Source organism: Nicotiana tomentosiformis, chromosome 9, assembly GCF_000390325.3.
Source record: "Nicotiana tomentosiformis chromosome 9, ASM39032v3, whole genome shotgun sequence".
NCBI classification, from domain to species: domain Eukaryota; kingdom Viridiplantae; phylum Streptophyta; class Magnoliopsida; order Solanales; family Solanaceae; genus Nicotiana; species Nicotiana tomentosiformis.
Window position 1 is genome coordinate 55324443 of NC_090820.1, and position 72089 is coordinate 55396531.

Sequence of the window (72089 nt, forward strand, 5' to 3'; positions counted from 1 at the left end):
AGGCTAGAAGATATGCCACTGACAACACCACTATCATTTGTGGATACTGAATCACTATGCTTTTAGCCCTCTATCTGATGTATGGACTATTCACAACCTCTTACACTTATGCGTCTTGTACCGTCTTAACCTTTACCTTACTTAGCTTTTAATCTCGCATTGTATCTTCTGTCTCTTTCATAGCCTCTCTTCCACATAGGTAGAATTCACATCCACAACTTGAAGCTCTACTATAAACTTGCAGCTCTAGTGCGTACACAATCTGGTGGGAGTTTCATACTTACTCCTTATGAGACTGGTACTTTTTTTTTAATCTGGCTTTATAGATACGACATCGAATTTCCTATGCTGGGTTTCACTTCGTTTATCTTGCATAATCTACTGATTTATCTGAACCTTTTGTCTAGCCATGACTAGGCTCTTCCTGAATTCCTAAATGAACTACTAACTACTCGTCAGTCCATGCTCATATTTACCTTCTGGGTAACCACTCTTGGGTTATGTCTTCTACCTTAACTTAACTTTTGCATTGGCTCCTAATGCATCAAGTGTTCATTCGCCCTTATTTATCAATAACATCTAGTGTGGGAACCCTTACTGCCTCCCCTCGGTGTCGTGCTTGCATAATGTTCTGGACTCGTATCATGTCTGTAGGATCTGAATAAATGCAATATCATTCCTTTCACCATTTACTGCATTCTTCCTTTACTATTCCATAGTTACCTGAACCACTTAACTCTGACTTAATACCATATTACACCATCTTCCCCCCTTTAGGGGAGTATTAACATGTAATGCTATGAAAACTTACTTATAAATACTTTACCTCTTCATCTTCGACGTATTTTCACGTCTTTATTGACTCTTACTTGCCTTGCAGTAACCCTTATGTAACAAGGATAATTAAATATCTTACACACGACGGTATAAGATACCTAGTGTAACTGGAACACTTAGTCCCTTAAGATTAACTTTGCTCAAAGTTCTTGCTTTAGGGAAGCGTCTTCCTGAGTGACATTTAAAGGTTATTCTTCTGTTGTCTATTGTATTATTGCCGGAATGCGATCTTTGAAATTCACTTGATGTCGACTATCATAACCTCATTCGATCCCTAATTGATATTCAGTTTATCTTGTTCACTAGCCCATGCTAATTTCTATTACTCCGGGGGTCTAAATTATTTTGTCTTGGTAATCACGTTGGACGCACCAACTCATTTCTCGAAATTAGAATATGACTTTTGGCCTATACTCTATTATTGTATCAAGACCTCCTGTCACCTCTTGTTTTTTTTTTTTCACTTAACTATGGACTCTGTCATCATATCATATTTTGATTTACCTTTATCACCCATTTATCACATCTTACTCATAATACTTCATTTCTCTCTTCTTATTCTCTTGCTAATACTTCTGTTTATCACATTATTCTGAAAACTTCAACAAAACATTGTTTCACTTTTAGCTCCCCTGGCTCAATCTACCATATCGGGTTACTCTAACCCAAGTTGGATCTTGATATCCCATCCTTCTCTTAAACTATATATGTTAGCTCCCTTAGGGCATAACTGAGATGTGTGTGGCCAATTGTACATACCTCTATTTCTGTTGAAGTTAACTTAGAATTCTTTTATTTCTCTGCCTGGCGTGGAAATTCGGACAGTCTTAATTAACTAGGTAACTCGTACCCTTCTTCACCATGCTTCTGTTACATGTTGAAACTTATAGTTTTACCTTATGATACTCCCATGGCCTGCTATTCACGGGGTATGTTAGATATTCCTATCTTAGGGTAAATGGGAAATTCGCACATATGGTAAGCACAATCTAATAGGGTCTCAAACAGGGCCACGTAGTCAAGAATTCTCTCTCCACTAATGCTTTTACCTATTGTTGTATTAGGCCTTTAGCTAGCTATAATTATTCTAATTGAAAGCATCGCTATAACATTAGCAAACATAAGCTTTGGCTCGAACTCTTATGACTCAGCTCTATAGAACGATTTGGATTTGAATGAAGGGTAACAGACTCCTAAATGCCTTGTAGCCTCCTGCTTATAAGTGTGGTGCACAACACACCGATAAACAAGACTCTACTAGACACGGCTTGTAGACTCCCTAGGATAGAACTGCTCTGATACCAAGTTTGTCACACCCCAGACCTAAAGGGATGTGGCCGGCACCCGGTACCATACTCGGCCCGAGCATACCACTCTGTAACTGTGAACTCTAGAGGAATAACCCTCAACCTAGGCCGATGAGGCCATATTCTGAATCATCTGAAAATATCGTTTGTCTCATCTAAGGGGTAAACATACCCAAAAACTCATTTGTGTTATACAAACTATACAGAACTTGTCTACAAGCCTCTAGAGATAGTTGAACTGTATCATGGTCGGGACAGGGCCTCAACCTACCCATCAAACCTGTATATATATAAAACGGACTCCAAGGTCTAGACCTGGTAACTCCGGAGAAGTGGAGCTTACCAACCAAGCTGATATTTGGATCTGTCTACTGGGAAGGTCTATCCAACTGTCTATCAGGACCTGCAGGCATGAAATGCAGCGTCGCCAGCAAAGGGACGTCAGTACAAATAATGTACTGAGTATGTAAGGCAACAGAATAACTGAAAGCTAAAACTGAACAAATGATATAATAACGGAATGTAACTGGGAGTCAAAAATAATATGAAGATATGCTTACCTGTTGATACTGACTCAACTCTCTCCATATAGTATGTAAAATAGTTGTCCGGCCCTATAAGGCTCGGTATGTGTAACTGCCCTGCCGTAGTAGGCTCGCTCATAGGCGCTCGGCCATACTAGGCTCTGTATCTCGGCCATTCTGGGCTCGCTCATAGGCGCTCGGCCACAGTAGGCTCGGTATATAACTTACCATCTGATCAGAGGTTGCCCAATAGGGGCCTGCCCACCGATTATAGCTCGATAGTGGTAAAAATATTGTAACACTGTATATATATACACTCAATGATCTATTAGCTGAAATAAGCCAATACTAAACTGAATATGAAGTCCCGATAAGGGAGAATACTATAACTTCTGAGACTAGGATAAAGTGAATAAATTCAGGAATACAAACTTCTCTTTATGCTTCGTTATCAAACTCATGTAGTTACGAGATCATGCCAAAATGAAGAAAGGTTTAGCCTTAACATACCTTATCACAATCTTTCCAATCACCAAGTTGAACTCACCTCTTTGCACCTTAATCTACAAGAATGATAATAATGTTATCGTTAAGTTACGAAAGGTACAACTATCGCACAACGAAAGACAAGCTTATTTTGTATTAAAACGGGCAGCATCTCCCCTATAATCCTTACTTCCTCCAAATTCAAGATAACACCAACAATACAAGAACAGAACAATAACAACATATATACATCATTTTCCATCTCTATATACGCCATCAAATACTACAAAATACCCCAACACACCCCAATCTCTTCATACACAAAACGACCACCGTAGTAGTGTCAAACGACCCGGAAATAATATGACGAACGAACAGCCTAACACCCTACATTTATATGGTGTTTCTACACCCCCTTACTCCTCCAAAACTCCACAAAATAGTAGTAAAACACGCATCCCAACAGCAACACAAAATAGTTCACAAAACAGTCCGCTACAAGTGAATAACTCGAACTTACGGCTTCTGATCACCGTCCCGTGAGTTCTTACAAGTATAGAACGACTTACGATGAATTTACAGCATAAACAATGGATGAAAGAGAGAATTAAACTCACCTTATTTGTTGAATAACTCAGCTCCTATCTTGGTTCTTCAAACTCTAGGTTTTACCTCCGATTAGAACTTGAAATGGAGAGAAAATCAATTAGGGTTTGTGGGAAAGTTTTTGGAGGAATTTTGCAGAGCTTATGTCTGGTTATCATGCTCTATTTTAAGTCTAATATATGAAGAAAATAGGCCTTTAAAAGGCCTCTTTGGACGACCCGAAATGGCCCATTTTTGGGCTCTCATTTAAGCAAGTACTTGACACACCTACTTGTCACCTAGCAGCTTGCGCAGTATCGTAACAATGACCATATCTCTCTACTCCGATGTCGTATTGACAAACGGTTTAATGAGTTTGAAAATAGACTCATAGATCTTTAATTTTATGGGTATAACACCCCATAAATCTAAGTATATTGGGAGAAAATTGCAGTTACATTGGACCCAAAGTTTCAGTAAAACTTATGAATGTAACTTGTGATGACTTTCATCGACTTTTGTTCCACAACTTGCTTGACTTCAAAACATAACACACGGATGTCATACGACTAATATAAATCATAATATAATCTCCTTATCATGTTAAGCACCCTAGTCTCACCCAAAAGGTACATGTTATAACATTCCCAACTTGTCGACTTTCGACGAAACATTGTTTTCTTCAATTGCTTTAGCTTCTGAACCGTCCAACCCTCTTTGTACTTGTTGTCCATGATCTTAAATATTTGTAACCTCAGAGGTAACATGATTATCTTACTTTATATACTTTTAAAATATGATTTCATTTCTGAGCTTACATCAATTGACTTATGACGTACTCGTACGTACGAAAACATGGGTTGTAACATCATTCCCCCCTTTGGAACATTCGTCCTCGAATGTTGACTGGTGCACTTATCAGTCTCATAACCTATAGCTCTCATAAATACTTTATTGCTGGCCTTTCTATCTAGGCAACTATTCTATGAATAAATCCATAGGCCAGGGCATTCCCTACTTTGGGCCTCTTCCTGACACTATGACTTTTGGTCTGAATCTTTCCAACCTCGTAATTATTGCGACATTCTGTCATGCAGCCTGTACAACTTTGTCCTTGTATGTGCGCCTATGGGACACTTCTGTTCCTTTTCCTCCAGCTTTTACCCAATCTCTAGGCCTCACTTTGGGAACATATATAGAACTATGACAAGTTGTTCCTCCCGGTATATATAGGTGTAGTTAAGTTCTTTGCTCGGTACTTTGTCAAACTTACAACTGTTGCGATATCTTGTTTCGTAGCCTTATAAATATATCCTTATGGCTTTACTACATCTAGGTAGGTTATACTACACCATCACACTTACTTCATTTTATTATTGTCGAGGTTTGCTACCCAACTCCAGGTTACCCTCTCGATGCTTATCCTATATGTATAAATCTAAGTCCTTTAGTTCTTCCTCATTACTGTTCATCTTAAGAATGACGGCCTAATATCATCTCATACTTTGGAACTTTTATCTGCCTATTGTTGATTCATCTTAATGTTGATCTATATTCTACCACTGATAAATTGAAACCTCTTAGGTAATACATTGTCCTTAGGGATCACGTCTCATCAGAGAATATCTGAAGTTATTTGCTCGATCCACCTAGGGGTGATACTATGCTTCAATAACCGTATTTCATCGCATCCCATTCATCTTATGAGGGGTATTCTAATCTCATGCAATTCATGAAATCCCTTCTTTTTGAATCATTAACCAATCAATGGCCTTAACGTCATCCTCTTATCTATCACAATTACACCCTTATTCTACTGCCAGGGCAACATTTCATCTCTTCAAATTGCTCATAGTCTTAGACTCCTCTAAGTTCATTCAGGCTATACTGAGTTTTTTTTTTTATAACTTACGGAAACCATTAGTTCTCTTATTTTGATGGGCTTAATTCTGAGGCCTTACCTATTCTCGTCAGCTTCTCAATCACCTCTGCTTATCCTTACTCATGTCCGCCTAAAACCCTGTTGCTCTACCATACTTTATCTTGCGACCTACACATATTTATTTATAGTACTCACAACCTTCCTTTAACTTTCTAGCACCATACATTTCATTATGTTATTCTGCAACTTCAAGCGAGACATCAAATCGTCTCTAACTCTTCTTTAATCTCTTAACCAGACCTCTCGGTACTTGGAAACTATAGGCTAGAAGATATGCCACTGACAACACCACTATTATTTGTGGATACTGAATCACGATGCTTTTAGCCCTCTATCTGATGTATGGACTATTCACAACCTCCTACACTTGTGCATCTCATACCGTCTTAACCTTTACCTTACTTAGCTTTTAATCTCGCATTGTATCTTCTGTCTCTTTTATAACCTCTCTTCCACATAGGTAGAATTCACATCCACAACTTGAAGCTCTACTATAAACTTGCAGCTCTAGTGCGTACACAATCTGGTGGGAGCTTCATACTTACTCCTTATGAGACTGGTACTTTTTTTTTTAATCTGGCTTTGTAGATACGACATCGAATTTCCTATGCTGGGTTTCACTTCGTTTATCTTGCATAATCTACTGATTTATCTGAACCTCTTGTCTAGCCATGACTAGGCTCTTCCTGAATTCCTGAATGAACTACTAACTACTCGTCAGTCCATGCTCATATTTACCTTCTGGGTAACCACTCTTGGGTTATGTCTTCTACCTTAACTTAACTTTTGCATTGGCTCCTAATGCATCAAGTGTTCATTCGCCCTTATTTATCAATAACATCTAGTGTGGGAACCCTTACTGCCTCCCCTCGGTGTCGTGCTTGCATAATGTTCTGGACTCGTATCATGTCTGTAGGATCTGAATAAATGCAATATCATTCCTTTCACCATTTACTGCATTCTTCCTTTACTATTCCATAGTTACCTGAACCACTTAACTCTGACTTAATACCATATTACACCATCTTCCCCCCTTTAGGGGAGTATTAACATGTAATGCTATGAAAACTTACTTATAAATATTTTACCTCTTCATCTTCGACGTCTTTTCACGTCTTTATTAACTCTTACTTGCCTTGCAGTAACCCTTATGTAACAAGGATAATTAAATATCTTACACACGACGGTATAAGATACCTAGTGTAACTGGAACACTTAGTCCCTTAAGATTAACTTTGCTCAAAGTTCTTGCTTTAGGGAAGCGTCTTCCTGAGTGACATTTAAAGGTTATTCTTCTGTTGTCTATTGTATTATTGCCGGAATGCGATCTTTGAAATTCACTTGATGTCGACTATCATAACCTCATTCGATCCCTAATTGATATTCAGTTTATCTTGTTCACTAGCCCATGCTAATTTCTATTACTCCGGGGGTCTAAATTGTTTTGTCTTGGTAATCACGTTGGACGCACCAACTCATTTCTCGAAATTAGAATATGACTTTTGGCCTATACTCTTTTATTGTCTCAAGACCTCCTGTCACCTCTTGTTTTTTTTTTCACTTGACTATAGACTCTGTCATCATATCATATTTTGATTTACCATTATCACCCATTCATTACATCTTACTCATAATACTTCATTTCTCTCTTCTTATTCTCTTGCTAATACTTCTGTTTATCGCATTATTCTGTAAACTTCAACAAAACATTGTTTCACTTTTAGCTCCCCTGGCTCAATCTACCATTTCGGGTTACTCTAACCCAAGCTGGATCTTGATATCACATCCTTCTCTTAAACTATATATGTTAGCTCCCTTAGGGCATAACTGAGATGTGTGTGGTCAATTGTACATACCTCTATTTCTGTTGAAGGTAACTTAGAATTCTTTTATTTTTCTGCCTGACGTGGAAATTCGGACAGTCTTAATTAACTAGGTAACTCGTACCCTTCTTCACCATACTTCTGTTACATGTTGAAACTTATAGTTTTACCTTATGATACTCCCATGGCCTGCTATTCACGGGGTATGTTAAATATTCCTGTCTTAGGGTAAATGGGAAATTCGCACATATGGTAAGCACAATCTAATAGGGTCGCAAACAGGGCCACGTAGTCAAGAATTCTCTCTCTACTAATGTTTTTACCTATTGTTGTATTAGGCCTTTAGCTAGCTATAATTATTCTAAGTGAAAGCATCGCTATATCATTAGCAAACATAAGCTTTGGCTCGAACTCTTATGACTCAGCTCTATAGCACGATTTGGATTTGAATGAAGGGTAACAGACTCCTAAATGCCTTGTAGCCTCCTGCTTATAAGTGTGGTGCACAACACACCGATAAACAAGACTCTACTAGACACGGCTTGTAGACTCCCTAGGATAGAACTGCTCTGATACCAAGTTTGTCACACCCCAGACCTGAAGGGATGTGGCCGGCACCCGGTACCATAATTGGCCCGAGCGTACCACTCTGTAACTGTGAACTCTAGAGGAATAACCCTCAACCTAGGCCGATGAGGCCATATTCTGAATCATCTAAAAATATCGTCTATCTCATCAAAGGGGAAAACATACGCAAAAGCTCATATAGTGTTATACAAACTATACAGAATTTGTCTACAAGCCTCTCGACCTACCCATCAAACCTGTATATATATAAAATGGACTCCAAGGTCTAGACCTGGTAACTCCGGGGAAGTGGAGCTTACCAACCAAGCTGATATTTGGCTCTGTCTACTGGGATGTCTATCCAGTTGTCTATCAGAACCTGCAGGCATGAAATGCAGCATCCCCAGCAAAGGGACGTCAGTGCAAATAATGTACTGAGTATGTAAGGCAACAGAATAACTGAAAGCTAAAACTGAACTGATGATGTAATAACTGAATGTAACTGGGAGTCAAAAATAATATGAAGATATGCTTACCTGTGTATACTGACTCAACTCTCTCCATATAGTATGTAAAATAGTTGCTCGGCCCTATAAGGCTCGGTATGTGTAACTGCCCTGCCGTAGTAGGCTCGCTCATAGGCGCTCGGCCATACTAGGCTCTATATCTCGGCCATTCTAGGCTCGCTCATAGGCGCTCGGCCACAGTAGGCTTTGTATATAACTTACCATCTGATCAGAGGTTGCCCAATAGGGGCCTGCCCACCGATAATAGCTCGATGGTGGTAAAAATACTATAACACTGTATATATATACATTCTATGCTCTATTGGCTGAAATAATCCAATACTAAACTGAATATGAAGTCCCGATAAGGGAGAATACTATAACTTCTGAGACTAGGATAATGTGAATAAATTCAGGAATACAAACTTCTCTTTATGCTTCGTTATCAAACTCATGTAGTTACGAGATCATGCCAAAATGAAGAAAGGTTTAGCCTTAACATACCTTATCACAATCTTCCCAATCACCAAGTTGAACTCACCTCTTTGTACCTTAATCTACAAGAATGATAATAATGCTATCGTTAAGTTACGAAAGGTACAACTATCGCACAACGAAAGACGAGCTTATTTTGTATTAAAACGGACAGCATCTCCCCTATAATCCTTACTTCCTCTAAATTCAAGATAACACCAACAATACAAGAACAGAACAATAACAATATATATATACATCATTTTCCAGCTCTATATATGCCATCAAATACTACAAAACAGCCCAACACACCCTAATCTCTTCATACACAAAACGACCACCGTAGTAGTGTCAAACGACCCGGAAATATTATGACGAACGAACAGACTAACACCCTACATTTATATGGTGTTTATACACCCCCTTACTCCTCCAAAACTCCACAAAATAGTAGTAAAATACGCAGCCCAACAGCAACACAAAATAGTTCACAAAATAGTCCGCTACAAGTGAATAACTCGAACTCACGGCTTCCGATCACCGTCCCGTGAGTTCTTAAAAGTATAGAACGACTTACCATGAATTTACAGCAGAAAAAATGGATGAAAGAGAGCAGTAAACTCACCTTATTTGTTGGATAACTCGGCTCCTATCTTGGTTCTTCAAACTCTAGGTTTTACCTCCAATTAGAACTTGAAATGGAGAGAAAATCAATTAGGGTTTGTGGGAAAGTTTTGGGAGGAATTTTGCAGAGCTTATGTCTGGTTATTATACTCTATTTTAATCTAATATATGAAGAAAATAGGCCTTTAAAATGCCTCTTTGGACGACCCGAAATGGCCCATTTTTGGGCTCTCATTTAAGCAAGTAGGTGACACACCTACTTGTCACCTAGCAGCTTGCGCAGTATCGCAACAATGACCATATCTCTCTACTCCGATGTCGTATTGACAAACGGTTTAATGTTTTGGAAAATAGACTCATAGATATTTAATTTTATGGGTAGAACACCCCATAACTCTAAGTGTATTGGGAGAAAATTGCAGTTACATTGGACCCAAAGTTTCAGTAAAACTTATGAATGTAACTTGTGATGACTTTCATCGACTTTTGTTCCACAACTCGCTTGACTTCAAAACATAACACACGAATGTCATACGACTAATATAAATCATAACATAATCTCCTTATCATTTTAAGAACCCTAGTCTCACCCCAAAGGTACATGTTATAACATTCCCAACTTGTCGACTTTCGACGAAACATTGTTTTCTTCAATTGCTTTAGCTTCTGAACCGTCCAACCCTCTTTGTACTTGTTGTTCATGATCTTAAATATTTGTAACCTCAAAGGTAACATGATTATCTTACTTTATATACTTTTAAATATGATTTCATTTCTGAGCTTACATCAATTGACTTACGACATACTCGTACGTACGAAAATATGGGTTGTAACAGTTTGAGCCTAGTGAGGTTAGATTTTTGGGAACTAATTTGGTATATGATGCTTTGGAATAGGTTAAGGTGATTTAGGAGCGACTTCGTACAACTCAGTCCAGGAAAAAGAGTTATGCGGACCGGAAGGTTTGTGATGTGGCTTACATGGCGAGTAAGAAGGGTCTTCTCCGTGTGCCACCTATGAAGAGTGTGATACGGTTTGGGAAGAAAGGCAAGTTGAGCACAAAGTTTATTGGCCTGTTAGAGATCTTGGAGAGAGTTGGGGAGGTTGCTTATAGGCTTGCATTGCCTCCCAGCCTAGCCGGGTTACATCGGGTATCTCAAGTTTCCATGCTTCGGAAGAACCATGAGGACATGTCATATGTGGATGTCACCACGGTGCAACTTGATGATAATTTGACCTATGAGGAAGAGCCGATAGCTATTCTTGACCGGCAGGTTCGTAAGTTGAGATCTAAGAGTTTTCCTTATGTGAAAGTGCAATGACTTACATGGCGGGGGAGAAGGTTCTTCTCCATGTGTCGCTTATGAAGGGCGTGATGCGGTTTGGGAAGAAAGAAAAGTTGAGCTCGAAGTTTATTGGCTTGTTCGAGATCTTGGAGAGAGTTGGGGAGGTTGCTTATAGTCTTGCATTGCCTCCCAGCCTAGCATGGGTATTTCCGATATTTCATGTTTCCATGCTTCAGAAGTACCATGAGGACATGTCGCATGTTTTATACTTTAGCACGGTGCAGCCTGATGAGAATTTGACTTATGAGGAAGAGCTAGTAGTTATTCTTTACCAGCAGGTTGGTAAGCTGAGATCTAAGAGTTTTCCTTCTGTGAAAGTACAATGGCTTACATGGGTGGGGAGAAGGTTCTTCTCTATGTGTCGCTTATGAAGGACGTGATACGGTTTGGGAAGAAAGGAAAGTTGAGCCTGAAGTTTATTGGCCCGTTCGAGATCTTGGAGAGAGTTGGGGAGGTTGCTTATAGGCTTGCATTGCCTCCTAGACTAGCAGGGGCAGTATTTCACATTTCCATGCTTCGAAAGTACCGTGAGGACATGTCGCATGTTTTGGACTTCATCACGGTGCAGCTTGATGAGAATTTGACCTATGAGGAAGAGCCGGTAGCTATTCTTGACCGACAGGTTCGTAAGGTGAGATCTAAGAGTTTTTCTTCTATGAAAGTGCAATGGAAAGGTCAGCCAATTGAGGAGTCTACGTGGGAGTCTGAGTCCGATATGAGGAGTAGATACGCCCACCTTTTTACTAGTTTAGATATTTTTCTATGTCCTTTCGAGGATGAACGTTTCTTTTAGGGGTGGAGAATGTAACGATCTGATAGGTCGTTTTGAGTACTAGCCTTAATTTTCGTATTTCGAGACCTCCTATAGCTTCATTTAATGTTTATTGGTTTGCGTGTGTGGTCCGTGATTTTTTCGAAAAGCTTTTACGTAATATTTTGAAAAAAGTGATTTTTGACTTAAAATGAGGTTTGAATCGGTCAACTCTTTTGATAAACGACCTCGGATCGGTGATCAGTGTTTTGACAATTTCGGTAGGTTCATATAATATTTTTGGACTTGTACACACATTTGGATGGGCCCGGGTGACCCGAGCGCATTTCGGCGCATTATGTGATAGATTATGAAAAATGAGTTTTAAGTTGAAATCTTTAGTTTTGAATATCGATTCTTGTTATTTGATGATATTTTGATGGTTTGAGGTAGCGAGCGAGTTTGTATGATGCTATTACACTTGTGTGCATGTTCAGTTTGAAACTCGAGGGGCTAGGGTGAGTTTCGAATGCGTTGTGGACTGATTTGGAACTGCTAGTGCTTAGTAGTTGCTGGTGTAAGGTTACAGGTCTCGCATTTGTGAGATTCCAATCACAATTGCAATCCTCGCATTTGCGATTTTAGGCTCGCAAATATGAACATGGACTGGGGGACTGGTCTTCGCTTTTGTGAAGAATTCATCGCATTTGCGACATTTTTATCGCTTTTGCAAGACTTGGAATCATGGACTACTTCACAAATGCAAAGGAAGTACCGCATTTGTGATGGCTGAGTACTTCGCAAATGCGAGAGATTTGTCGCATTTGCGACTTCTCTGTGTCTGATGATTTGCGATCAGTGTCTCGCAATTGTGGACATCGCATTTGTGAACAAGAGTTCGCAATTACGACGTCTGCAGTTGGGTCAAAGATGGAAAAGTAGGGACTTAGCTCATTTTACACTATTTTTCAACCCTAAACATTCTAGATGTAATTTTTGAAGAGGATTTTCTTCCCATAAGCAACTTTAACTAAATTTCAATCAATTTTAATTACTTTTCATGAACTTTTAACGTTAAATCTATGAATTTTATGACAGAAATTAGGAGTTTTGGGTAGAATTTTGGAATTTTATAAAATTGAGATCCTCGAATTGAGGTTGTAATTCAGAATAAATCACATTACTGGGCTCAGGGTGAATGGATAATAGGGATTTGGTCTGAATCTCGAATTTCAACCAAGCAAGCTTTTGTTGACTTTTCCAAAAATGATCAAAATCGAACTTTTTTCATTCGTGGATAGTTTCTAAAGCTTATTTTGGATTGATTGGTTGATAATTGGCTATATTCGGTTGGTTTGGAGGCTTGTTCCAAGGGAAAGCCCGTGGTTGATTGTTGAATTGATTCCGGAAAGAGGTAAGTATCATAGTTAACCTTGACTTGAGGGAATTAGGACTTGATTGGTCTAATTGCTACTTGATTTTATGTATGGGGTCCGGCGTATGTGCATGGTGACGAGTGTACATGCGTTGTCATGGATTAAGCATGCGGGGTGGGCTTTTAACTGTGTATTTTAACTACATCATGCTTTCCTTTACTCCGTGATACTATTCCCATCATGCATTTATTGTTACTTGCCCTTATTTGTTAAATACTTGTCTTCCTTGTTACATGCCCTCTTTTGCTACATGTTCTGTGCACTCATGTTTTTACTTGTTGTCCGTTTTTTCCTGTTATGTGCCTTTAATTTCCTATTTGCCTTAACTTGCTTCTACTACACTCTAGCATGTTATATTGGTTTGCCTTAGAGTATTTACTTGTTTGGTTTCTTTCTTTTATGTTGAAAGATTCGTCGTATATATTTGTAGTATTGATATAGTTGTTTGGGATCGGGTTGTACGTCGCAACGGATATTGATATTGTTATTTGGGATCGGGCTGAATGTATTTGGAATCAGGTTGCACGCCGCAACTGATATTGATATGTTGTTTGGGATCGGATTATACACCACAACGGTATTAGTATTGTTATGATATGTGTGGATCGGGTTGCGCGTCGCAATGAAGAAGATATATTATGATTGTTCTTGACTGTTGGTTCTGTATCCGTGTTGTAATGTGAGTTTGAGCATAAATGATATTCCGGCGCCCTCTGCTATGTATTTTGTATTCTGGTCTTTATGTAAATTCTCGTTTCTCTATTCTGCTAATGCTTTTACTTATACTCGTGCAAGTTTACTATGAGTACCTTGTTATACCCTCATCACTACTTCGTCGAGGTTAGGCCCGGCACTTATAGAGTACATGAGGTTGGTTGTACTCATACTACACTTCTGCACTTCTTGTGCAGATTCTGGTGCAAGTGGCATTTAGTGGAGGCTTGCTCGGACTATCCTTACTCGAATTCTTGAGGTAGAACTGCTCGGTGTTCGCAGACCCTGACGTCCCCTTCTTATCTTTGTACTATTTATTTCATTTAGATAGTTGTATTTTCATTTCAGACCTTGGTTGTAGTATTTTTAGTAACTCATGTACTTGTGACACCTGATTTCGGGATTAGACTAGACAACGTATGTGGAGATTATCATATATTTTGAAGTTTTATAGCTTTACCTTCTTGTTAACTTGCTTTTAAAATTGCTAAAATGAATATATGTGTAGCTAATGTTGGCTTGCCTAGCAAGTGGACGTTAGGCGCCATCATGACTCCGTGGTTGGGATTTCGGGTCGTGACACTGGTATACCATAATTAGTGAGCATATTAAATAGTATACCAAATATTCTTGGTATACTACAAATAGGTATACCATATTTAGTGTTGAATCACAATATACTTTGTTTGACTATGTTAAATGGTATACCTAATATTTTTGGTAAACTACACATTGATATATCATGAATACTGTTGAATCATAGTATTCTCATAATCTTGATAAATTACGCATTGGTATACCATGATTAGTGTAATATACCAAGTTCAAGAATTTGTCGATTTAACTATAAAGGACAAAAAGAGGTGACAAATATTTTATTATAAAAAATCTAAATAAGAAAATTGAAAAAGTCACTTACAACAACAACAACAACCCAATAAAATTCTATTAATGGGGTTTGGGGAGGGTAGTGTACGCAGACCTTACCCCTACCCCGAAGGAGTAGAGAGGCTGTTTCCGAAAGACCCTCGGCTCAAAAAAAATAAAAAGACAAAAGGACAAAAAGGAGACAATATTAGTATCACAACAGCAATCATAGGAAAAAGTCACTTACAAATATAAAATAAAAAGAATAAAACAAAAAGAGTGACACGGCAACTCTTGATAATTTTAATCTCAATACTAATTATAGGACTCAGTTATTTAATCTAGAAAGAACAAAAATAAAAATAAAAATAAAAGAAAGTTATAAAAGTTTTGGTGGAGAAATTTTACTAGAAAAAACTAAGATAAAAATAATAATAATAATAATAATAATAATAATAATAATAATAATAATAATAATAATAAAAAGAGTAAAAAAGTAACCGATGTTTTGGATGAAGAGATTTTACAGAAAAGAACAAAATAAAAAAAATATTACAAAAAATAACAAAAACGTTAAGACAAAAAATACAGTAAAAAGAGTGAGGGATTGTAACTAGAAAGAATAAAAAGAATTAAAAAAATCTAAAAAGACTGCAAAATTTTATTACAAAGAAAAAAGCAAATAAAATAATTTAAAAGTGACAAATATTTTGGACAAAGAGATTTTACTAGAAAGCACAAAGTTAAAAATTATATAAAACAAATTAACATAAAAGTGAAAAGAGTAAGGCATTATCATTAGAAAGAAAAAAAAAGTAACTATAAAAAAAAGAAAAAAAAAAGAAAAAAAAAAGAGTGCAGTATTTTATTAGAAAGAAAAAAATAAAGTAAGAAAATAATAACAAAATGAAAAAAAAAGGAGAAAAAGACAAATAAAAAAGAAAGTGCATAAACAAAAAAAATAAGGAAAAGAAAGAAAAAAAGGGATGACTTTAGGTGGAACTTGGCCATAGGAAGTAGGGGTATTCGTCGGTCGGTACGTTACGGTATTTAGATATTTCGGTTCGGTATTTTCGGTATTCGGTTTCGTAAAATGCTATACCAATACTTGTCACGACCAAATTTCCCCTCCGTTGGGTATCGTGATGGCACCTAATCTTAGGTACTAGGTAAGGCTAACATTTACTGAATAACAATAATAAATAACATCTAACAACTTTAAAAATGGAATTCTCTATAAAATTTACAATTTCCAAAAACCGGTAGTACAAGTCATAAGCCTTTCTAAGAGAAGATTTACATATTGAATACATTACTGTTCCGGAATAGATGAAACAATGGAAATAAATACATTAGAGGGTGACTTCGGAGTCTGCGAACGCCCGGCAGGTGTACCTTGAAATCTCCAGCCACACCAAGCATGAGTCTCAAAACCTACTCGATCCGAAGTACCTGACTCTGCACAAAAATTGTGCAGAAGCGTAGCAGGAATACACCACGGTGGTACCCAGTAAGTATCAAGCCTAACCTGGGTAGAGTAGTGACGAGGTCAGGTCAAGACACTCACTGAACATCTAAACATGTGCAGGATATGACATAAACCTAAAAAAAAAAGGAATATTAAAGGAATGTCAATAGCAACATAAATCAGATTACAAACAGTAATAACGATAAGGGAAACACGACTGGCGACGGGAAATAACCAGGTAATTAGACTACAACATAGTTTGGATACAAACGAGGGTAAATGTACTCAAGTAGAAAAAATGATGTCAACCCAACCAATCAAATCGTTTCTAATACATGACTCCAATAATCCCAATTCTCATAATTTCATACCACATATCTCATCTTTCAAACCTTTAATACGTACGGCACCTTGTGCCCACATCTTTCCATCTCACCTTGCACGGAAAAATTCACGTGCTACTTAGTACATATTATCCGTGACAAATGCTAATTAGGATGTTCAAAAGACTTTACGTATATATGCCGAAAAGTAAAACTACAGCTTCTGAACCAAGTAGGAAATCAATGAGAAAAATGAGTTTATTTTGGAAATAAGTTGGTTAATGAAACTAACCTCTTTCAAATAAATACAACACCGGATAAGCTACTGAATTTAATATAGAATTTATTGAATTACAATATAATAACAATTCCTTTTTAAGTAAAATAAAAACCTCAGACAGGCCAAAGAGATTAAGTTGAGAAATCAATTGAAGTAAAATATGACAACTAGTAGAAATGGTAAGTATCGAAATAAACGGCGGGTTTTTAACTTAAAAATCACACAAGGCAGCATGATATTAATTCTTTTATTTATCTAAACTCACTATATTACTAACAACTCAGCAGGACATGAGGCAATGACTCAACGTAGTAAATTCACCTAGAGAATCAATTTACTAGAATAATAGTATTAGGAAAAAGAACTCAGGAAATGATGGCAAGGCGCTAAGTCAATGACAATAACTCATCCTCGAAAAACAGTAAAGAACCGAGAATACAAATTCTCAGTATCTCGTACGAAAGAACCGAAACTAATACAACAAACAGGGAATGCAAACATAGAATGTGTTGCGGCGCGCAACTCGATTCCACCATATAATATCAATATCAAAATTCACCCTTATTCCACTATATCAATTCACCCTTATTTCACCTGTTGCGGTGTGCAACCCGATCCCACCGTACAATATCAATATCATGCCAATACATAAAATATGTTGTGGCACGCAACCTGATCCCACCATATAATATCAATATCATAATTCACTCTTATTCCACCATATCAATTCACCCTTGTTTCACATGTTGCGGCGTGTAACCCGATCCCACCATATAATAACAATATCACAATATAAATATCCTCCCTTATTTCACCACCTCCCTTATTTCACTTGTTGCGGCGTGCAACCCGATCCCCATTACGATAATATAAATCAATAACAACAATTCAGTAACTCCATTTACAAAAATTTCTACAATCAAGGGAATCAGTGCACAACAACGAAGGAACCACATAGAGCCCGGAGGAACACAACAAACTTTACAAAATCCCCGAACAGGTAAGGTACGTGATAACTAAGCATGCAATCACAACAATTAGGACATGTAACAGATAAGTACAAGACATAGAAGAAACTCAACAATTAAGCGGTAACAAGACAATAAGGAAGGTAATAACTTCAACTAAGGCATATAAGGCCAAATAACGAGCAAGAAGTACAGTTAGGTGCTAGCAACGTTAGATAAAGCATGTAAGAGTAGACTAACAACGAGATACTACATGTTATGACAATTCAATTAAAGGCATGGGAAGACACTAGGCAATCTAAATCGGTCAAATACCACATACAAACCGGGTACCCACTCGTCACCTTGCATACACGGCTTTCACATAATAAGATAGCACAATTTACTCAATTCCTAAGGGTAGTTTCCCCCACACAAGGGTAGGCAAGACACTTGCCTCAATTCGGCCAAATCAATACTCAAATTAGCTTTTCCTTTACAAATTCACCTCCGCTCGGCTCAATCTAGCTAAAGACGACTTAAATACATCAAAAAATACAAGAGAAAACAACTTCAAGTAACAAAGCTATGATATTTATACAATTTGCAAAAAGTCAACAAAAGTCAACCCCCCGGGCCCGCACCTCGGAACCCGATAACATTTACAAAACCCGAACACCCATTCTGATACGAGTTCAACCATACCAAAATTATCAAATTCCGATACCAATTCATCCTTCAAATCATCATTTCACATTTTGAAAGATTTTACAAAACTTTTCCCAAATTTTCATTTGGATTCTCATGAATTTGATGTTAAACCTAAGGTATAATCACAAAATATGATAGAAAATTGATTAGAGGTACTTACCCAATGATTGTAGATGAAATTCCTCTCTCAAAGTCGCCCACTCTCGGACCTAGGGTTCAAAATATGATAAAATAAAGCTAAGTCCCGAAATGAGAATCTTAATACCAGCCTCAGATGTCGCATTTGCGACATCAGGATCGCAAATGCGATGCTCACAAATGAGACAAAGGTATCGCAAATGTGAAGGCTGGCCGGCTTTGTCAAAGTCGCAAATGCGATATAAGCCTCGCAAATGCGAGCTCAGAGTTTTCGCAAAAGTGACAGTTTGTGTCGCAAATGCGAAGCTGCCTAATCGCAAATGAAATGAAATAGTTCGCAATTGCGAACTCCCTTGCCCCAGCCCATCATCGTAAAAGTGAGAATCCCAAATGCGGACATCGCAAATGCGAGAACAGAGACACCAGCACAGCTGAACCTTCTTCCAACACTCTGAAACGCGTATGAAACTCATCCGAGCCCTCGGGGCTCTATACCAAACATTCACACAAGTCTAAAAATATAACACAAACTCGCTCGCGCGATCGGAACACCAAAATAATCTTTAGAACCACGAATCGGATGCCAAAACACGTGAAAATCACCATGAACTTCAAGAACTTCTAGAATCACAATTAAGCATCCGAACCATATCAAATCAACTCCAAATGACATCAAATTTTGCAGGAAGGTCCCAAATGACATAAAAGAACTGTTCCAACTCTCGGAATCACATTCCGACCCCGATATCACCAAAGTCAACTCTCAGTCAAACCTCTCAATCTTTCAAAACTTTAACCTTTTAATTTTTGCCAAAATGCTTCAAATTGCCCTACGGACCTCCAAATCCAAATCTGGATGCACATCTAAGTCCAAAATCATCACCCAAGCCTATCAGAACCATCGAAACCCCAATCCGAGGTCGAATACTTAGAAGTCAAATATTGGTCAATTCTTTCAACTCCGAGCTTCTCAAAATGAGAGTCACTTCTAAAAATCCTTTTCGAAGCCTTCAAAAACCCGAACCGATGATGCACGCAAGTCGTATTACACTGTGTGAAACTACTCATGACCTAAAACTGCTGAACCGGACGCAATTACTCAAAACGACCAGTCGGGTCGTTACAATACTGTACCTAATTAAATTCGGGATGGTTCAGTTTTTCTCCTTTCAGTTTCGGTTTATTCGGTTCGGTAACTTCGGTTTATTCGGTTTAAATACTAACTAGTGCATAGAGTTATAAACAGTAATATTCTTAATTAAAGTACTCAAAAGTACAAAACTAAAAATGTTTGTTGATAAAATTTTTATCCAAAACCAGCAAATACCAACCTAAAGAGAGAAAACTTAGAGAAATGTCTTGTTACTTGCTTAGAGTTAATTGATGAACTTAGAGAATAAAGGAAAGTAAAATTTTAGATTTCTTATATTTATGTTATAATTAATAAAATATGTATTGTGTAATATAATATATATTTTGGTACAGTATCAGTATTTTATTTTAAAATACCAAATACCATACATAATACCAATTTATTCTTAAAACTTAAACCAAATACCATGCCGAATACCAAAATACCGAATACCAAATTTTTCGGTTTCGGTATTTACCAAATTATGCACATCCCTAATAGGAAGGGAGGGGGCATCCAAACAATAAAATCATCAAAATGAGAATATTTTGTTATTTCTTGAAAAAGAGAACATTTTGGTCATAAAAATTTAAAAGGCGTTTTCAGTATCCTTTTCTCATTGATCAGCAAGGAAAATTATATAGCCAGAAAATTTTGGATAATATTCAAGAGAAAATTGATGAATACAATAGGCAAAAAGAGACTAATGTCAAGATTTTGGAGGATTTAAGTCCTTTCAAACAAATAACCAGACAACTTCAAATAAAGAAAGGTATTATGAGCAAAGCAGAAATACTGGCTTCATACATGAGGGAGGTTAAAAAAGATTTAATAAAAAATCTGGAGATAGAGATAACAGATGATATCTCTATGGCATTTACAGATCATACCATGGAATATGAAGTAGTCATAATAGGAGAATCTCAAGAAGAGGAAGATAATAATGACGTGGACCTCGAAGATGTAGAAAAATTTTTACAACAATTCAAAGAGATTAGTTGGCCTATCAATGGCCTGGGATTTTTCTCTCAAAATCCTTTTAATATCAGACATTGTATATGGTCCCTTTTGAGACGGAATTTCTTCAATCTCTGGACTTGTAGGAATTTTATTTTGAATTTTGTCCATCTAATCAATTATCTGGGACCTTAATTCTGGGTCTTTAATAATCCTGAGAAGTTCTAAAAACTATCATTAGTGAGAACATTGACTTCTAAGTCCTTAAATTAAGAATAAATATTAACAAATTCATCATATGTGTTGTCATTACAATACTGATCTTGATTCTGTTTGCAGGGTCCACATTCGTCTTCTGAAGGAAGGTATTCCTCCTCCTGTAGAGCTCTTGGCATATCATATTCTTCTTTCCTATTATTTTTAACAGTAGTTTGCTTCCTAATGATATTCATTAGAAAAATTGTGTTGAACTTAACACCTATTTCTACTCTTTCACATGGCTCTGATACCAAATTCAAACTGGATCGCTTCAATGGAACTACAGGATAATATTTTACTGAGACACTAGCCCTGTCAAACCACAATCCTGTCAATCAAACCTTAAACCACGGTCTTACTCATGACTCTCTCAACACCCACCTGGCTAATACGAGTCTTAAGGACCACCGGTTATATTGCCATAACCAAGGTTTACTGTCTGGACTGTTAGACTACCTGGGCTCTACAGTCTCAAACTCATAACCATTGGGTGATGTAGTATAAAATTAACAACAAGAAATTTTATTCTGAATTTTGTCCATCTGATCAATTATCTCGGACCTTAATTCTGGGTCTTTAATAATCCTGAGAAGTTCTAATAAACTATCATTAGTTAGGACATTGACTTCTAAGTCCTTGAATTGAGAATAAATATTAAAAAATTCATCATTTGCGTTGTCATTACAACACTGATCTTGATTCTGTTTGCAGGGTCCACATTCGTCTTCTGAGAGAAGGTATTCTTCCTCCTGTAGAGTCCAAGCCCTAATTACATTTCTCCTTTTATAAAGGATCTTGCTAAGGATACTTCAATTCTTTATGAAAGATTACAAAAGAATCCAAAAGCACATACTGATGATCATATATATATATATATATATATATATATATATATATATATATATATATATATATACTATATTAAAAGCACGAAGACCCTTAGCGAAATGTCGTTCGTTTTTTTTACCCTTAAAAAATAAGTTTTACGTTGGACAAAATTGTAATTTAGTTATTCTCCTAAATTTTGGACGTTAATTATTTCCTACTATTTAGGTCTTCCAAATTTTAATATTTAATATGGAGTAAAATTGTACTTATATTCTTTCCTTATTTGAATACAATTTAAGACTCTAAAAAGATATATACTTGAAATTATTTGAAAATTTTACTTATTAATCTGGACGCTTATAGTAAAGTCATTGGATTGCTAAATTAAGTTTTAGTTATTACTTGGAATTATTTTAAGTTTCTTTTATTTATTTCATCGATACCTACAAATTTGTCTTAGAAGGTCTAATATTTAGGATTACTTCTTTTTCTTTTCCTATATAAAATGAACTCTTTCAAGCATCACAAAAGATCATCGCGTTGAAACACCGAAGTCTTCACAAAATGTAGATAACTATTATTTAAAATTTTGAAATTAATTGTAAATTTTTACTTTAAATTTTCAAAAACTTAACCTTATACAATCGAAATTTTGTTTATTATAGAAAGAAATTCGTTAAAATTAATTCATCATGTTAAAAATACACTCATCTCATAGAAAATAGAGCTTTTAGATAATCGGTAATTAGCGATGAATTATTACTGTTTAGTTACAAAATTAGTTTGTCGCTATTTTTTTATTTTTATTTTTTTATACAGTTGGCCGGTTTAGAATATATCGTACCTCAACATCATTTCATACCATATTAAAACAAAATAAGGGGATACATCATAGTCAATGAGCTTTCAAAATTATCTAGGTTGTTTTCATGCTTAGTTAGGTCATCCGCTACTTTGTTAACTAAATATGATTAATATTTGTCAATTTCAAAAGTTTATATTTTTAAATTTTTATTTTATAACTCAAACAAATTATTTAATAATATTGACAAAAATTTTAAAATTTTATATTCATTGAATAGGGTGCAGGAAACCCCTTAACGAAATATTATTCCTTTTTTTATTCTTAATAGATGGATTTATGTGTTTATTTCAATGGAGAATAAAATAAGTCAAGTGTGTTCACTATTGTGTTTGTTCTTTCTCCAAATGGTGTATAGAGAAAAATTGTGATCTACTCTTTCTTGCGCCTTACACCTTCATTTTTAACAAATATATAGGAATAACCAGTACTCAACTCTAAAGTGTTTGGTTAAAGGTATTGATGGTGGTAGAAAAATTTATGTTCTCCTGTTCTTGTCCTTTTTTTTTTTTTTTTTTTTGTATTGCTATGATTGAGAAATTCTATGCGAAGAGTTTCTTTCTTAGTTATATTAAATTAGCGAAATACGATCAATAATCAAGATCAATCATTCTCGAAAACTTACATGGCTTTCTTTAACTTTTTATTATATAATATATTTTTATGTGATTTTTTAAAAGTTTGTACTCATGGGGTATTCTAAGACTAGTTTCTTAAAATTATATATTTATTGAGATATGATAACATGTGTATATATAATATATATTATATTGAAAATTGTTCGTGCAAGTAAGGAGGCAAAAATTTCCAAGTAACCACACTGTTTGATAGTAGTATGTTGTTTCATCAACACTGGAAAATAACAATAAATCACTAAAATTCTTTTGGGAAGAGAATTTGTTGAGAGTTGCCATCACTTCAACAAATCTAAAAAAGGAAAGTACAAAAAAAAGTCTCACGCTAGCTGACCCACAGAATCAATGTCCAATGTACTGCCTTACAGCTTCTAAACAGCATTAGAAGAATAGAAGCTCACTTTTTCTAAACCAATTAGCCCCTGAGCAGAAGAAAAACAATAAAACAAAAAAGAGAAGGAAACTCTAACCCAACCTTGTCAACTGCAAAAACCGTTATATTTCAACTACCAAAAAGAAGAAAATGGAAGGCAAATGAAAAGTTAAAGAAAAGAACAGTATATTCAATAATAAAAAAATTTACTGCACAGAAAAAAGCTTTATCAAAATCTGAAAAAGTTTTAAAGTATATATATATATATATATATATATATATATATATATTGGATGTTTCAATATTACGTCATAAAGTCCATTATAAAAGGTATCATAAATTTGTATTTCGGACTTGGACCTGTGATTAAGGAAGCATATTACAATTATACTAAATTATTTCACATAATTATAAAAAATAGTTTCCTTTTGTTTTATTTTCAAGAAAGGCATAAAGATATAAAATGCTAACTCAACCCTCTATTGTCCCCTACTACTGTGTTCTTCATACATCTTCTCTAGTTCTCTTCTCTTTCCTACAAAAACCAAGACACACAACACAGAGTTTCAACACATAAAATCTCGGAGCTCCCTCCTCTATATCTAAAATCCTCTTCCCTTTGTGTCTTTTCTTGTGCCCTTCGCCTCAATATTTATTTATTTTTAAAATTTTCAAGAAACTTTAAAGAACTCGTTTTTCCTTCGATCTCCATTTTTCTTTTTGCTGAAATTCCACACAAGAAACAAAACGCCGTCGTTTCAGAGAACTATATTGTAGGTGAGAATTTAGTTTCCAATTTGGGAAATAATGTAGGAAAAAATAGAAAGAGGTTCTTTGTTCTTGTTTGAGAGTACTCAAAATTGGGACTTCTTTTTTTCCCTTTCTTTTTGCATGTGGGTTATTATTAGATCTCAAATTGGGCTATTTCTTGCAATTGAATTGGTTTATTTTTGTACTTTAATGGGATCTGAAGTGTAAATAACTCAATTTTTTGTTCTTTTTTTTTTGTTTCAATGCTACAGTAGAATGCTTATGGGTTATGGTCGTTCACTTGTGGCCGAGTTTCTACTTTCTGGTGATTGCCCATCTGGTTAACTTACTCAGAATAAAAAAGGTTCAATCTTTTTGCTATTTGGTTTTGTTTTTTTAAGTGATTGGGTAAATTATGTAATCCTTTTTTGTTTCTTGTATGTATGTATGTATGTATGTATGTATGTCTGTGTGTGTGTGTGTGTGTGTGTGTGTGTGTGTGTTGTGCTAAGATCAATATTGTTGGAACAAAAGATACGTCAGACCACTTGTGTCATTGAATTAGGTTATTTTGGTTCCAGTATTGGAATACTAGGGTTTCATGTAGATAAGTTGGAACAGGGTATGGGTGCCTAATATCCCATATGTCCAAGCCTTAGTGGACAGAGTTACTCGATACCTGGCTGAGGTAACAAGTATCCCATGAAAATAGTCCAGCCGCGGAAGCTGGCCCACTTACCACGGTTATCAAAAAAAGGGAAGGGGTGCCTAGTGCTATTCTGCTAGGCTGACTGGATTTAGACTTCTTATGAATTAGTTAATTACTATTACTTTTATTATTATTTTGATTTTCTGTTTCTGTGGAATGGTGTTACTATGTCTCCATCTTTGGGAAGTGGAAAAATATCACAATCTTGTTGCTGTAATATTATTTAGTATTGAGATGGGCCTGAAAAAAGAACGGATAAATAGGAGTCACGTAGTCGACCCAGACCAATTTGGGATTGAGGCACAATTGATTAATTGGGAAAAATAAATTTAGCAGTGAAATAAGGCATTGTTTGCTTTTCTGAGATGGAGGTGGTACTCCTAAAACATCCTTCCATGAAGAACAAGAAGAACAGGTTGAAGAGAGGCTAGTATAGATAGAATGACTCTAACATCTAGTGTTGTAACTTACGATTAAAATAGTTTATTTAGAAATCTCTTAGTAGAATTACAAAAACTTCAAGAATTTATTTATGCCTTATTCATCCTTATCCAGTCAGTAGTGAATAATTCCTTATGGCGTATATAGTTGTTTTCCACCTCTCCTTTCTTTTTCTTTTCTTCATCCCAAATGAAGCCTCACAACTTGCCTCTTTTGATTTAATTTATAAATGTGATCCTTGGTCTCTTCTAAGCTATGTTACACAAATTCTTTTGTGAGTACATACTGAATATGAGTTTGTGCAAGAATCGGTACGGCTATGTCAAGTTCTTTGCTAATTTAGAGTATTTTGAATGATTGGAACAAAGTATCCACTCACTTATCACCCCCATTCACCAAGGGTAACTCAAGGCAAGTGAAGGATTGCATAAAACAGTGTTATCAAAGGCGAAAAGCGCAAAAAAGCTCTAAGGTCCGTTGGAGCTTTAAGCGCAAAGCACAAATAGAGGGTGGGCTTTAATGAAAAAAGGCGCAACCGGAGAAAAAGTAAAAGTATGTATATGTAGTCTAAGACCAATAATTATAAGCATGAAAAATAAATATATGGACAAAGAAATTGAAAAAAGATTACGATAAAGTGAAATATCAATTATTTAGTGTCGCATTTTCTGGATTACACTAATTGGCAAAGAAAAACATGCCTTAGAACCTTTATGCAACACTGAAGCGTCCACAAAGCGAGGTGAAGCGCTCAACATGTTTTGAGCCTCGCTTCAGGATTAAGCGCGCCTTTAACAACACTGGCGTAAAATAGGTCCTAAGCACCTTTATCCATTGCAGAAATTGGCCAAAATTTGTCACCTCTTCGCCCAATTTCAGTTTTCCAACCCAAATGAAGCCTTGAGAACTTACCTCTGGCGTTTTCATTTATTAATATATTCCTTAGTCTTCCAATTATTAAAAAATGGGGAAATGGTGATAGAATACATGCTTAGGGGCTTAGGGCCAATACAATAGGTAATAAAGAACCAATATGGTATATGCCTTGTAGATTTACAATAGAGACTGTATACATTGCAAGTTTAGCTTTCATGAGAAGAATGAAGGCGAAGTTTAGATTAAATAGGATGATGGTGCCTAATAGACAATTTAGATACTCCCTTTGTCTCAAGGTAGGTGTAAGGTCTGCGTACACACTACCCTACTCAGACCATATTTGTGGGATTATGCTAGATTTGTTGTTGCATGTGGCAAACTTTCTTTGTCCCAAAAAGAAAGTCATCTTTCTACATTTAAAAATAATATAATTTTACAATTCTTATTTTACCCTTATTGAGATGATTTATAGCCATACATATGTCTAAGGCTTGTTTTAGACCATAAGTTTCAAAAGTTTTCTTTTCCTTCTTAAACTCCATACCCAGTCAAATGATGCCATATAAGTTGGGACGGAAGGAGTATCTAGGATTCAATCATTTAGATGAATGATAAAATATGTGAAGATGAATGCATAAAAGTAAATATGATAGCTAAAATGGAGGAGCGCTTTGTAAAAGATACCTGACAAATTGAAATAATTTGTGAAAACCAATAATATTATTTATGCGGCAGTGAATGTTGGGTCTGTAAGTTGGTCAGTCCAATATATTCATAAGTCTAGATGTTGTAAAAATACTAATGTTAACATGGATGCACGGTCGTACATGATTGAATAAAATTAGAAATAATCCCATATGAAAGAAGGTGTAAGTAACATCCATGGAAGATAAAATGAGAGAGTCATCCGAGATGGTTTGGCATAGGTACAAACAACGTCTCCAAACACCAGTCTGTAGGTATGAAGATGTAGTGGTTAAAGATGATAAAAATGTGTGTTAGGTCTACCAAGTGATAAAAAAGAGTGTCTGGTAGACCTAAAACACTGGGATGGAAGTTGTCGCACAAGACCTACAATCTCTCAAAATCAATTTGAACCTAGGTAGGACTTTTTGATGGAAGTAGGAGATCCATATAGCCATTACCAACTATTTGGAACTAAGGATTAGATGTTGTCGTTCACTTACGTTAGTCCAGTGTATGTCAGAAACTTTTTAGTCTAGTTAGAGACGTATCCGTGTAAGGATAAATGTGAGATCTGGAGAAGTCCTAATACGCCTTAAAACACTAGCTATTCAGTATTAGAATGAAGTGGACCCGAATACATCAACGGGAACAGTCGAACAGATGATTCATACAACTGATGCCAATAGTAGTTTATGCTTGAGGATACTTGATTGATTGATTGTTTAGAGTTGGCCAAAAGGATAGCGGCCAATTAACCAGTCAAGCCAAAAGTTAAGAGCAACCATTGAGTGCCCAAACTCTCTTTCATTTGACAGTAGTGGATCAGGCTTGTCATTTTAACTGTATTTAAGGGTTCCACTAGACTTCAATGTATCTAGACTTCGATCTCAAAAACTTGTCTTTGAGCTCTAGGTTTAGACTACAAATGCTGAAATCTTTTAAATTTTCCCCATCTATCTAGAGCAAGATTAAATTTACCGTGGAACAAAAGTATACCGTGGTTGATATTAAAACATTTTCCTCAGCTCTCCTTCTTCAGTGTGCTTACTCGTATACTTATTCTCAGAAATGATGCTATGCGTCCAAGGAATCCCAGGTTCCTCAGACGCCGTCCATGTGGATAGTATATCAGATTATAGGCATCTTCCCCACAGTAAAGTCCAACTTGAGTGTAACAATATATAAAGGGTTCCAGAATTTTACATTTATCAAACAAGAAAAAAAGGGTTCCAGAATTTTAGTCCAAACTCACTATCCCTTAGCTCTAGGGTGCCTCTATTGGTTTATGCATAGACTCGAATTAGATTCTTGCTGTGGGTAAAGAGGCAACATGGTCCAGATTTGTTGAGCTGTGTAACTGTCGTCTAAAGAAGAGGTTTTTGAACTGGTCCCCGGGACGGCAATTCAATTACTGCTGTGTGTTAATCATGGGATCAATTCTTTGTTCCTTTCTTCATTTATTTTTCGTAATTGAGGCTCCTCTCAAGGATGTGCAAGAATTTGCAATTTTAACCCATGGAGGCTCTGCGGCAAGTTACAAAGCGAAGTGCCAATTCAGAAATTCTTTCTTTTATTTGTTTTGTTCTTCATTTTCCTGACATCATGTTTTAGAAGGATTTAATTAATGTATTGGATATATATTAGGTTATATTGGATAGATGTCTTTTCGGAAGTATATTCCCCCTTCTGTTGCACCATCTGGAAGTATGAAGTCATTGAACTTATCTGGAAAGGCAAATCAAAATTCTCAACCATCTGATCCACAAAGATCAACTGAGGCTGATGTGGACATCGACATGGGTGAGGTCTATTTCTTGATTATGCATTTCCTATCAGCTGGACCATGTCACAGAACTTATGGGCAATTCTGGAATGAACTTCTGGAGCATCAACTTTTACCCCGTAGATACCATGCTTGGTATTCAAGGAGTGGGGAACCAAGTGGTGACGAAAATGATGATGGGATGTCTTTCCCATTAAGCTACAATAGATTGGTGGAAAGGTAACTTTCACTGCCTTATTCATCAAATGTCAATGATATATGGCTTATCAATTCCTTTTTAACCAATCTCTGTCATGTAATGTTTCTGTTATATTTCCATATTAGTAACATGTTTTCTGAATAGCATCAGAGTACAGTTTATGAAATGCTTTCAGATTAAAAGATGTTACTCTCTGTTATAGGCCTTTATCTGTTGAATTTTATAAACATCAAAATGCATGTGAAGAACAGAGATCATTCAGTTGTTTTGATTCAAGAATGAGGTCATCTGTACAAATTGCTGATACAAAAAAAATCATCTGGTTTATTATGCTACTCGGAACATGTAGCTTTTGTTTGGCCAGTTAATCTCTTATTACTTTTTTGCTGTCCTCTCCCCCCCCAAAGAAAAAAAAACCTCCCCCCTTTTTATCTCCAGTCCTTATGATATTTTCCTCGTCCTCCTATGTTGAGAAAATGAAAGAGGCTGGATCACCTTCTCATTCTTTCCTGAGTTATAACGTGTGTGACGTGTCTAGGTACTCTCACGTGGGAAAGGATCACTTGATGAAGCTTTTAAAGCAATTATTGTTAAGTGTGAGAGCTTCCCCTCAGGGTATGGTTGGTGGTAATACAGTTAATGCAGCAGCTGTTCCAACTCTGCTGGGAACTGGTTCCTTTTCACTTCTCAGCAGTACGTCTTCTAGTTTCACTACTTTTAATGTAGTAACTTCAATTTTTGTCAGTTCTTCATGCACTGTGAATTTCGATGAGGTACATTTTACGATTCTGTCTGTGTCACAGTAAATTAAAATATGTTGAAGGAAACAATGATTTAAAGTTAGTTCTTGGGGAATGCTTTACATCAAACTTCAATTTTTATTTCTGAATTTATGCAGAAGTCCTATAGAGTAATATTATTAGTAGATTTCTGCCTAGTTTTTTTAGGTGCCAAAACTGGCAAATGGAGGGGGCGTAGTTTTGTGTCCTTGACAAGTGGAATCATTATGCACCACATGATAAATCACAGGGTTTTACTTTCATCTTCCTCAGTTAGCCCTTCATTGCCCTTAAACTCTCTTCCTCTCTCTCAGGTGATCAAGATCAGACAAATAATGAAGTTAAGCCTCCAGGTCACTTGCGGTGGCCTCACATGCTAGTAGATCAGGTGCGTGGACTAGGTTTGAGAGAAATTAGTGGTGGATTTTCCAAACACCACCGTGCACCATCTATTCGTGCGGCATGTTATGCCATTGCAAAGCCATCCACTATGGTGCAGAAGATGCAAAATTTTAAAAAAGTTCGAGGACATCGCAATGCAGTTTATTGTGGTAACGTCTTTGGCTTGCATGTCTTGGTAACGTCTTTGGCTTGCATGTCTTATTCTTATGTTATCACTTCTGGGGACTGAACGATAACCACTTTTCTAAGAGTGGCTGAGTGTGCTGAGAATGAGTTATATAACTTCATAACTTCGTGTGTATAGTTATCACCTGATCTTTTGTACAAGAATAGAATGTTTACCCCAAAGCAGAAGGAAGTAGTGGTCCCATTTTAGCTATACTGTTTGCAAATTTTGCTACATGGTGTGGGTGTGGATTTTGACATGGGGTAATCATAAAGTAGCTTTGTATTGATTATTATGATTCTGCTTTTGCTGTTATGTACTGTTGTGAATGTTTTCAATTTTTATCAGGTCAAGGCGGGTTTATATTTGCTTCTTATTTTGGCCTGAGTCATTGAGTAATTTAGTTAATGAACCTCGTTTAATGAGGTGCTCTATTATCTTATTCAATGATTCAATTGAATGGTTAAGACGAATGTTGACTGCAGCAATATTTGATCGCTCTGGGAGATATGTTATTACTGGCTCAGATGACCGACTTGTAAAGATTTGGTCAATGGAAACAGCATATTGCTTGGCCAGCTGCCGTGGGCATGAAGTAAGCTGTTGCTATAGTTATCTTGATCCATCCCTTGATCTTCTGTCTTTTGAGTTTACTTGTTGTGCTTTCAGGGTGATATCACTGACCTAGCTGTTAACTCCAACAACACTTTAGTAGCATCTGCTTCAAATGATTGCATCATCAGAGTTGTAAGATACTCTTTTAAATTTACATGAGTTCCTATATATTTCTGAGTGGTCATCGGAGTGTTCTTTTTTCATTATAACAGTGGCGCTTGGCTGATGGGCTGCCAATTTCGGTGTTGCGGGGTCATACCGGAGCTGTTACGGCAATAGCATTTAATCCAAGACCTAGTTCTATTTATCAGCTCTTATCGTAAGGCCATTTATTGTCTATACAACTTTCTTGGAGTTCCATATGCAATATCTTTGTATCTTTGATTCATTTCTTAATTGTGTCTATGCAAAGTTCAATACAAATCTTACCATGGGAAGAGGATATCTCCATCTCTAAGCAGTTCTTTACATGAGGTTGAATATCCAAAGGGAGCACCCATTGTGCCTTACTTCCAGTTAAAGAAAGTAGCTCCAACTTCTGCAGAGCTTCTGTGTTATTTTTCTGCAATCTGAGAGAAATCTGTCCTTTGACATCTGGTCACACTACTTTTCCCAAATCCTTCCCAAGTGTGATTTTGTTTAAACAAAATGGTAACCTCCCAGAATAGGGTGGAATAAGACGATTCATATAGCCAATCCTAACTAATTCGAGATTGAGGCTTAGTTGATGTTAATTATTGCGAAAAGTAACTGTTCACCTGGTCAATACCCTGACATAGACTTAAGCTTGCACATGTTTGTGTAATCCACAAAAGCTCATTCGAGGTCTGACGCCAGATCATCTGGATGGTTTGTGTTTTCCAAATTATCTGCTCTCAAAGCTAACTAAGGCTTGGCAGTTTGCCTTCAAATGGTTAATCTCTTCCTTTACCTTCCTCCTCAGTAGATCTTGTTCCGTGAAGTTGTCAACTATTTCAACCCCATCCGCATCTGTATTACGGCCCAAGAACACAATCAGTCTTTCGGTGTAGAGTGTTATTTTGAATTATGAGGATATTTACGAATTCAACATAAATGAGTCTTGTTCCATGAAATAATTTGATTTTTTGTATCATGCTTTAATTGCTTATGAGACATGTTTTAAGGTAATTTTTTTTATTAACTATGGGAGGAAAAAACTCCCATATTCAAGCGGCATACCAAAAATTAGAGAACCTACCCAAAAGAAAAAACAAAAATAAACTTACGACTTACAGAGATATTTTATCTCTTTGCATGCTCTGTATTGTCACTCCTTGACCACTATATGTGCAACACTGCTACCATCACCGCAGGTCATCTGATGATGGAACATGTCGGATTTGGGATTCTAGATATTCCCAGTTTACTCCACGCTTGTACATACCAAAACCCCCTGAAACAGTTGCTGGTAAGTCGCAATATTTATCTGCCAGCATTCTGAAATCAATAACATGGAAGGTTGTTTACATTTGCCTCAATGGTTGTAGGGAAGAACGCTGGTCCATCATCAAGCACTGTTTTGCAAAGCCATCAGATCTTCTGTTGTGCATTTAATGCTAGTGGAACATTCTTTGTAACTGGAAGCTCAGACACCTGTGCAAGGGTAAGCCTGGATTACTTTGTCTGACTTGTATTTCACTGTACTTACCCCGTGGTTGTAGTTCTGACACTGATGTGTTGCTGCTTACAAAAATCTTATTTACTTGTAGGTCTGGAATGCTTGTAAATCCAACTCGGATGACTCTGAGCAGCCTAATCATGAGATAGAGATTTTATCTGGTCATGAAAATGATGTAAATTATGTGCAATTCAGGTTGATAGTCCCAGGAAAAGGTTTCATGTGTTCGTTCATTCAAGTGTATTTGCATTCCTTGTGATTCATGATCTTCTTTTTTGAGTGCAGTGGCTGCGCTGTGGCATCCAGATTTTCTCCCTCCGATGCATCAAAAGAAGACTCTGTCCCAAAGTTTAAAAACTCATGGTATGTTGGAATGTTCTCAGGAAAATAAAGGAACTAAAAGAGAAAATGGAGAACTCTCAACATGTTAGCTACATACTGTAAATTCTGTTGTCATAGATGTTGCTTGTGATATTTGTTAAAGAAGTTTGACAACTGAAGTTTTCGTGTTTCAGGTTTAATCATGACAACATTGTTACTTGTTCCCGTGATGGCAGTGCAATCATTTGGATCCCAAGATCTCGTAGATCACATGTGAGTTCTCTTTAAATCCCCATTCAATCTTTGTTTTCTTGGTTAAGCTTGAAGCAACATCTAGTTCTGTTCTCATATCACTTCATCTTTCTCATACCAAGTACTCATTTTTTAAAGGGAAAGGGTGGACGTTGGCAGAAAGCTTATCATTTGAAAGTTCCACCACCACCAATGCCACCTCAACCTCCTCGAGGAGGTCCGCGTCAAAGAATTCTTCCAACTCCACGCGGTGTTAATATGATCGTCTGGAGCTTGGATAATCGTTTTGTTCTTGCTGCTATCATGGGTATGCTGTATATTTATACATTTTTCTCAATGTGGAAAGCATCTAAATTAGCTGACAAAGTTACAATTCTTTGGGCAGGGGCTGCTTTTTGAAATTGCAACTCTTGGTCACTGTTTTCATTTCTTTTCCCAGATTTCTTTATTGGTTACATTAGTAGATTTTCACTCTTCAATGGTATTCTTCACCATGCTTCTTGGTCCTGTTCCTTTTTGTTGATAAGACTTCTTGGTCCTGTTCCTTGTAAAGTAGTTCTGATAATTCAACTTCAGCCTGTTCTCATCCAAGAGGCTTGAGTTCTAACTCTTTTTTTTTCTTTTTTTGGCTTTTACATCCCACCTATAGAATCTTGTTTTTGACCTTAAGTAGCTCTGATGGAACTGCTTTATTTGCAGATTGCAGAATATGCGTGTGGAATGCTGTTGATGGTAGCTTAGTGCATTCTTTGACGGGTCATACTGAATCTGTAAGTTATTTCCTGGAATTTTGTACTGTTTTGTCATGATTGCTGTCATCTATGTTGCTCAGATCCTTCAAAATTCTTGTCAGACACGATTTGGGTGGGGCGTGGGATCCGCACTAGAGTTGGTCAGCCTAATTTGGGTGCTTTTGACTTAACCTATTGCGAAGAAGTATATATGTTGATTGGGTATTTGGTTTTATTTTGGGTTTATGGCATATATATATATATATGCACATAATTACTAGAATGCTTTGCTATTATACGAGATAACTTATGAATAAAATACCAAGTGTTACAAAAAAATTAATTATACTACCTTTAATTTAACAACTTCATTTAATTGACGAAGTATATATTGGAAAATACATTTGGTGGCTGTCTCTCAACACCCATACCCATACTCCTAAGTGTATCGCCGAATACTAAGATTTCGGTGTAGGTGATGATGCATCCAACTTGCAGATCTGCACCGGTGTCTGGTGACCTATCCGATTATCATAGGCTGTCACTAAATGACAAGCCTTTAGAGATTGTGAGCAAGACTTGCCCGAGATTGTAATGAATTGGATCAAAGGCCCACTTTCTCCTTTTATGTAGTATATTTTAGCTCCCCGAACATGACATTAAACTTAAGTAGGAACTGATTACAATTGATTGCATTTACTTTTTTTTGTTTGGGACTGTGTCTCATTGTGTGCATTTGGTGATTGCAGACTTATGTTCTTGATGTTCATCCTTTTAATCCTAGAATAGCAATGAGCGCTGGGTATGATGGGAAAACAATTGTCTGGGATGTGAGTCTACTTCTCCTTGTTTTGTTTTATTTGCTCATTCTAAATTTTTTTGTACATATGTGTCGAGTTTAGTACCAAAACTCCACAAAATCGTTCAATTTTTAGATATGGGAAGGTGCACCTATTCGGACATATGAAATTGGACGATTCAAGCTAGTTGATGGAAAGTTTTCTCCGTAAGTCAATGATCTTGTTCTTCTTACATCTTTTCTCTGTACATTTAATGTTACTTCAACCTCGAGAGATTCAACCACAGGTTATGTGAGTCAAAAACATGGGATGTATTCTGTACAGCTGTTTTACTTGGAAGAAGAGATGCACTAAATTGCTCGGACACGGGTGCGGGTGTCCGACACGGGTACGGATCTGGAGGTCGGATCCTTCGAGATGTAAATTCTAAAATTCGGGGATATGGATCCTAGTACGGATTCATGTGCGGGGATCTGGCTAAAAATAATTCAAAAGAATAAAAATATAAAAATATCTCTAAATTATGAGAAATTTTGTGGATTACTTACGTATAGCTTGCGTTAGTTTACAGATATGTATAGTGTAGTCTTGTCCCACATTGGCAGAGGAGTAATATCTCCTTGTAGTGTATAGCTATAAATAGGGACCTCTTGTATTGTATTTATTATCCAATATCAATAACATATTTTCTCCCGTGCCTTCTCACAGCTTGTAAAGTGTGGATTTCTTTTTTATTCTCAAGTTATAGATAAGTAAAAGATTGATTTCCTAGATAAAGTATGCTATTTCAAATTTACCTTAGTTTTGGTTATAATTTCGGGAATTAAATTGTATCTCGTCTTGAATGTTTCCGTCTCTCGTGGTCAAAGTACCCAAAATTGTTTGACCACATCCAGTATGGATCCCATACCCACACCCATTCTAGTGTCATGTCGACACGGGTGCGGCACCAGGTGCCGTGTCGGAGCAACTTAGGAGATGCAGATTTATTACACTATATTTGATCTTGCGTGCACAAATTTTTTGAATCAGTCATGGACAAGTTGTTAGCTTTGATGTATGTTCTTTTCTATATTACAGGGATGGGACGTCAATAATACTTTCAGATGATGTCGGCCAATTGTACATATTGAATACAGGGCAAGGAGAATCCCAGAAGGATGCTAAGTATGACCAGGTTTGTTGGAGTTCCACAAGTGTTTTGGTTGGATCGTCCTGGATATAGTAAATGATTTCTGATGCATGTCTTAAACAGTTTTTTCTTGGAGATTATCGCCCTCTTGTTCAGGATACACATGGAAATGTCCTTGACCAGGTTGGTGATCCGTCAATTCTTGTCTAAACACTGTTTTGTCTTTGTACTCATGTGCTGTCTATTCAAGAAACTACAAGTTAAGAAAGGAGGGTTGAGATTAGGTGCTGGATAGGTCCAGGGCTGCACTTTTTAATTCAAAACATTTTGAGTGAACATTTAGTAAATTTAAACGCTAGCTTATCCTCATTGATATTGATTTAAAATTGAAATTTGAAAATATTCAATCTTTCATTATCCTCTATAATAGTTCAAATTTGACATTGTTTATAATTGGTATCACTGTCGATGGAGCACCTGTTAATTCAAAACAATCTAAAGTGAACATTTTAGTAAATTCAAACATTAACTCATCCTAGTCAAATATTGATTGGGAATAGAGATTTGAAATTATTCAATCTTTTTGTTGCAGTCTATCATTGGTATAAATTTGAAATTGTAAATTATTGGTATCACCATCCATGGATGGTTATTAGCAGTGCTGCAGTGGCTTGCATGGTTCGTGCTTCATAAGATACTTGTTCTCTTGATCTGGTACATGGAGAGATGTATTTGATATGCCAGTTCATCAGTTTGCTCCATATGTATGAGGCGCCTGCTTCTCATGGTCTTCAATTCTGGGGTGTTCTTCATTACTCTGTAGTGGTTTTTCCTGCACATTGCTTCTCTGGGATGAAAGAGCCTCTAATCTATTACGTTTTGGGTGCATAATGGTTATTATAAATTGTTTTTCATCAAGCTGTATGGACATAATAAATGTGCCTGTGAACTACTGCTTTCTTACTGAAACAATGCCTCTTTTAAGTTTTGAAACTTAGTTTCTCAAACTGGAAGTCTCTTTTCTCTCTCTGGGGGACCGGTTACACCAACTTCTACGAATTTGAAAGACAGCTTTCGTTTATGCTTTTGCTTAATTGATAAATTTTACAGGAAACACAACTTGCTCCGTACAGGAGGAATATGCAAGATCTCCTTTGTGATGCAGGTTGGTGTTTTTGCTTAAACAATATCATATCTTCATTCATTCTTTTTCCCCAAATGTCTTATGTATGATATGATGGCAGGCATGATTCCTTATCCAGAGCCATACCAGAGCATGTACCAACAAAGACGTCTAGGAGCTCTTGGAATCGAATGGAGACCCTCGTCATTCCGATTTTCCATTGGGACAGATTTCAATATGGACCAGCAGTACCAAACTTTTCCTATTGTAGACTTGGAGATGTTGATGGAGCCACTTCCAGGATTTGTGGATGCAATGGATTGGGAACCAGAAATTGAGATACAAAGTGATGAATCAGATTCAGAGTATAATGTAACTGAAGAGCTTTCTTCTGGAAAAGAGCAAGGGAGTTTCTGTTCCGACGCCTCTGCAAATCCAGAATTCACTGATGAAGACAGTGAGGCTGAAGGCGATCAAAAAGATGCACTCCGTAGATCAAGAAGGAAGAAACAGAAAGCAGAAGTAAAAGGCTTTCCCGTATTTTGTTTTAGCATTTTCTTTTTTTATGTACAGTGCTTGATAATCATTTTGCTTCTTTCTTAAGGTGGAAGTTATGACATCTTCTGGAAGGCGTGTAAAGAGGAAGAACTTGGACGAGTGTGATAACAGTTCGCATAGGATCAATCGCACTAGGAAATCAAGACATGGCCGAAAAGCAAAGAAAAAGTTTTCATCGAAGTCCTTGCGGCCCCAGAGAGCTGCTGCTCGTAATGCCCTTCATTTGTTTTCCAGAATTACGGGAACATCTACTGAAGGAGAAGATGAATATGGTTCAGAGGGTGATACATCAGAAAGTGAATCCACACTTCAGGACTCAAACGATGGAAATGAAGATTCAGATGTGTCCTTAAACAGTGAACAACATGGGCATTCAAAGGGGAAAGAAATATGCGATGATCACTCTGATGAGACAAATAAGCTCCAGCAGTTTCCTAGCTCTAATCTCAATGGTGGAATTAGGAGGAGATTGGTCCTAAAATTGCCAAATCGTGATTCAAGTAAATATGGACCTCCTAAGAATTACGAGCCTGGTCTAGCTGGTCCGTCTTTGGCTCCTGAGGAAGCTGCTGAAGCAAGTCAAAACTACTTTGGCTGTCAGGATAACAACCTGAGTGATGCTAGTGGCGACATAATAGAAAAGAATGAAATTGATCAACCAACAAAAACTGAAAACCACTTGGACCTCTTGGTAGGGTGCAATGATGGGAACATCAGATGGGGAGGGGTCAAATCACGCTCAGCCAAACGCTCTAGAATGGGAGAACTGTTTCCATCAGGCTCTGTCACTGGACCTAGCTCATTTAATGAGGCGATTCAGGAAGAAAATGTTGTTAATGGGCACTCAATGCTTGAAAAGGACCACCACAGAGTTTCTCCTTGTTCAGGGATCCGAAATGAAATCAATGGTATCATTCATGGCAATGATAGTCATTGTCAGGATGCTATACAGGAGGCAGAATATGTTAAGTTTTTTGATGAAACTGACCGTAATCATCCATTTAAAGAAAATGCTACTCCCGTCCCAATGAGGTTGCGTATTAGGTCAAAGATTCTTTCTAGTCATCTTGATAACAGTGGCAAGACAGATGCGAAGACTTCATTGGAGGATGCTAGGTGCACTGCTTGTGATACTTTTTCTGAACCTCAGGACATTGAGAAGGTCTTAAGTTCAGAAGCCCCCACCGAAGAAGATAGAAATTTACCAACTCTAGATGATGGAGACCGTGAGAAGAGGCTAGATGCAGACAATGTTAGTGGAACTTCTGTGACTGAATTGCAAGACTCACAGAATGTGCGGTCGCATGATATGATGTTCCGAGCTGTCTATAGAAGGTCAAAATTTGGTCGGGGTAGAAGTGGTAGAGAAAGTCTCAGTGGGAATATGGAAGCGACCACTTCAAATGTGGGGAGCCATAGTTTAGCTGAGGGAGCTGAGGCCATTGTTGAGGGAGTTCGAAGAACTAGATCTATTAGATTAAGGTCAGCAACTTGCGATTTGAATCCTGCACACAGCAATGACAGATTCTTGCAGCCACATGACGGTTCAGAGGGAACGTCAATGGAAAAAACTTCAGGTAATAGAGATGATGAAAGTTCGTTCGAAGAACGGTTACTTGGTTCAGCTGTTGCTGCTGGGTTGCGATCTACACGAACGCGGAGAGGCAGCTATTATGCCCGCGAACCTAGTCCTCCAGAGAGAAGGAAATCAAATCAGGCAGCAAAAAGCTCATGGTTAACATTGGTAGCTCATGAGGAGGGATCCCGGTATATACCTCAGCGAGGGGATGAAATTGTGTATTTAAGACAGGTATTATTGAATTTATATTAGTGTCCAAGATTTGTGTGTCTAGAATTCTTTTTTCTAACAGAAACTGGTCCTTAATCTGCACTTGGTAATTTGTGCAGGGCCATGAAGAGTACATAACTCAGAATAACTTGAGGGATTTGGGTCCCTGGAAAATAATAAAAGAGAATATAAGAGCAGTAGAATTTTGTATGGTTGAAAACCTTGAGTACACAACACGGCCAGGTTCTGGAGAAAGCTGCGCTAAAATAAAGCTCAAATTTGTAGATCCTGCATCTGGTGTGGTGGGGAAATCATTTCAGTTGACACTGCCTGAAGTGACTGGTTTCCCTGATTTTCTTGTTGAAAGAAGCAGATATGATGCTGCTATAGAAAGGAACTGGACTTCTCGGGACAAATGCCAAGTTTGGTGGAAAAATGAAGGTGATGAAGATGGGAGTTGGTGGGAAGGTAGGATTCTAAATGTGCAAGCTAAATCTCATGAATATCCTGACAGCCCCTGGGAAAGGTATATTGTCCGATACAAGAGTGATCCATCAGAAACTCATCAGCATAGTCCTTGGGAACTATATGATGCTGATACCCAATGGGAACAACCCCGTTTAGATGATGAAACTAGAGAGAAGCTGATGCGTGCATTTATTAAGCTGGAGCAATCTGGAAATAAAGCTCAGGTAGCAATTTTCGCATGTGGTACTAACTCATATTATTGACAGAACTCGTCTCAATAGTTCTTTTTTGCTGAGCTTGCAGGATTATTATGGGGTTGAAAAATTGAGACAAGTTTCACAGAAGTCAAACTTCATTAACAGGTACACTAGTTGCTTTCATCATTTTCCGTTTACATTAGTTTCATGCTCTCACTAGTTGAGTTACTTGGCAGTGTGTATTGCGAACCTGTGATTATCAGAATACTCCTAATGTAAAGTTCCCTATCACTGGCAAAAGGTGCATATTAATGAAGTAATAATAATGTGCAGGTTCCCTGTTCCCTTGTCACTTGAAATCATTTGGGCTAGGTTAGAGAACAATTACTATAGGAGTCTGGAGGGAATGAAGCATGACATTGAGGTGATGCTCTCAAATGCGGAGTCATATTTTGGAAGAAATGCTGAGTTAACAATGAAAGTGAGACGTTTGTCCGAGTGGTTCAGACGGACACTCTCATCTTTGTAGTTACTTCCAACACAATTTTGTAGAAATTTACTGTCCATTAACTTTAGTCCTGGCCCTTGCATTATTGTAAATAATATTTTTGTCTTTCCAATTTTTTTATTCTTTTTCTTTTCTCGAATACCAATCCTTGTCAGGAGAATAGGCTGAAAATTCTTTGTAGGGAGGTTGAGAGAGATTAGATGAATGCTGGGGAGCTGTCCAGCCTAAATTCATTGTGTCTAGTTTAACATCTGAATGTACTCTAACTGATCGAAGATCATTGAAGCTGAAAAATCTGGGGCTTATACCCATTGAATGGATACATCTTAACCCCAGAACGACGCCTTGGTATCTGTATTTTTCAAGGCTTAATACATAGTTTATCCCCTGATCTTATAGTCAAACCCTTTTCACACACACCTCCTTCACAGATACCTTTTTTCACACCTTATCTTTTCCAAACTCTAATATACACCACTTTGTCCACTTGGCTTGTGCTTATTTTTCAAACAAAATGAGCGCGTGAAGAGGTAAAAAATGTGTGTACGTAGCTTTATTTATCTATTTTGTGCAAGGGAAGAAGAATGGGGAAGAACAAGATTAGCTTTTTTTTTTTTTTAATTGTTGGAACAAGATGAATTTTTTTAAAATATATTTTTGATTTTTTCGGCAACATTTCAAGTATTTTTTTATATTTTGTGACACGTGTGTCAGGTTATGATTAGTCTGTGAAATTGAAACTGGTCAAACACAAAGTGGTATATATTAGACACATGTTGAAAAAAAAAAAAGGGTGTATAAAAGATTTCCTGTGAAGGAAGGGTGTGTAAGGGAAATTGGCTATAAAGTCAACGGGTAAACTATGTATGAAAGTTGAAACTATTTATTAATTGAAAAAAAATAAAAATTGGCTGGTTGGCAAATAATAATTGTATTCGCCATCAAAGTGTGTGTGTATATATATATAAAATCGTAGTATCCGGGGCAACTTGCGCGCACCTGGACTAGAATTTGAACCTGAGATCTCATGATTCTCATCCACTTCATTGATCACTAGGACATACCTTTGGGTGCTATACAAAAAATATATATTTTTTGAACTATTATTTCTTAGAAAGGTTAAAAATATATATTTTTCTTTATTAATGATGTGCTACTGCCTTGCATGGGGCAGTGAAAGCCCCCGAAGAGGAATTTGACCTCATTAAGATCATATACTCTCTCTTGCACCCAAAGTGCACTACCCTTCTAGACGGGCAACACTCGGCAATCCAAGCTTATCTAGTACCAACTAATCGAGGATAACCATATTCCGTAGAAATTTTAATTGCAACTTTATGAATGAGCAAAATGAAGACATGATGGTTGCATTAATGATAAAAATATCTAAAAACTGTTAAAAAAGGATTGAACCTGTGGGAGGATGAAAACTTTTAGATCATCTTCCCGAATGAAATCAATCATCATGTCATACTAAAAGTAGGTAGCTTTTATTTTCAAACTTGAATTACTATAATGCCCATAAACAATTGAATACCCATTTTATCCTCAATCAAATACTATATCTACAATATTTTTGTACAATAATGCAATTATACATTTTAACAAATTTATGAAGCTGCTGGCATCTTTTCATATACAATGTATATGAACATGGAAACTACAAATTATTATAGAACTAGTAGATTGGCTTGAACTTGATAATAAATTACAGATTCTTTTCTTTATTCTTGAACATCAGAAGTAAACAGAAAGTAAACTTTTTAGACTACTAAAAATAACTTCAGCTTTTCTTACAACGGATAATTTTGAGATACAAATTTATAATTCAATTCAGAGGTATTTCATGAACTTTTCAAAAATGAAGCCAAAAATTCAAACCTAATGTAATCTTGTGAAAATAAAAAAATAGTCATAGTACCGTTATATCACAGTAAATTTCTTCTTTTATATCAGAAGTATTTTTTCTAAAATAAAAAAAAAATCCTGTAGTATTAAACTTCACTAAGTAATTAATTTTAGGTGAAATTACTTTTTTCCGTTATTATATTTTCTTATAAATAATATATATATATATATATATATATATATATATATATATATATATATATATATATGCGTGTGCACGCACTATTTTATTATTTAATATATATTTGGTATGACCATAAGTTACAATATAATTGTTTTTAAAAGATCTCTTAATCTAAGAATAAACGAAGAAAAAGGCAAAAATGGAAAGCAAAAAATAAGGAAAGTAATATTTGTTTCCTTCTTCCTCCTCGTAACAAGAGTGGGTTGTTCTAGTGGTGATCACCCTCCACTTCCAACCAAAATATTGTGAGTTTGACTCACCTCAAGAATAAGGTAGGGAGTTCTTGGAGGGAGGAAGTCGAGTTTCTATCGAAAACAGCTACTAGGTTGTTGTTGTTATTGTTTCTCCTCGTAACCTCCGCAAATTGCCACCTCTGTTATTTTTTACTTCATCTTTATTAATATTCTTTCTCATTACCTCATATCCTCTTTTTACAGCCCTCCTATCAATTCATCACAAATAGTATTGGAAAGGAGTTATAAAAAAGAGGAGAATCGAATTCCCATAAACTCTCATGTTAACCTTTTTGGGTTTTCTTTAGTACAAGAACAGAAAAAGAAAATATCCCTTCAATCGTAAATTCACTCTTCTCCGCCACTCTATCAAACTCATCTCAAACTTGTTGCTCTTTAGGCGTTACTCTAATTTAATAATGCAAAGAACAAAGACTAATTCTAATCTATAATTAATCCGTGGTTACTTGTCATACCTCTCCACCATTAATTTATTATAATATTTCTAGATTTTATGTATATGCAGAGCGGGAGAATGAAGTTACTACTTCATAAATGGTTCACATTCATTCATATGACAGTTTCTTCACTTTTGTTACTTCATTTCTGAAAAGATACAACTTTTCAGAAAGTTTGAAGTTACTGTCTTTATAACAATTTTGTCATTAAACCAAAATAAATGTTACATAACATTAACTCACATGGCCTCTTACGATTTTCTGATGGAAGAAAACGTAAATGATTTGCCTATATAAACATCATCATTTGTGAGCTAAAACACCAACCAAAAATATTATTCTCTCATCCTCTCAAAAGACTATTCTTCTTCCTATTTTTCCTGGGCAATTCTTTTTTGTAAACTCCAAACTTCTAACCATGAGTGCACGTATTTGGAAGTACTGTGGAACCTTGGGGAGTGACCGGTCTTAACGATTTGCATCCAGTCGGACCGAAATGACTTTCAAGGCAGTGGCTTGCCACGACACAGTACTTATTCGATAAGTTATTTCTATTCTTGGCCAATATTATCTACTTTTTTTCTTACAATTTGAAAGCAAATTTTGTATATAATATTGACTAATAGCTACCACTTTGAACAAAACACTTCCTGATCTGTCAAAACTTGAGCCTTTAGATGGCAAAAATTATAAGCGTTGGTCCCAGAAACTTCTAATTTTCTTTGAAAAATTAGAAGTGGATTACGTTTTGTTTAACGAACCTCCTGATGTTGTTTCCAATACTACTAATGTTGCTGATAATTCTAATATAACTGCTATTGTTGTTGCTGATGCTGCTGCTAAATTTTTTTTGAAAAGGATAATAAAACTGTTCGAGGGCATCTGCCTAACCGTATGACTAATACTCTCTTTGATTTGTTTATAAATTATAAATATACTTAAGTCATATGGGACAGTTTGGAGAAGAAATATGGTGTGGATGATGCGGGAAAAAAGAAGTATGTAGTTGGAAAGTGGATCAAGTTTCAGATGGTTGATGATAAGCCAATCATGGAGCAGGTTCATGAGTATGAGAACTTGACTGTTAATGTTATGAACGAAGGCATGGAGATGTGTGAGATTCTTCAAGCTAATATTCTACTTGAAATATTTCCACCTTCCTGGAGTGATTACAGGAATCAACTGAAACACAAGAAGAAAAACTTAACTCTTCAAGAATTGATTAGTCATATTAGGACCGAGGAAGCAAACCGTCTTAAAGATGAGGAGGCAGAACGACTTAAGGATAAGATGAAATTTCTCTCTATTAATTCTTCTAAAGCTAACCTTGTGGAATCTGCTAGTACTTTTGTGAAAGACAGGTTTAAAGGTAAACATAAGAAAGGCCAGAAAAAAGGATATGTAAAGAAGCAGAATTGCTTCAATAAACTGGAGGGCCAAATCCAAAAGTCGAAAAGACCTTGCTATGTCTGTGAAAAAATTGGTCACAAGGCTTTCCAGTACAACCAAAGACAAGGACAAAGCTCGAAACAGGGAGGGAGAACTCTACCCCAAGCTAACCTTACTGAAAGTAGTGATGTGATTGCTGCTGTGGTCGTTGAGGCAAATATGGTGGCTAACAAGACTGATTGGATACTGGACACAGGCGCTTCAAGGCACCTCTGCGCTAACAAGGAGTTGTTCCATGACTTTGAGGAGCCTACTGATGGCGAGTGTGTTTACATGGGTATCTCCACTACCGCAAGAGTTATGGGTAAAGGAAAAGTTCTTCTTAAGTTAACTTTTGGAAAAACTTTAGCCTTGAACAATGTTCTGTACGTTCCCTCCATTCGTAGAAACTTAGTTTCTGGTGCACTTCTCAATAAAGCATGCCTTAAACTTATTTTTGAGTATAATAAAATTGTTATTTCTCGTGGAGGAGACTTTGTTGGGAAGGGTTACCTCAATAGAGGTTTATTTGTACTGAACATTGTTGAAGAGATTACTAGTAATGCAAGCACTTCTAATTCTGCTTATATTGCTGAGTCTATTGATTTGTGGCATGGTAGGCTAGGTCATATTAATATTGCTTCTATAAAAAGACTTAGAAAAATAGAATTAATTCCTACGATTATTGTTGATAATTTTTCTAAGTGTCTTATTTGTATAGAAGTAAAATATACCAAAAAGCCTTTTAAAAATGTAACTAGTAGAATGACAGAATTGCTTGAACTAGTACATTCAGACTTAGCTGATTTTAAGAACACTGTTAATAAGGGTGGGAAGAAATACTATATCACTTTTGTAGATGACTTTTCGAGATACACTAAGGTATATCTTCTTAAGTCTAAGGATGAGGCTGAAAGTATGCTTTTAAAATACAAAGCAGAAGTAGAAAACCAATTAGACAGGAAAATCAAGAGACTTAGGTCTGAGAGGGGTGGTGAATATAGTACTAATACTCTAGAAGCCTTTTGTTAGAAAAGTGGTATTATACATGAGGTTAGTGCTCCCTATACTCCCCAACAAAATGGTGTATCTGAACGAAAAAATAGAATGCTTAAAGAAATGATGAATTCTATACTTTTGAGTTCAGGTTTATCTGACAAGATGTTGGGGGAAGCTGTCTTATCTGCATGTTATGTTCTTAACAGAGTTCCTCATAAGAAGTTATATAAAACTCCTTATGAGTTATGGAAAGGATTTGCCCCTAACTTAAAATTTTTAAAAGTGTGGAGGTGTTTGACTAATGTTGGTCTACATGAATTTAAACAAGTAACTGTAGGACCTAAGACTTTTGATGTCGCTTTTATTGGTTATGCTCAAAACAATGCTGCATATAGATTTCTATCTTTGAATGATCATTCTATTTGCGAATCTAGAGATGCAGAATTTTTTGAGCATGTTTTTCCATTGAAATATAATGTTCCCACTAATGTGCCGAATAATACTTCTACATCTATATCTGTTAATTCTCATATTGTGCCTTCTTCTAGTATTACTGCTAATGATCATGAAAATAAACTTAGAAGGAGTAAGAGACGTAGAATTGAAGTTAGCTTTGGTCCTGACTTTATCACTACTTTCTTGACTGAAAATATTGAGCTTGATCTTTTGAATTATGAATTAGTGTCTACCTATTTAATAGAAGAAGACCCTAAGACTTATGATGACGCAATGAGGTTAATAGATGCTGATTTTTAGAAAGAGGCCATTAAAAGTGAATTAGACTCTATAGTTTCTAATCACACTTGGGACTTGTCTGATTTACCTAAAGGTTGTAAAGCCATAAGTAGCAAGTGGATATTTAAGAAGAAATTGAGACCCGATGATACAATTAAAAAATATAAGGCTAGACTTGTTATTAGGGGTTTTAACTAAAAGAAAGGCGTTGACTACTTTGATACTTATTCTCCCGTAGCTAAAACATCAACTATTAGAACTCTTGTTGCCCTAGCCACTATTCATAATTTAGTGATACATCAAATGGATGTTAAAACAGCTTTTCTAAATGGTGATTTAGAGGAAGAGATCTATATGACTCAACCTGAGGGTTTTGTGATCCAAGGACAGGAGAATAAAGTATGCAAACTGAGAAAGTCTCTATATGGTCTTAAACATGCACCTAAGCAATGGTATGAAAAGTTTAATAGCACATTAGTAGATAATGGATTTGTTGTTAATGCATATGATACTTGTGTTTATTCCAAGATGGTAGGATCAGATTGTGTAATTATATGTATGTATATGGATGACATGTTAATTTTTGGCCCTAATGTGGATATTGTAAATGAGACTAAGAATTTGTTGTCTTCTAAATTTGAAATGAAAGATCTTGGAGAAGCAGATGTAATTTTAGAGATTAAAATCAAAAGAACTGCTAATGGTTTTTCATTGTCCCAGTCTCATTATATTGAGAAAATATTAAAAAGGTTTGATTGTTTTGATGTAGCTCCTGTGAGAACTCCTTATGATCCTAGCATACACTTGAGAAAGAATAAAGAATCTAGTGTTTCTCAAACTGAATATGCTAAGATAATTGATAGTGTAATGTTTCTCATAAATTATACACGGCTTGATATTACTTATGCTGTTAGTAGATTAAGTATATATACTCACAACCCCAGTAGTGAACACTGGAATGCTCTTCATCGCTTGCTAAGGTATTTGAGAGGTACTATGGATTGATATTTGCATTTTAATAATTTTTCTGCTATTTTAGAAGGATTTTGTGATGCAAATTGGATTACTGACAATGATGAAGTTAGCTCCACTATTGGCTATGTGTTTACTTGGGGTGCAAGTACTATTTCGTGGAAGTCTTCAAAACAGACTTGTATAGCACGTTCGACCATGTAATCTGAATTTATTGCTCTTGAGTTAGCAGGGCAAGAAGCTGAATGGTTGAGAAACTTATTGGCAGACGTGCCTTTGTGGTGAAGACAAACTTCACCAGTGTCTTTACATTATGACTCACAAGAGGTAATTGGAATTGCCAAGAATAGTGTGTACAATGGTAAAAGAAGATATTCGCATTAGACATGGTGCGGTAAAATAATTATTAAAACATAGTGTTATTTCCTTGGAATATGTAAGGTCCGAAAGAAATTTGGCGGATCCTTTAACTAAGGGTTTGGCAAGGAGAGTTATCCTTGAAACGTCGAGAGGGATGTGGCTAAAGCCCATGGATTGAGAAAGTATGGTGGATACCCATTCGTGGTCAAACGAAGCCATACAAGATTTCAATATGCACTATATTTCCTATCCCTATGACGTGTGGTAGTGCTTTATAAGGTTGAGCCTATTTTGCTCTTAATGATTCCAGAGCCTTAAGGTGGTCTATATGTTGATAGACTTGATGGAATCACCTACGTGAGTGTAAAGGTGTGGTCGCCTTTTATGAAAGACTTGGGATGTCTTTCTAGAACACTCATGAGACCCAATGTGTGTGCACGACCATAAAAGAACTTTATTAGTATCGCGGAGTTTGCATAAAATTAAGGATATAGTATGTGTATTGAGGGTCTCAACTCATGTCCATTCAGTTCAAGAGTACTTCACTTTGTGGATATTAGTCGTTGCCTCATTTCACTACGTGTCAATTCAAATCAAAAGATATTGACACTTAAGTACATGTTCCTTCCTTTTGCCCAGGAATTATTCTTTATGTTTGCATTAGTGGGGGATTGTTGGTATTATTACTCTTTAGGCGTTACTCTAATTTGATAATACAAAGAACAAAGAACACTTCTAATCTACAATTAATCCGTAGTTAATTGTCATACCTCTCCACCATTAATTTGTTGTAATATTTTTAGATTTTATATATATGCAGAGTGCGAGAATGAAGTTACTACTTCATAAATGGTTCACATTCATTCATATGACAGTTTCTTAACTTTTGTGACTTCATGTGTGAAAAGATACAACTTTTCAGAAGGTTTGAAGTTACTGTTTTTATGATAATTTTGTCATTAAACCAAAAATAAATATTACATAATATTAACTCACATTTGGCCTCTTACGATTTTCTGATGGAAGAAAACGTAAATGATTTGCCTATATAAACATCATCATTTGTGAGCTAAAACACCAACCAAAAATATTATTCTCTCATCCTCTCAAAAGACTATTATTCTTCCTATTTTTCCTGGGCAATTCTTTTTTGCAAACTCCAAACTTCCATCCACGAGTGCACATGTTTGGAAGTACTGTGGAACCTTGAGGAGCGACCGGGCTTAACGATTTGCACTCAGTCGGACCGAAATCGCTTTCAAGGCAGTGGCTTGCCACGACACAGTATTTATTCGATAAGTTATTTCTATTCTTGGTCAATATTATCTACTATTTTTCTTACAAAATTTTCGAGCCAAATCTTTTATCAGTGTCTCATTTTCTTCATGATATTCATCAATTAACGTTAACGCAGTAGGGCGGGCTTCTGGAAATAGTGGAAAACCCTTGTACAAGACTCTTTTTCCTATCTACGTCGCTAATTTTTGGAGGGAAATGAAAAAAGTTTTAGATAAAAGTCTCATAAAGGCAGAAAAAGAAGTAATATTTATAGATTTGTTGCAAGCTGGAACCCTACAATTATATTTACGATAATCAGAGTAATGGGATTTAACGAAAAATGGAACGTGGGTATACGAAAAGAAAGAAATATTGAGTGATACTCATCAAGAGTGGAGAAAGGCCATGAAGAAGGGAACGTGGGTTTAAAAGAGATAAATCTATATATATAAATATAAAGTTGGGAATGGAGAAGTTGATGTGGCATGTCTCTTTGTCCATGAATCATATTATCTTTTTTCTCAATTTTTTTGACATTTTTCCTATTTTTCTATATTTATGTTCTATAGATTAAAATTTTCAAAACGTCACATCTTAATTACATACTCTTAGTTACACCTCCCTCCCTTCTTTATCCTATCTCTTTTTTCGGTTTAGAAAACCAAACGTCCCCATCATTAATACCCCAAATAATTCCACCTTTAATGGCTAATGTAACAGAATATTTAACATGCACTTTAATCACATGATTTAAGCAAATTAAGAAGCAGTCGTTGCCTTGATCAGAAAGCCCAAAAGTCTGACCATGAATTTTTCTTTATGCTAGTGTATACGGTCAAAACCGATTCTCAGTCATAAAGACCGGTCGAGACAATGACGTTTCAATCGAAGGGTATCCGTATGGCGAGCTCGGACGAATTCCGAAGTAGAGACGTCGAGTTTCGAGCTATAAGACCAATCAACCGCAAAACTCAATATCATTATCGAGCCCGCGTCCGAATCGGACTACGGGGTAATGACGACCGACACAAGGCCCGAATATCGATGCTCCAAGGCAGAACCGAGCTCGAACTAAGACTGAGGATTCGATCTAGCACCAAGCTCGAGTCAGTGCCAAGCTCGCAGACAAGAGCCGTTACAACCACACCAAGGGAGAGAATCTTGGCGAGAATCAAGGGAGAGACAAACCGTCATGGGTTCTCCACTATATGTATTATTTTATGTTATTACAAATAAAGTAGTGACCCTCTACTATAAAAGGGGAGATAGATTGCAATAGGAAAGGGACATAGAGATTTCATTGTGCTTGTTCTTCTAATATTTTTCAGTCTTCCCGTCCATCATTTCCCATTTCATAGCAAAAAATACATGTATCGTCATTTTGTATCAAAGAAATTTGCATACCCTTAGAACCATATCTAAATCTAACGTTATCCGATTTTCGGGTAAACAGTTTGGCGCCCACCGTGGGGCTAAGAGTAACGGTGATTGTTTGATATAAATCTACAGTACACTCCAACTTACAACTTCGAATCACCCATGGCTCTACCTATCGACCTCGAAGCCGGCCTTCAAGATGAAACCAACAACTCGGTACCCGGGGCCGGAAGGCTACCTGACAACGGCAACGAGGCTCGAATCGAAGAGCCCGAAATTCGAGCCGAAGTACCACTGGATATCAATTAGCAAATAGCTCTAGAAGCGAATCAGCGTTCTGAACCGGAGAGAAGCGTTCAGGGGGTGCTCGATCCATAGCCCGAGACACCTACAGCACGGGGGAAATTGGGGTCAGCTTGCGTATGATTTTCAAAATGTTGTAAGCCCAACAAGCAGCGATAGCTCAGTTGCAGAGCCAAACTCATACGCAAAGCGGACTGAACTCAAATCCGCTTCTTCGAGAAGTCGCCCCCAGAACGGAACCCGCCGTAGTGAAATCAAACGAGCAGGAATCGGGGACTGCTCCTGAAATTGCTAAATTGCTCGAGGAAATCACAAAGCGAGTCGAAGCCAACGATAAAAAAATGGAAACGTATAATGCTAGGGTCGATCAAATTTCGGGGGCTCCGCCAATGATAAAAGGGCTCGATTCGAAAAAATTCATACAAAAGCCTTTTCCCTCGAGCGCGGCTCCAAAACCAATCCCTAAAATATTTCATATGCCCGAAATTCCCAAATATAACGGTACGACCGATCCTAACGAACACGTCACCTCCTACACATGCGCCATCAAAGGCAACGATTTAGAGGATGATGAAATCGAATCCGTGTTGTTGAAAAAGTTCGGAGAGACCTTCGCAAAAGAAGCGATGATTTGGTATCACAACTTACCACCGAATTCCATTGATTATTTCGCCATGTTAGCAGACTCGTTCGTAAAAGCACATGCTGGTGCCATAAAGGTTGCAACAAGGAAATCGGACCTCTTCAAAGTAAAGCAAAGGGGTAACGAGATGCTGAGGGAATTCGTATCCCAATTTCAAATATAGCGTATGGACTTGCCACCTGTCACAGACGATTGGGCCGTACAAGATTTCACCCAAGGACTGAACGGGCTAAGCTCGACAGCATCACGTCGGTTGAAACAAAATTTGATCGAGTACCCAGCAATAACTTAGGCAGATGTACACAACCGATACCAATCAAAAATCAGGGTCGAAGATGATCAATTGGGAGCTCCGTATGGGCCCGTACGTCAGAACCACACAACCACTAAAAATCAAAGGGAAATCAACAGAGAACGAAGGTCGAACAGAGATCGATACCAACCGTATGACACATATCGGATGAACAATGGCTTAGCACGTGACATGGTTCGGAACAACCGAAGGATTGATTGGGGGAAATATTCTCGGGGACTTATGAGCAAGAGCGGCTTTGATAAATATACAGATCCTATAGAAATCCCTCGACTATCAGAGTATAACTTCAACATTGGTACATCCGCCATCATATCGGCCATCAGACGCATCAAAGACACTAGATGGCCTCGACTCATGCAAACCGATCCTGCCCAAAGGAATCCCAATCAAATGTGCAAATATCATGGCACCCATGGTCACAAGACGGAAGATTGCAGGCAACTAAGGGAGGAAGTGGCCCGCTTATTTAACAAAGGGCACCTTCGGGAATTTCTGAGCTATAGGGCGAAGAACCATTTTAGAGACAAGGAATTCTGTAAGAGAAACGAGCCAGAAGAATCGCAACACATCATTCACATGATCATCGTCGGCGTCGATGCCCCCCAGGGACCGATGCTTAAACACGCTAAAATGTCGATTGTGAAGCGATCTCGAACTCAAGATCATACACCCACAGGGACTTTATCCTTCAGTGATGAAGATACAAAGGGAATCATCCAACCCCATAACGACGCGCTGGTAATATCCATACTCATGAATAAAACTAAGATTAAACATGTGTTAATTGATCCAGGTAGCTCGACCAATATCATCAGATCGAGGGTCATAGAACAGCTCGGCCTGCAGGATCAGGTCGTACCCGCAACTCTGGTTCTAAACGGATTTAATATGGCATGTGAAACCACTAAAGGCGAGATTACCCTACCGATAAACGTGGCCAGAACCATCCAGCAAACAAAATTTCACGTGATCGAAGGTGATATGAGATATAACGCCCTCTTCGGAAGGCCGTGGATCCACAACATGAGAGCCATACCCTCGACCCTGCACCAGGTCCTCAAATTCCCAACATCGGGAGGTGTCAAAATAGTGTACGGGGAACAACCGGTCACAAAGGAAATATTCTACGTCGAAGAAGCAAAATCAATATCCTCACCTTCACCAATAAAAGGAGTAGGTTCAAAGCAGAGCACCAAATAGCAATCACAGACATCGGCTTCGACCCGGCCAGATAAGCAAAACATTGAAGAGGACGATGATGATCGATGGATCCCTCGATCCTTCGTAACCCCCGATGATTTCGATGCCACCAAATCAACAATTGAGGAACTGGAGCAAATCGTACTGATCAAACACTAGCCCGAACAAAAGGTATACCTGGGAACAGGTTTGAGCCCCGAACTCAGGAAGAAACTCATTCAATTTCTTATCAATAACATCGATTGTTTTTTCTGGTCCCATCTAGATATAACAGGGATCCCTCCGGACATAACGGCGCACCAGTTAAGCTTGAACCCTATGTTCAGACCGGTGAAGCAAAAAAGAAGGCCCCAGTCCGAGGAAAAGCACGCATTCATAAAGGACGAGGTAACCAAACTTCTCAAGATAGGGTCCATTCAGGAAGAAAAATACCCCGAATGGTTAGCCAATGTGGTTGTTGTACCTAAAAAAGGAAACAAACTTAGAATGTGTGTGGACTATAAGGATTTGAACAAAGCATGCCCCAAAGATTCCTTTCCACTGCCCAACATCGATCGTATGATCGATGCCACAGACGGCCACGAGATTCTCACCTTTCTCGACGCCTATTCCGGGTATAATCAAATTCAGATGAACCCGGACAACCAGGAAAAGACTTCATTTGTGACTCGATATGGAACATATTGTTATAACGTAATGCCCTTCGGGCTAAAAAATGCAGGAGCTACTTATCAACGCCTAGTAAACAGAATATTCGAAGAACAAATAGGTAAAACGATGGAAGTTTATGTTGATGACATGCTAGTTAAGTCCCTGCGTGCATAGGACCATTTGGCCCATTTGCAGGAAACGTTCAAGATTTTGAGGAGATTCAACATGAAACTCAACCCCGAAAAATGTGCTTTCGGGGTCGGTTCGGGCAAGTTCCTCGGCTTCATAGTCTCAAATCGGGGAATTGATATCAACCGCGACAAAATCAAGGCCATCGAAGACATCACCATCGTGGACAGTGTGAAAGCTGTACAAAGGTTAACGGGAAGAATTGCAGCCTTAGGCCGGTTCATTTCAAGATCATCAGATCGAAGTCACAAATTTTTCTCCCTACTCAAAAAGAAGAACGACTTTGCCTGGACGCCGGAATGCCAACAAGCATTACAGGAATTGAAACGATACCTCTCGAGCCCGCCACTACTTCATACTCTGAAAGCGGATGAGCAGCTCTACCTGTACTTGGCGGTATCAGAAGTCGCCGTAAGTAGCGTCCTGGTTCGAGAAGAGCAAGGTACGCAATTTCCCGTTTATTACGTGAGTCGGACCTTAGGAGAAGTGGAAACTAGGTATCTGCACTTAGAAAAATTGGCACTTGCCCTGGTAAGCGCATCTAGAAAGTTAAGGCCGTATTTCCAGTGCCACCCCATAAGCATATTAACCACCTGCCCACTCTGAAATATTTTACATAGGCCCGAACTATCAGGCCGATTGGCCAAATGGGCCATCGAACTCAGTGGGTACGATATCGAATATCAACCCCGCACGACCATCAAGTCTCAAATTTTGGCAGATTTTGTGGCCGACTTCACGCCAACCATGATACCCGAAGTCGAAAAGGAACTCCTTTTGAAATTAGGTATATCGACCGGGGTATGGATCCTTTTTACGGATGGTGCTTCGAATACAAAGGGGTACGGGTTAGGCATAGTTTTAAAACCCCCCACGGGTAACATTGTTAGGCAAGCTATTAAAACTATTAGGTTAACTAACAACGAGGCCAAGTATGAAGCCCTGATTGCAGGTCTCGAACTAGCTAGAAACTTGGGAGAAGAAGTCATTGAGGCGCACTGTGACTCTTTGCTGGTGGTGAGTCAAGTAAACAAAACCTTCGAAGTCCGAGAAGGTAGGATGCAAAGGTATCTGGACAAACTGCTTATCACCTTACACCATTTCAAACAATGGACCCTACGGCATGTCCCACGAGAATGGAATAATGAGGCCGATGCTCTAGCAAATTTGGGATCGTCGTTCGAGGTAGGTGATTTGAGCTCGGGGACTGTCGTCCAACTTTCAAGATCGGTAATCGAAGAAGGGCACGCCGAAATAAATTCTACTAGCTTAACCTGGGATTGGAGAAACAAGTATATTGGGTACTTAAAAAACGGAAAGCTCCCTTCAGACCCTAAAGATTCCAGGGCCCTACGGACTAAAGCTGCTCGATTTACGTTAGTTGCGGACGGAACACTATATCAAAGAATATTCGATGGACCGATGGCGGTATGCGTGGGTCCGGTAGATACCAATTATATCCTCCGGGAAGTACACGAGGGCACTTGTGGCAATCACTCCGGTGATGACACATTAGTCCGAAAAGTGATCAGAGCGGGGTATTATTGGATCGATATGGGCAAAGATGCGAAAGAATTTGTTAGTAAATGTGATAAATGTCAGAGATTTGCACCAATGATCCATCAAGCCGGGGAGCAACTTCACTCGATCCTATCCCCGTGGCCATTCATGAAATGGGGGATGGACATCGTCGGCCCTCTACCGTCGACCCCAGGTAAAGCCAAATTTATTTTATTTATGACTGACTATTTTTCTAAGTGGGTTGAAGCGCATGCATTCGAGAAAATACGAGAGAAAGAAGTCATAGACTTTATTTGGGATCATATCATATGCCGATTCGGGATACCCGCCGAAATAGTATGCGATAATGGGAAGCAATTCGTTGGCAGCAAAATCACAAAATTCCTCGAAGATCACAAAATAAGAAGGATATTATCAACACCATACTACCCCAGTGGGAACGGTCAAGCCGAATCAACGAACAAGACTATTCTTCAAAACCTGAAGAAGAGATTGAACGACGCGAAAGGAAAATGGAGAGAAATCCTGAACAACGTCAAAATCCAGTACGGGGGTGACCCCGTTCTCCTTAGTATATGGTTCCGAAGCATTGATACCAGTCGAAGTCGGTGAACCTAGTCCCAGATATCGATTCATGACAGAAGAATCAAATAACGAGGCCATGAACACCATCCTTGAATTATCGGACGAAGGATGAGAAGCTGCCCTCATCCGACTGGCCGCCCAAAATCGAAAGGTACTATAATAGAAGAACTAAACTCTGCCATTTCAAGCCCGGGGACTTAGTGTTAAGAAAGGTCACCATCAATACTCGGAATCCAAATGCAGGAAAATTGGGAAGGACCATACCAGGTGCTCGAGAACGTTGGAAAAGGATCATACAGGCTCGACATCATAAACGGCAAACAACTATCAAGCAGTTGGAATATATCACATCTAAAATGGTAACTTTCCATATTCATCTAACTAACCCATGTAGAAGTCCGAACAAGAGCTGAAGAAGATCTTCCGATCAAGAGCACGCGTTGCACTCTTTTTCCCTTAGACCGGTTTTCTCCCAAATGGGTTTTTCGGCAAGGTTTTTAATGAGGCAACCATCGATCGTGCTGCACTTTCAACAATATCCGAGGCCTCTTTCCGACAGACCTCAAATACCGGGGGGGAGGGGGGGCATCAGGGCCCTCAAATACATCGAGTTCAGATGCAAGAAAGTCATCTCACAACAATAGGGTTCCAACAGGAAAAAATGTAAGAGCCAAATGGTCAAAATGAACCATGCTCATATAGATTGGCCCAAACATAAACACATGTGCAATGACTTGAGATTTATTGTTCAACCAGAATTAAGATTCACTCAACTATTAAGCCTACGGGCTACTTACATTCCGAGTTCGAAATATTCACTCGAATATTAAGCCTACGGGCTACTGTTATTCCGAGTTCGAGCAAGCACTAACTCGACCATTAAACCTACGAGCCACATTATCTCGAGTTCGAAACATTCACTCGTCTATTAAGCCTACGGGCTACTGTTATTTTGAGTTTGAGCAAGCACTCACTTGACAATTAAGCCTACGGGCCACATTATCTCAAGTTCGAAACATTCACTCGAATATTAAGCCTACGGGCTACTATTATTCCGAGTTTGAGCAAGCACTCACTCGACCATTAAGCCTACGAGCCACATTATCTCGAGTTCAAAACATTCACTCGACTATTAAGCCTACGGGCTACTGTTATTCCTAGTTCGAGCAAGCACTCACTCGACAATTACGCCTACGGGCCACATTATCTCGAGTTCAAAACATTCACTCGAATATTAAGCCTACGGGCTACTGTTATTCTGAGTTCGAGCAAGCACTCACTTGACCATTAAGCCTACGGGCCACATTATCTCGAGTTCGAAACATTCACTCGACCATTAAGCCTACGGGCTACTGTTATTCCGAGTTCGAGCAAGCTCTCACTCGACCATTAAGCCTACGGGCTACTTTCATTCCAAGTTTGAAATAACCACTCGAATATTAAGCCTACGGGCTACCTTTATCTCGAGTTCGAAACACTCACTCGACCATTGCACCTACATGCCACATTATCTCGAGTTCGAAACATTCACTCAATTATTAAGCCTACGGGCTACTGTTATTCCGAGTTCGAGCAAGCACTCACTCGACCATTACGCCTACGGGCTACAATAGTTCAAGTTCAAAACATTCACTCGACGGCTAATAAGCTACCTTTACTATGAGTTTACATTAACTCAACCATTACATTACACCTACGTATTATGTTCCTTCGAAGTTTGAATCATCGACTCAACAAGCAAACCCAGGGGCTACAAATATGATCGATTAGAGAGACTACAAGGTCAACATTCGATTAAAAGTCTTCACAAAACAAAAACAAGTCGACCTGATTATACATGTATATACAAAAATTGCCTACGAGATTAATGTACAAACATGAAGAATTAGAAACTAAGCTTCCTGGTCGAGCTCTTCCCTATCCTCAGATCCACTTTTGCTACCATCATCATCATCATCGTCAGAAGTCAAGGCTTCAGCTTCGAGCTCTTTTGCCTTTTTTACCTCTTTGGTAAGGTCGAAACCTCGAGCATGTATCTCCTCGAGGGTCTCCCTCCGAGACCTACACTTAGCAAGTTCGGCAACCCAATGAGCTCGAGTATCGGCGGTCTTCGCCGCTTCCCGGGTCTCCATCTGAGCAGCCTCAGCATCAGCCAGATATACAGCAATGGACTTATCCACCAAGACTTTTGACGACTCAACCTCCGCCTTAGCCTCAGCAAGTCGTGTTTCAAGCTCCTAGATCTTCTTAGCTTGAACCGACCCCTTTTGCTTGACACTTCAAAGTTGAACGTTGACCGATAATAATTTTGTTAAGATGGTTTCTTTTTCCGCTGCCAGGCGGTCGAGGGTCTCCTTCCACCGATTGCATTCAGCTCGGATTTGATCGACTTCTTCTCGAAGTAACCCGATCTTTTCGATCTTTTGCTGCAACTGAGACAACGAAGGGTTAACTTCCACGGTTGAGTCAGACCCATACTTTAACAGAACGAGGCTCACCTGTTTATCGAGCTCGACCCCTTCTTCACGGACCTTAGCCAAATCCGCTTGGAGGTCCTTTATAGCCTCGTTCTTTTGGCTGCAAAGAAGCCATAGGACATCAATCTCACCTGAGACCTTCCGGAGCTCGGCCTCACACTGGCTAAGATCGACTCGAAACCTACTAATGGCCTGCACAGTAAGAAAAACGAGTCAAGTATGGAAAAGAACAAATAAATGAAGTATGGAAGAATCATTACCCGAGTAATGAAATGCTGAGCCTCCTCCAATAAAAGAGAAGCGTCACCAATATCGGAACCATCGTCGACTCCAGTAAAACAATCCCTAAAAGGATCCCCTGCACCAGAGCCTGCGCCGATATCAGGAGTCTTCAATTCTTGAGCTTCCTTCAGCGCCTCCTCAGAAAAAGATGGAAGAGAAGGCGAATCACCCATTGTCATAGCCCCGAGAAAATCGCTCGGAGTACTCTGGTTGAGATTCTGGTCTTCGGGAACGACCCCGACAGGTACAACCGCCATCGGCTTGGGAGATCTGGCAACCTCGATGGCCTCCGTAGACCGAACTACCAAAGCCGAGGAGCTATTTTCTTCTTCTTCTCTCAGTCGTTGGACCGAGTCAATCGAAAGGGCAATTGTTTTTCTCTTCACCCTACGAGTTTTGGGCTTGGAGTTCTCTGACCGAGAGGAAGCTTTTCGCTTCTTATCTTTCCCCTATTTAGGGACCAGGGACTTGTTCTTTCCTCGCCGCTCGAAGGCCTTAAAACGGCATCCCTGGTTACACCTGCACAAGAGGAAATTGGTAACGAATAGAACACAAAGAATACTTCGAAGGAAACAAGAAGCAAACCTCACCATGGTTCTTGGCCTCCCATCTGCCTTTTGCCAAATCACGCCAAGCGCGCTCGGCGTAAGAGGAGGTCGAGGCCAACTTCTGAACCTAGTCCTCGAGGTCGAGCACCGCTTGTGGCATCCAAGGGGCAGCTGAACATCAGGGAAGGACATTAGAAAAAATCGGAAAAGCACCTGAAAAGTGAACAAAAATCACTTACGGTCAAAATTCCATTCCTCAGGGAACGACATCTTCTCCTCCGGAATGATGTCACGGGTCCTCACTCGGATATAATGACCCATCCAACCTCGATCCTTGTCTTCATCGATGCTCAACATCAATGCCTTCGATGCCCGACGATGAAGTCTGATTAGCCCTCGAAAGATCTGAGGCCGATACAGTCGAATGAGGTGGTTTAGAGAAAAATCCAACCCTCCGGCTTTGATAGAGAAGAAGCGCAATAAGATCACTATACGCCATAAAGAGGGATGGATTTGGCCAAGGGTGATTTGATACCTTTTGCAGAAATCAATAATTGCCGGGTCGACGGGTCCCAGTGTGAAGGGATAAGTGTAAACACTTAAAAAACCCTCCACGTAAGTGATAACATCCTCATCGGAAGACGGAATTTGCAGCACGACCTCGAAACCCCAGTTGCAGTCTTTTCGGACAACATCGAGGTGATTCTCCATTATAGAGCATGTATACATCGATACATGTTTACATCGACCCAGAACGGAGGAAGGATTCTCCACATTAAAATCGGTTTTCAAAATGCACCGGCCAGGAACATAGTCATGAACTGACGGCTCCACTGATGCCTTATCATCAGACGGCCGTGAGGAAGAGGCTTTTTCCTTCTGAGGTACAGTTTTGGAAGTTTTCGCCATTGATATGAAAGGAAAGAGTGCAAAGGAAGAAATAGACACCACCAAAATTCTGGTGTGAACGGCCCCGTAGCAGCAAAGTAGAGAGGATAAATAGGAAAGTCTGGAAGAAGAGAAGGCGCAAAAATGGTAAAAGTTGTGTGGAAACATTATTTATAGACTAAGGCCTGACGGTTCGGTATCAGTGGTGGCCGACCACCATCTGACACACATTAAATGCCTCGATAAAACCGAGCCGATGGGATAGCCATCACATACGTCGAGATCGGGTTCGATAGAAACGTCGGCATAAATTTGATCAAGCCGCAGGGAAATCATATTGTTCCTCGCCACATCCTTTTCGAGAAATGAGGGGACTATCTGTATACGGTCAAAACCAATTTTCAATCATAAAGACCGGTCAAGACAATGACGTTTCAATGGAAGGGTATCTGCATGGTGAGCTCGGACGAATTCTGAAGTAGAGACGTCGAGCTTCGAGCTATAAGACCAATCAATCGCAAAACTCGATATCATTATCGAGTTCACGTCCGAATCGGACTACGGGGTAACGACAACCGACGACCGACACAGGCCCCGAATATCGATGCTCCAAGGCAGAACCGAGCTCGAACTAAGACTGGGGATTCGATCTAGCACCAAGCTCGAGTCAGTGCCAAGCTCACAGACAAGAGCCATTACAACCGCACCAAGGGAGAGAATCTTGGCGAGAATCAAGGGAGAGACAAACCATCATGGGTTCTCCACTATATGTATTATTTTATGTTGTTACAAATAAAGTAGTGACCCTCTACTATAAAAGGGGAGATAGATTGCAATAGGAAAGGGACATAGAGATTTCATTGTGCTTATTCTTCTAATATTTTTCAGTCTTCCCGTCCATCATTTCCCATTTCATAGCAAAAAATACCTGTATCGTCATTTTGTATCAAAGAAATTTGCATACCCTTAGAACCATATCTGAATCTAACATTATCCGATTTTTTGGGTAAACAGCTAGAAATCTCAAAAGTCAATAAATTAAACTAACGGGATTTGGAAGCTAATGGGAGAGATCTATACATTGTAGTTGTCTTAGGTCTTTGCCATAATCTAGCACTACTAGAAATTCACTAAAAATCGACCAACGTTGGTCGGTTATGGCAAATTACCGACCAAAACGCGACCATTACTGTGTGGATAGTGTTTTGATGGTCGGAATGGCTTACCGACCAACTTTGGACGGTATATTAAAACGATCATCTGACAAGTTTAATTACTTACCGACCAACTTTGGTCGGAAACATATTTTATTAATTTAATTTTACCGAACAAAGTTAGTCGGTTTAACTAAATTATGTTTTTTTTATTAATTATTAAAATTAAAAAAAACCGACCAACTTTGGTCGGTAATTGAAAATATATATTATTTAAAAATAATTAAAATTAAACATTACCGACCAACTATGGTCGGTAATCTCAACAATGCAAGCAAAATACCGACCAAAGTTGGACGGTAGTGTTGAATTCTGGGAATTCAATGTTCATTAACCGACCAACTTTGGTCGGTATTTTGGAATAATTTATTTTTTTAATTAAAAATCAACCAACTTTGGTCGGTTCTGGGTTTAATTTTGGCATAAAATGCCTGTTTTGGCAGCTACACCACCTGCCAGCATACCAATACAACAACACAACAACAACAACAACAACAACAACAACAACAACACAACAACAACAACAACAACAAAAATACAACAACAACAACAACAACACAACAACAACAACCAAAACATTCAATAAATACTTTTAAACTAGCAAATTAAAGTTCAATTGAACATAAAAATCCTAAACCAAGTTAAAACTAATTACAACTAGTTCAAAACTGGTTCTATTTGTCTAGTTCAAAGTATATAAAAGTCAAGGGGTGTTTTCTACAACATCATCATCATCGTCTGATGAACTTTCATTTACAAGACGATATAGAGAATGGTCTTGTGGAGGACGGGAAGCACGATCACGGGGAGGACGGGAGGAACAATCACGAGCAGGACGGGAGGAACGATCACGTGGAGGTCGACCCTTTGGAGATGACTCACGAGATCGGGGCAACGGAAAAGCTCCACTAGATAGGAGAGTTCTGATCTGAGCTTGCATGCCAAGGAATTGAGCATCTCTAAGCCTTTGTCTTTCCTTGGCCACTTCTAGCTCTGATGTGAGCTTTGTCACTGTCTCCCGCATAGCGGAGAGGCTCTCCCTATTAAGTTGCTCGCCTTGCGAGGAAGTCCCTATTCCTCGCATTCCACACTTATAGCGATGGAAGTTTTTAGTAGGAAGCCCATATACCTTCCCCCATTTTGGACCGCCAACAGACTCCAACCATATTCTTTCAGCATCCTCGTCCGAAGGTTGGGTTGGCTCACCCGATTCACCAGCTGGATGACTACAGATGAATTCCTCCACGTTACTTTGGTAGCGACCCTATATTATTTTAAATTAAATCAGTATTTCAAGTTTTTTATAAAAGTAAATTATAATACTTAAATAAAATTGAAAGCTTACATATGCAGTCGAGGCCCGGTCCTCGACCCACCTATCTTGATCCCCCTCTTTCTTCTTCTTCACAATATGTGTCTCCTTGAATAGCTCATCATGACTCATTGGACGCCCATACTTCTTTTCCTGAAAACAAATTAATTTAGTTAATAAACAGAATAGATATACTTAGAAAAGTAAAATAATTTAAGCAATTACGTACCAATCTTCTTTTTATTGTCCCTAGGCTGATCGCACCTCCAGTGTGCAAGGAGCCTCCCTTCTCAGATGCGCAAGCTTTCTTTCCTTTTTCACTCCTCTCTAAGAACTCTACGGTAAGCCATTGCCTTTGCAAATCATTCCACAAATTCTCAAGTAACCAGCCAAGCCTCTTGTTCTTCTTTCTAGCATCCGAGAAAGCATCTGCCAATCTCTTGCGAGTTTTATGATAAAAATTTGTAGCCTCTTCCGCGCTATAGCGGTCTTCCCATACACACTTGCTCTGTATTTCAAAAGTTAAATATTAGATGGAAACATCATAAATATAAATTATTAAACTATTTAAAAGAACATTTATACCTTAAATTGATTGAAAATTTGCTCCTTCAGTGAGAATGGGCAATCAGTCCAAGTCGCATAAGGGCCATCATAAAGCTTTCTGATGGCATTGGTGATTATCCTCGTAGTCTTATTACCCGGCCTGAACCTGCAATGTAACAATAAAAACACATTAATATCTTAGTAAAAATGTTACAAATCAATAGACGCAAAAATAATGAATAACACTTACCCATCACCCTCAGGGACTATGATGATCCTGCCATATCGATCATAATACTCTACCTCGTCATCACCATCCGAAGCATGTGTATCAGAGGCATGTGAAGACGGTGTAGGTGGGTCAGAGCTAATGCCTCGCAGGCGAAGGCCTGCAATAGATGGAGTCGATGATGAAGATGGTTGCGATCCCTGTGACTGCGACATAGCTGGATGCGACCCAAGTGGATGTGATACCGATGGCTGTGACCCGAGTGGATGTGACCCGAGTGGTTGTGACCCGAGTGGCTGTGACATGGGTAGATGCGATCCATGTGGCTGTGATATGTAGGGATGTGATCCATGTGGATGTGATGCAGATGGCTGTGAGGCAGCTGGACTGTATGTCGGACGTATAGTCCTATGGCCCTGTGATGGAAGACTGGGTATCTGAATGAAGGTGTACGGCTCGTGATGCTAATTACATCTATTTATATCCTAAAAGTTCAATTCATATCCAAAAGGTCCAATTCATATCTTAAAAGTTCAATTCATATCCTAAAAGTGCAATTCACAAGAACAAATCCTAAAACAAAAATTTTAATTTATATCCTATGAGTTTAAACATAAACTAACTAAACTAAAGAAATTCAACCCATACCCTAAAAGTTCGATTCACAAGAACAAATTAATTCTTTCCGATCGTTAAAAGTCTTGACGTTAAAAGTTATGACTGGACTGTAAGTCGGTCGTTAAAGATCCTTTAGCGACAACATAAATTTCGTTCGTTGTATGTCTATTTTAGTGACAGATTTTTCCTTCACTAAATTGTCATCCGGGTCATTAAAAACTTTATGGGAGCAACAAATTTGGTAGTTATAGGTACTTTTAATGCCCAAATTTCCCTTCGCTAATGAGAAGTTTTACTAAATATAATTATAAAACTTTATTTTACTTAATATATAATAATTATTTCATATGCTTTCATACACATACGACACTGATGGTAGGCTATAATCTCAGGTTTTAGTCGCTTATTGCACTCTAATTTACTGCACTTTACTCGTTTGGAGCTTTAATTGATAGTGTTTTGCACTTATTATGTGTTTTATGCCTTTTAGGAGCGATTCCAAGCTATGTAGATGTTATGGAATGAATTAGAGTGATTTGGAGCTTTGATATCTGAGTAAAAGCCCAAAGGATTAAGCCAGAATCATGTTCGGGGGTCAAAGACCAAGTCTGGACGTCAAAAATCGAGATTCAATCCGTACTCTGAGAAAAGTCTACAATCGCGGCGCGTGGGGCGGCGCATTGCGTGCCACGGCTGCCCGAATCTCTACTGCCTGTCAGGATCTACTCACTGGATTTCCCCACAAATGCCTCGTATGGTGCGTCGCTCCATGCGGCGCGCCTGTGCAATTTTTACAGAGTGAAAATCCAATTTCGGATAGGAGAAGGTGATTTCGTTTGGGCCCGACCCTACTTGGTATAAATATATGGAAAAATATTATTTTCTGGACTTTTGACACATATTCAACCTAAGGAGGCTAAGGAGAAGTTGTAAGAACATGAGCACGAGCACACGGATTTCATCATTTCTTCCCCACTCAAGACACGAGTTTGGATTGTATTTATGTTTTCCTATCTTTTAATTATATTTGTGATGAATTGCTCCATATCTATGGAGTAGTTCTCTTTAGGTTTTGATGAATTTTGTGCATTGATGATTGTTTGTGGATTATAACTCTAGTTTTATGTATTGAAGCATTTTTGGATGATTTTACCGTTGCATCTATATTCATCAGTTCATGTAATAGAGAGAGGCATAACTTGTGATATCTTTGCATTATATTGTTGGTTGAGTTCATTAATTCTTCTTAGTAATCGAAAGAGGCTAGTTGAATCATTGATTAAACCTAGTTAGGAGAATAATCGAGAGAGGTTCTCCTAAAGACCAATCCACTACGCATTCTTGCATAGCTTCATGTGCTTAAATTGGTTCATCTTGTGAGGTTAAGACTTAATTGAGAGAGGAGTTTTTACTGAACGATTGAACTAATAATTGAGTGAATTCAAGAGGCTGACTTAAACATTAGAAGTGAATTACCTAGAGTTAGATCCCAAATAATTATCTTGCACCTATTCTATCAATCCCTATTTTCTCCCACTGATAACTTCCTTGCTTATCTTTGTTGCGATAGTCATTAGTCAATAGCTTTAGATTCTTAGTTAATTTTAGTTATTAATCATATAAATCTCAATTGTTTATTCTCCTGCATAACAATCAAGCTAGAAACTACGAAATTACTATTTAACTCCAATCCATGTGGATACGATATTATACTATACTATCTTTGACTAGCGAGCATAATTTAAGTGTGTGTTTTGAGCTCGTCAAATTTTGGCGCCGTTGCCGGAGATTATTAATCAATAGTGTTTGAAATAATTTGTAGTGCTAATTCAAGAATTTTTCTTTTTATTTTGTTTTATTTTTCCCTTTTTATGTTTTGTATTCCTTAACTGTGCACAAATGACAGGTTTACAGTGGTGCATGACTCGAGCTTTAGCATAAGATGTACTACCATACGAGCCAGAAATTAAAAAACAACTACGATAACTGAGCAAGGAAAGAAATCTCACTGTGTAACGACCCGACCGGTTATTTTGAGAATTTAATTCCTGATCGGTGGCATAAGGTCCTATGCAACTTTGTATTATGTGTATTGATTTATGTGCGTGGTTGAATTCAGTTATCGGATGATTCTGAGTCAAATCGGAAGAAGGATACAAGTTTTGGAAGCTTAAGTCTTAGGATTTTGACTGTAGTCAGAACTGTGTGAAGAAAACTCCGGAATGGAGTTCTGTTGGTTCCTTTTGCTCCATTGGGTGATTTTTGACTTAGAGGTGTGTCTGGATTGTGTTTTAGAGGTCTGTAGCTTATTTAGGCTTGAAATGGAGAAAGTCGAATTTTTGGAGATTTTGACTAGTAGTGGACTTTTTGATATCATGGTCGGAATCTGATTCTGGAAGTTGGAGTAGGTTTGTAATGTTGAATATGACTTGTGTGCAAAATTTGGGGTCAATCGGACGTGGTTTGATAGGTTTCGGCATCGGTTGTAAAAATTTGAAGTTTCAATTTCATTAAGTTTGAATTGGAGTGTGATTCGTGTTTTAGTGTTGTTTGATGTGATTTGGGGCTCGACTAAGTCCATATAGTGACTTAAGACTAGTTGGTATGTTTGGTTGAGGTCCCGGGGGCCTCGGGTGTATTTCGGATGCTTAACAGATTGAGTTTTGAACTTATGCATTTGTTGAAACTATCTGAGTTCTGGTGTTTTCGCACCTGCGGTGGGGAGACTGCAGGTGCGGGATCGCACGTGTGGAGGGAAGGGCGCAAGTGCGCTTTTGTTCAAGAAGGTCTATGAGCGCAGGTGCGAGAAGGGAGCCATATCTGCGCATCCGCAGATGCGGAGTGATGGTCGCAGGAGTGGTACGGGCGGCCTGGGCGGGGGTCACAGATGCAGAACTCAAACCGCAGGAGCGGGCTCGCAGGTGCGGCCCAAAGCTCACAGATGCGGTCCCAGCCATTTAAGTCATCTTCGCACCTGCGATGGATTTCCCGCAGGTGCGGTTGAAGGCTCGCAGAAGCGAGTTTACTGGGCAGAAAATAGGATTTAAAGGGGTTGTTTTCCCATTTCGATTTTTGGAACTTTGAGAGCTCAGATTGGGCGATTATTTGAGAGATTTTCAGAGAAAGATTTTGGGTAACGATTCTTAACTCCTTTATGGTTATATTCCACTAATCTATGGTTGATTATATCATTTAATTTTGGATTTGGATTGAAAATTTGGGGAAAATGGGAAGAAGTTCTTCAATTAAGATTTTGGGTTTTGATTGAGATTTTGACATTGGATTTGGATAATTTTGGTACAAGTGAACTCATGCGTGAATGGGTGTTCATATTTTCTGACTTTTACCCGATTCCGAGACGTGGGCCTAGAGAGACTTTTTGGGGTGATTTTTTAATTTCTTGTTTTAGCTTTGATTTCATTAATTAGATCTTATAGTTGTATTTATGGTATGTAATTAATTTTGGTTAGATTTGGACCATTCAGAGTCGGATATTCGTGGAAAGGCATTGTTACCGATTGATTGAGCTTTGTTCGAGGTAAGTATCTTGTCTAACATCGTGTGGGGGAATTACCCCTTAGGAATTGAGTCTTCTATGCTAATTATAATCCGGGTACGCGAGGTGACGAGTACGTGCTCAGACTTATTTGTGAAAAATTGGACTTTTAGGGTTCTTAGGTCCTTGTATTCACTGAATATGCAGTTGTTCCCGTTATGATTACGTTTCTAAAGTACTAGTTTCACTTCTACCTGCTTTTATTAGAATTAATGGCTTCATGATCCACTCTTATTGTTCATTTGATTCATATGTGCCTTAACTGGAATTGTTATCTCTTATATTGCCATGTTGCCTTTCTTGTAAATGCTTATATTTATTTGAAGCTGTAGTTATCCCTTTTGTAAATGTTCACCCTTAATTGAGTTTATGGTTATCTTTCCGCCGCCTACCTTTATTTGAATTTGTTGCATCTCTTTCGTAATTGTCCAAACTTAAAAGAAGCTTAGATATCCTATGCCTTAGTTGACTTACCCTTATTTGGAATTGTTTGGCTCGTGTTAGTTTTCTTGTTGTTGAATCTTATATTGTGGGATCATTGTCACATATTATTTTCTTCCATGTTGAGCTATTCTTATTACGCCTAGTATTCTTTATTTTGGCTATTCCTTGCGAAATAGTTTTACCGTTTCTTGCGATCGAAGGTTCTTGAGTTGATTTATTTGTCGTACCCTTGTATTAGTGTTATTGTTGCTGTTGTACTTGTTGTTCTTGCATATTTACTTTGGGACTACGAGACGGTACCTCGGGAGATCCCTCTTTCTTGCATATTTACTTTGGGACTACGAGGAGGTACCTCGGGAGATCCCCCTGCCTTGCATATTTACTTTTGGGACTACGAGGTGGTACCTCGGGAGATCCCCTCTTGACCATTTACTTTTGGGACTATGAGACGGTATCTCGGGAGTGCCCTTTGTTGACATCTCTTTGTTTTGGGATTGCACGAGGTTTCTGCCGTGCTATTGTTACTATTGATATTTGCACATGCGATGTGACAAGGCGGGCTCTATTTATATATATATATATATATATATATGTGTGTGTGTGTGTGGGGGGGTGTGCATGTGGCGAGACAAGTTGGGAACATTATTATGCAAGTGTGGCGAGACAATGAGGGCATTTACTTTACTATTGCACACGTGGCGAGACAAGGTGGACTATGTCAGGGATTGATTTGTGATGATTTGTGATGGCCTGGGGGAATTCTTGTTGTTGATATTTGTGTAGTGGTTCACTTACCTGTGTGAGCCTTATCTTGTGAAAGTTGTGAGAAAACATTCTACATGTTGTCCGTTCTTTCCTTTATGCTCGCTAGCTGGTATGAACTATGTTAGGACACTTGTACAAGCATACACGTAGTTAAGCACTCTTATCGGATAAGAGGTTTTCTTGATATTGTTCAGTATAAATGCACACCCTTGCTTACTTGCCTTCTATGTGAGAATGGCTCTATTTGGCACGCGAGTCATCAATGCGGTTATGATGTGTAATATGGGCATATGATGCCAAGTGTTATGGTTCAGGTATTGAGACCCGGGAGTTGTGATTTGTCCGAGGTTCGGTACCTCGTGGAGTTTATTGACTAAAACTCGGTGTGAAAGCTATTGTATTGTTGAGTTTTTACTTAGGCTGTGTTTCCCATTCATTCTTCTATGTCATTATTATGGTGTGTCGCTGATAGTTGTTGTTTTCCTTCCTTATTGCAATTAACGTATTAATTGTCACTATGCATAGTGTTTATGTAGATATCATACTCTGTTGTTTCTATACTTATACTTGTTCAGGTTATTTAGTCCAGTAGGTGTCTTGACTGTTCCTCGTCACTACTCCATTGAGGTTAGTCTAGATACTTGCTGGGTGCCGACGTGGTGTACTCGTACTACACTTCTGCACATTTTTGTGCAGATCCAGGTATTTCAAAGTCATTTGATCATTAGCTAGTTGTGCGGACTGTTGCTGTGGAGACTCAAGGTAAACATATTGCTGCGTTCACAGGTTTCGGAGTCACCTTCCAATTTTGTATTCACATTGTTTTTCCTATTTCCAAACAGTATAGAATTTTGTAGCAATCTCTGTAGAGCTTATGACTTGTACTACCGGTTTTGGGAATTTTAAATTTTATAGAGATTTCTATTTCAAAAGTTGTTAGATGTTATTTATTATTGTTGTTATTCAGTAAATATTAGGCTTACCTAGTTCCTAAGACTAGGTTCCATCACGATACCCAACGGAGGAAAAATTTGGTCGTGACACACCGAGACATCAGAAAAGGTTGGGCAATCCTCAACCAAAGAAGATATGGCTGGAAACTGTGATGATAATGTAGATTTGGATGCGAGAGAAGCAGCCCAACGACGGGAACAAGCTGTACGGGATACTGAAGAAGCAGCTATTAAAGATGCACAGATTATCTACAAAGAAGAGAGGGGTCGTAGAATTGCTCAAAATCAACCCTTGGGTGGAGACCAGTTTAGAAATATAGCTCCCATGCCTAGGAGACCACTTGGAGATTATGATCGAGCGGTCTACAATTAAGGTTTATCAAGTATGAGACCACCTCCAATTGCAGCTAAAGATTTCGAGTTGAGGCAAAGATTGCTTCAAAACCTTTAGAATTGTTGTGTCTTTAGACGGAAGCCAAATGAAGATCCAAACACACATTTAATAGACTTTGAGGAGATTATAAACACCTTTCAATACAATGGTGTGTCACAAGATAGAGTGTACTTGAGGGAATTCCCCTTCAAACTCAAAGATAATGCAAAATAGTGGCTTCAGAGCTTACCCACAGGTTCGATTTGAACACGGGAGGAGATGACCAGAAAATTTCTTGATAAATATTTCTCCTCAGTTAAAACGGGCAAGTTTAGAAGAGAAATCCATAACTTATGCTAGAATGATATGGAAACTATTTTTGAAGCACGTGAGAGGTTTAAGGAGACTGTTCGAAAGTGTCAACATAGTGGAATTGAACTCTGGATGCAACTCCAGGACTTTTGGGATGTATTGACACCGGCCTCGCATAGGATATTAAGAAATGTAGCTGGAGGCCCGTTGATGAAGAAGACTACAGAGGAGATAGTTACAATTTTTAATGAGTTATCTGATGATGCTAATCAATAGCCCTCTGAGAGTACGGAAATAAGAAGATCAACTAGTGTTCACCGGGTTGATGCTAACACATCTGTACAGGTACAGCTTGATGCTATGGCCAAAGAGATAAGGAAGCTGACCTTAGCCTTGATACAAAGTGAGCTTGACGCAACTTGTGATATATATGGAAGAAGACACCCTACTCATGAATGTCAAGCCTCAACTGAGGAAGTAAATGATGTGGGAAACTATAATTTCAATGCAATAGATCAAAGGCACCCCAGCTTTTCATGGAGTTCACTTGGAGGTAGTGCGAATGCTTGGTAACAAAATAACTCTACACCGTAGGGACAAAGAGCTCTAGCATAACAAAATCAGCAGAGGCAGCAATTTCAGCCTCAACAGACCATTTAGCCTGGTCTAGAGGATCTAATGAAAGCCTTCATTATCAAGACAGATGAGAGGCTAGACACTCATAGAGCAGCTATCAAAGAATTGGGCACTGGTTTGTGAAACCTAGAGAGACAAGTGGGATAGATTGCAATAATATTATCTGAGAGGGTTCCACACACTCTCCCCGCTGACACTGAAAGTAATCCCAAAGAAATAGTGAATGCTGTAACTCTGAGAAGTGGGAAATTGTTGAAAGATCCCACCACGATCCAAAAAGAGGTGATACTTCGAAAAAGAAAGGGGGAGAAATTGAAGAATGATGTTGATAAAAAGAAGAAAGGCCCGATGAAAATTGAGAAGAAGAAGAAGTAAGAAAAATCAAGAAGGGAGGAACATGAGGAGAGCAAACATATGCCTGCTTTACCTTTCCCCCAAAAGATATGTAAAGAAAAGTTGGACAAGCAGTTTGAGAATTTTTTGGAAGTGTTGAAACAAGTTCATGTGAACTTACCATTCATAGAAGTTCTCTCATAAATGTCTGCTTACGCCAAATTCTTGAAGGAGGTCCTTACAAACAAAAGGAAAATCTAGGAGACCTCAGTGGTCAAGCTCATAGAGCATTGCAGTGCTATCTTACTAAACAAACTCCCACAAAAGTGTGGAGATCCAGGGAGTTTTACTATACCTTTCCTTGCAGGAACGATTCATTTTAATAAATCATTATGTGATTCTGGTGCTTCAATTAATTTAATACCTCTATCTATTTATATGAAACTAGAGAAGGAGATTGGAGAAATAAGGTCGGTGCGAATATCTTTGCAGTTGGCGGACCAGAGGATTATAATACTCGAGGGGATAGTGGAAGATGTGTTAGTTCGGGTGGATAAGTTTGTATTTCTTGTAGACTTTATAGTGGTGAATATGGAGGAGAACAAGGCAGTCCCCCTCATCTTTGGAAGACCATTCT

The 72089-nt window shown here is 38.1% G+C and overlaps 2 protein-coding genes across 2 annotated transcripts; both read left to right on the forward strand.

The window, feature by feature from the left end:
* The first annotated feature begins 10655 nt into the window (after positions 1–10655).
* Positions 10656–10997, forward strand: LOC138898808 (uncharacterized). The gene has a single exon (XM_070184911.1). The coding sequence runs from the start codon at positions 10656–10658 to the stop codon at positions 10995–10997; it is 342 nt and encodes a 113-aa protein (XP_070041012.1).
* A 13190-nt stretch (positions 10998–24187) lies between these two features.
* LOC104117044 (uncharacterized) lies at positions 24188–40964 on the forward strand. Its single transcript, XM_009628023.4, has 25 exons — positions 24188–24478; positions 24724–24815; positions 28809–29166; positions 29685–29839; positions 30240–30476; positions 30979–31088; positions 31163–31240; positions 31321–31427; positions 32443–32537; positions 32617–32732; positions 32839–32942; positions 33033–33110; positions 33263–33341; positions 33459–33627; positions 34020–34090; positions 34801–34881; positions 34987–35057; positions 35932–36028; positions 36107–36166; positions 37094–37148; positions 37228–37628; positions 37711–39474; positions 39573–40145; positions 40225–40283; positions 40452–40964. The coding sequence occupies exons 3-25, from the start codon at positions 28823–28825 to the stop codon at positions 40645–40647; spliced, it is 5100 nt and encodes a 1699-aa protein (XP_009626318.1). The 5' UTR covers positions 24188–24478; positions 24724–24815; positions 28809–28822; the 3' UTR covers positions 40648–40964.
* The last annotated feature ends 31125 nt before the right edge of the window (positions 40965–72089 follow it).

Coding starts and splice junctions, on each gene's coding strand:
- LOC104117044 (XM_009628023.4), top strand. CDS start 28,823: ATGTCTTTTCGGAAGTATATTCCCCCTTCTGTTGCACCATCTGGAAGT. Junction 29,840..30,239: donor TTCCTTTTCACTTCTCAGCA/GTACGTCTTCTA, acceptor CCTCTCTCTCAG/GTGATCAAGATCAGACAAAT. Junction 33,342..33,458: donor CAAGATCTCGTAGATCACAT/GTGAGTTCTCTT, acceptor CATTTTTTAAAG/GGAAAGGGTGGACGTTGGCA.
- LOC138898808 (XM_070184911.1), top strand. CDS start 10,656: ATGGCGAGTAAGAAGGGTCTTCTCCGTGTGCCACCTATGAAGAGTGTG.